Below are 71,710 nucleotides of genomic sequence, written 5' to 3' on the forward strand. Positions count from 1 at the left end.
GCCATCTGTCACTGCTCCTTTGCTCACCCCTGAGGAAATGTCGCTGCACTAGGCTATAGGGAGACTGTCTTCCTGTGGGCAGAAATGCCTGCCCAGGGCTGCCAGGCAGAGGAACCAGCCTCCAGCTGGATGAAGACCGGTATCTGGGAACAGTGTGATTCTTCCCCTGGGAATAGAGCTCGCGTCTACCCTCCCCCTCCCCACAAGCCACTTCTGCTTGGTCTGTGGCAACCCAGTGGGCGGAAAAGAGAAGCCTGCCTGCTGAGCCTTGTAGCAAAAGGCTCCAAGACATTAAAAATTAGGCTTATTCCAATCTGTCCCAGTATTCTAAAAAATAAGCCCTCCATGCAGTTCTGAGACATAAAATAGGACTTTCTATGGACCTTTCTAAAGAGGCTACTAAGACCTTCCTAAACCCGCTGCAAACTATGTAAAACATTCAATCATTTCTTGGGTTTTTCCTTAAAAATGTCCTGTTGCTTTTCAATGTTAGATATTTTCCCAAGAACCCTCGGGAGATTTGCAGCGGGATAATCCAGCTTACATGGTAAAAATGAAACCACTACCACACAGCTAGTGATGCAATAAATAAAGTACAATAAAAGTAGCACTGAAGAAAACCGGAAGGTTTGGTATCTTAAAAAGAAAAACCACAGCAAGATTTCTTTGACCCACTGAATCGTTTCCCCGGGTTTCTCCACGCACTGACCCGGGGTTTCTGTTCCCAGCCAGAGCCCAATTCAGGTGAAAGAAAATCCCAACCACCACGAAGTTCTATTCTATTTCCCACCTCCCCCCCCCCCATGGAAGACATTACATTTTTTTACCCTATATTGCCATTTTCCCCTGTACTCTCTTACTATTTTCTCCATTTAAACATTGGAATAATAACCATATTTTTAAAAAATTTTAAATCTTTATTTTTGAGAAAGAGAGAGATAGATACAGAGAAAGAGAGAGATAGATACAGAGTGTGAGTTGGGGAGGGGCAGACAGAAAGGGAGACACAGAGCCCAGAGCTCAGGACAGCCCAGAGCAGGCTCCAGGCTCTGAGCTGTCAACATAGAGCCTGATGCGGGGCTTGAACTCATGGACCGGGAGATCATGACCTGAGCAGAGATCAGGAGTCAGTTGTTCAACCGACTGAGCCACCCGGGCGCCCCAATAACCATATTTACTAAGCATCCTGGTTTCTTAAATAAGAAAACTACCGCTCAGAAGGATGAAGTTGCTTTCCCAAATCACATAGCAAGTAAAAGGGAAAAAAAAAAAATCTGGGCGTTACATAACACTAAAACTTGCTCTCTTACCCCAGACTAGCATCAGGAAAAAGATTGTGCAGTTGATTATATTTGATTACAGTATATTTATGGAAACTATATAAAGCAACATTTCTTTATATTACTCTTCTCTAAAAGGAGCCACAGGGGCACCTACGTGGCTCAGTCCGTTGAGCATCTGACTTTGGCTCAGGTCATGATCTCAGGGTTTGTGGGTTCGAGCCCCATGTCGGGCTCAGAGCCTGGAACCTGCTTCAGATTCTGTGTCTCCCTCTCTCTCAAAAATAAATAACATGAAAAATAATTAAAAGTAAATAAACAAATAAAAGGAGCTACTTGTTACAATAATAACAGACAGGATTTGTGGGTCTAAAGAGCTGGTCTCTGAACATAGTTCTGTTATTTGCCAGTAACGTGACTCTGGCTAAATACCTCCCTTGACCCCATTTTCATCATTTATAAATTGAAGGTGTTGGATTAAATCACCTCTAACATCTTCGCTTACTTTGAGAATCTAGCCACATCAACTAATAACACAGTTGAAGCACAGGTTTAAGTGACAAACCGTTATTCCTTCACAGCAACTTTTGACCCATACCAGTTTGCTATAATCTACATCATTATCTTTATGTGAGGAGTACATTCTCAGAAAAGTCCTCTCTGATCTAAGCAAAGCCTGGTCCATAAGCATCTCTCCACCCCCTATCTTCCTCCACCTTGTTCCTTTCCTCCAGGAAATGCTTGTCACAAACTGCACCCTTGTATGTGTCTCTTGCTCCCCTAGCTATAGGCTCCCTGAATGCCACTAAGTTTATCTACTGCTATTTCCCAGAACTTAGAAATGAATTTAATACACACTCAAGGATGTGTTGAATGAACGAATGAGTAAGCAGATTGCCTTTGAAATAGTGTGGTGGTGATTCTTTGTTTCTCACTTGTAAAGTTAACTTTAGAAGCAGTTATCAGAGATAAAGGCAACAAAAGCTTAATTTCTGTGAATGACCGAAAATCATAAAATCACATGTGGACGGTCTCTGATCTGGGACGGGGCGGGGGTGTGGGGGTCAGTGTAAATTTCACTATCTCTATTTTCTGAAATGTCTTTACTGAACACAAATTGTTTTGCATTCAGATTTAAGTTTTTAAAAAGTACAAACTTTTGATGTGCTCTCTAATTTGGTGTTCTTCTGGGAGCGATTAAAGCTAAAAGCTGTCTACTGGGATGGGGATCTTCAAGGGAACCGTGTGGTGCACCTGAATCTTCCCCATCTTTGATTCACTGGGGGTAAGAAGATGCATCTCATTATTCCAGCCCCCCTTGGAGGTCCGTGCCACAGACTAGGCTCATGAATCCTGGATCTGCTGGGTGAAGTTGGGGAGCTGACCTGACAGCAATTCACTTGGCTAGGACCCCTTGTGGTGGGAGGTTTTGAGTAAGCAAGGAGGTGAGGGCAAGCCAGTGTGGACTCAGAGCATGGTACTGGCCAGTGGCTCCACGGATGATACATAGCAGCAGCTAGACAGTGTGAGTTGTGTTCCTGGAGCCTATCGATCCCCAAAAGTATCTCTTGAATCAATGACTTAGCACCTGCTAACTCCAAGAATATCATAATCTAATGCCTACATAATTCCGAAAGCAACACATCTGGGTTAGAATTTGGATCCTGGGGTGCCAGGGTGGCTCAGTCAGTTAAGCACATGACTTTTGATTTCTGCTGAGGTCACGATCTTACAGATTGTGAGTTCAAGCCCCACACCAGACTCTGCACTAACAGCTCTGAGCCTGTAGAGATCCTCTTTCTCCTTCTCCCTCTCTCTCTGTCCCTACCCTGCTCATGCACATGCGTTCTCTCTTTCTCTCAAAAATAAATAAACTTTAAAAAATTAAAAATAAAAGAATTTGGGGGGTGCCTGGGTGGCTCAGTCGGTTGAGCGTCCGACTTCAGTTCAGGTCATGATCTCGCGGTTCATGGGTTTGAGCCTCGCATCAGCTTTGTGCTGACAGCTCAGAGCGTAGAGCCTGCTTCAGATTCTGTGTCTCCTTCTCTCTCTGGTCCTCCCCTGCTCAAGTTCTGCCTCTCTTCTCAAAAATAAATAAGCATTAAAAAATTTAAGAAAAAAATTTGGGCTCTGTATATTTTCTGATCTCTAAGTTTTAAATCCTTACATGTAAAACAGGGCTAATTATAGAAGCTTTCAGGGTTATTGTATTCGTGATTGAGAACTAATAAGTAGATGAAATTATTATAGTCTTGTAAAATGATAGAAATTCATAATAATAATTGCTTTTGTCCCAATGTCAAAGCTGTGGGTTGCTTGGCTTTTGAAATTGTGAAAAGTAAAATGAAAACAGAGTAAGTTGCTTTTGTTTTCCTTTCACACACACACATACACATACACACACACACACACACACACAACCCGCTTTAAGTGATTAGCACAGTCACATGGACAGAAAGTGACAAAGCAGAGGTTTGAATCCCAAAAAGCACTCTTTCCACTTGCCCAGTCTTTCCCAGTATTTCTCCTGGAGCTTTCCAAAACTAAGGTCTTCGAGCCCTCATCTACTAAAGGTGAATTCCCCAGGTGATTCCTACGGGTGAACTTGGACTGCTGATCCCAAACCCGTCCAGGGGCAGCATGAGGGTAGAGACTATGAATGAAAGTGCCTTCTCCCACTGCCTGGTAACCAGGCTCACTGCACCCCAGGGCCTGATGGCCACGCCCCTTCTCCCCTTCCCAGCTCTGCTGCTAGAATGGCATGAGCTATACAGGAAGTCCTCTACCAGCAGAAGGCAGAGGCTCACTGCCAGCTTTCATTGTTGGAGATTTGCTACTTGGGTAGAAAGGAGATATGCCGACGTATCACTGAATATTCGAAAAAGCAAAAGTAGAGCACAAACACACAATTAATCACCAGAAAAGGGCCTGAAAGCATCAAATTTATCTAGAGGCAGTGGTGTGCTGCAAAAGATGCGACACCCAGGGTTCTCAAAAACCGGCCCTGGTTTGTAGCGTTTGCTGGTTTCCGTGGTGTGAGTACTCCCACTTCGGCCTATTTTAAGCTACCAATGTGAGGCCCCCAAATGCCGAGTCACAAAGACCTGTGCTATATCCCGTCATATGGTAGTATTTCCAACCACACACGGAATAGACATGAGTAACCTCAGGAGCCTGGGAAATAATAAAGTGCAACAAAATAACCAGGGGTAAGTTTTCAGTAGTTGAGTATCTCTTACCTTCGTCTTTAATATCTATCTTACTCACTTGTGATTTCATGTAATTTTATTTTCAGTAATGACTGTCCAGCGGCCAGCTCTCACACATCCTGCAAAGTTCAATACTGGCACTGTGAGCTGGTAGAAACGGGCTCTACTCAGCATGTTGGGGACAGTGCTGGCCCAGGCACTGCATATCTGTGTTAGAGATGGGTGGGCGAGTGGAAACAGCTGTTTGCTTGCCTTAAGAACATCTTGGGCCCCAGTAGCACTCCACAAGCCTATCACAAGCCCAGAACTGGGCTGAGAGGGGCAGGAAGTCTCTCTGGTTCCTGCAGACCCTAAGAGGAATTAAAGCCTGTGTACCTTAGGTATAAGCAAAACTGGTGTCCTATCTTTGAGGCTTCCTGAGCTCAGCAAACCCCCACATCTCTACCCCTGGAAGAGAGCTAACATTCCTTCAGAACCTCTCCTCTCACAATTAGAGATAAAAGATTAAAAAATATAAACACCTAGGGGGGCCTGGGTGGTTCAGTCGGTTACATGTCCGACTTTGACTCAGGTCATGTTCTCACGGTTCGTGGGCTCGAGCCCCACGTCGGGCTCTGTGCTGATGGCTCAGAGCCTGGAGCCTGCTTTAGATTCTGTATCTCTGTCTCTCTCTGCCCCTCCCCCAAAAAACATAAACAAAATTTTTAAAACACACACACACACCGCTGGTTGAGGTATGCCTGAAATCCATTCATGTCTTGAGGAAGGGGGCCAGAGGCTGGAGGAGAGGAGAGGAGAGGAGAGGAGTGACCAGGATAGGAAAACTATCTGGGGCATTTCACAATCGGCCTATGGTCAGTCCTGTTTTCCTCCAGCTGGTGCCTCAGTGCTTCTGCTGTGGGAGGCAACCACGTGCTGCTTAATGCAGGAAGTTATTATTTAGGTTTGGGTTCAGACAGGCATGGGTCAGAATCCAGCTTCCTTGGACACAATACTAACCCTCTTTAAATGCATGTCAATCTCCCCACGCTCCCCGCCCCCCATGCCAAAGGAGGCACTAGTGCCCACATTAGCACTGCTGTGAAGTAATCTAGCTAAAGGGAGGGCCTGGGTCATGGAAAATGCTGGAGACACAGTAGCTATTTTTGTAATTTTAATATGGTCTAAGGGTCTAGTAATGCTTCAGGATTCTGAAATCCATCCATCAAAGCATCTTGATACTAAGAAAAAAAGTTGTGATGAACAGTAATCTGTGGCTTTAATTAAGAAATAAAGTGGCTCAGTTGGTGGAGCATTTGACTCTGGATCTCAGCTCAGGTCTTGATCTCATGGTCCTGAGTTCAAGCCCTGCATGGAGCCTACTTAAAATAAAGATAAAAAATTTGAAAAGTGAGAGAGAAGTATACCCTTATCTCCCACAGGCTAAAACAATGAAATCTGTTGGCAATTGTTTACAGCACAGTAACGCAACAAGGGCAAAACGCAAAATGCATTTAACTCACGTGGTTATAAAAAATCACGTGAGGGCGCCTAGATGGCTCAGTCGGTTAAGCGTCAAAGATTCCTGATTCTGGCTTAGGTCATGATCTCACCATTCGTGAGTTCAAGCCCCTCAGCGCAGAGCCTGCTTGGGACTCTCTCTCTGTCTGTATGTGTGTCTCTCAAAAAATAAATAAACTTAAAAAATTGCATGAAGATAAGCATGCCACAACTCTTACAGGCTGTTGAAATAACGTGACCTGTTTCCTAACATGCTGTGTATGAAGAATACTATTTCAAAGGAGGAGTATTAAATTGTTTGTAGGGGAGTATGCTATTCTAGCATGCTTTTTTTCTACTATGCATTTCCATTTGTGATTATTATTTATTTTTTAATTCCAGTATATTTAATTTTTTTAAAATTCCTGTATGATTAACGTACATGTTACGTTAGCATCAGATGTGCAATACAGTGATTCGACAATTCTGTCCATTACTCAGTGCTCATCACTGTACTTACGTTTTTGAAGCAATGCCTTCCCTCAGCAAACAATATGTTGCCAACACTTCCCTCACATCCCCGGGTCTGCCTTTTCTCTGCACATTTGCAAGCAATTGCACAGTCCTGGGCATGGGGGGTGGGGGGGGCTGAGGTTAATGAGGAGTGACAAGCGGCACCTATGGGTAATCTCCACAAATCTACAAATTGCCTGGGACCGCTCCAGGCAATTTGGGGGAGCTGCATGGCTGAGCCCTTCTCCTCTTCTTAAAAATTGAAAAAAATGGGGGCGCCTGGATAGCTCAGTCGGTTTAGCATCTGACTTCCACTCAGGTCATGATCTCCTGTGAGGGGTTTCCAGCCCAGCTTCAGGTTCTGCGCTGACAGCGTGAGCCTGCTTAGTGTTCTCTGTGTCCCTAACTCTCAGCCCCTCCCCTGCTTGCTCTCTCTTTTTCTCTCTTTCCCCACCCCAAAATACATACATATTTTTTTTTTATGTGAAAAATGAAAGCACTTGCACCAGCCTGAGGATAGAGCTTTGCATAGTTCCTGGGGGGCATCGTGAACCATGTGGCAATTTCGGAAGCCCAAGATTAAGAAATGCTGTACCAGGACTTTCTATTTGGGAGGTGGAAGAGAGAAGCATAGGGTAGTTTCTGTTTTCAGAGTATGGTTCCAGGACCTCAAATTTGAGGAAGTCATAGCACAAAGCATTTAATAAAAACATAATACATATCACACAGAATTACACAATGCAGGCACGTTGCAAGACCTACGTGTTAGCTCTCTGCACAGGAGAGCAGAAGACCTCTGATTCACACACAGGCCCAATTTTACACACAGCCCTCACAGATAAACAGTGGCCACAGCTGAGAGTGTTCCGGAACTTCCCTTCCCTCCCCATGGCTTACTGGGGGATTTTTCTCTTCTTCCCCCCACGTGAGGACTCCATCTCTGCCTCAGGCCCCGTTTCCCTTGTTCGGTTGCTGTTCCCACTTTGCACAGTGCTGACAAAAGTTGATGACTACAGTATTCCAAAAGGTGAGGAGAAGGCAAAAAGAAGGAGGGCAGAGAAGCTGGCCCTTTCATCCTTGGCTGTACTCCCCCCTCCAAGAGTCCCAGGGAGAAGGGGAGAGGGCTACAGGGGCTGAGAGCAGAGCTCTGCACACGGATGTGCGGTGAACGCAGTATAGATGTCACACCTTCTTTCTTTTTTTTTAAATTTTTTTAAATTCTTTATTTCTGAGAGAGAGAGAGAGAGAGAGAGAGAGAGACAGCGTGAGCAGAGGTGGGTCAGAGAGAGAGGGAGACACAGAATCTGAAGCAGGGTCCAGGCTCTGAGCTAGCTGTCAGCACAGAGCCCGACACGGGGCTCGAACCCATGAACTGTGAGATCATGACCTGAGAAGTCTGCAGCCCAACCGACTGAACCACCCAGGCGCCCCGCTCACACCTTATTTCTTAAGGCAAGCAGGTGAGGCCGGGAGCTCCAGGGCCTGTTGTCTTTGCGATCTCATCTGGGATGGGTGCCGCGCCGGGGAAAGCAGAATTTAATCACCATGCGGTCTCTACAGGTCTAAGGGGCATCCCTAATCCACCTTCAGAGGGTGAGTGAGGCCAAGTGGGTCCACCAGCCAGCAGCTGCAGTGCTCCGGGCTGTGATGGAAGAAAGGGTTTGTTTCAGGAACCCAAGGAACATGGCCAAAAGCCACGGAGCAGGTAGCAGTGGGGGTAGGGCATGAGGGAGGGCTGAGCAGGGGAGTCAGCCCTCACTCCCCTTCTCTAGTGGACACTTCATCCTTTAGGCTTGTGTGTCCCTTGAGCGTTGTCCAAGCAAACTGCTTCCCCAGGGCATGCATGTTCTGCAGATTAAAGCGTCATTTTGAAATGCTTAATATGAAAAAACCCGATTATAATTGAAACCCACGTACTTATCATAAGAAACTTACATATGGCCATGAAAGAAAAAGAGCTATTGGGTTTTTAAAACACCATTTCAACTTAAAAAAAAAAAATTAAAGGTCAGGGCGCCTGGGTGGCTCAGTTGGTTAAGCGTCCAACTCTTGATTTCAGCTCGGGTCATGATGTCAACAGTTCATGGGTTTGAGCCCCACATCGGGCTACACATTGACAGGGAGCCTACTTGGGATTCTCTCTCGTTCCTTCTTTCTCTTCCCCTCCCTTACTTGCACTCTCTCTCTCTCAAAATAAATAAACAAAGAAATTTATTAAAGACTATAATGATTCTAGGGGCACCTGGGTGGCTCAGTTGGTTAAGCGTCCAACTTTGGCTCAGGTCATGATCTCCCAGTTCATGGGTTTGAGTCTCGCATTGGACTCTGTGCTGACAGCTCAGAACCTGGAGCCTTTTTCAGATTCTGTGTCTTCCTCTCTCTCTCTGCCCCTACCCCACTTGTGCTCTGTCTCTCTCTGTCTCAGAAATAAATAAAACCAAAAAAAATTTTTTTAAATAAAGATTATGATTCTAAATTTGTTACCCACGTGTCTTCTGTACAGGGTCTCATCTGAAGTTTAGTGTCAGAAGTTTGATCATTATTCAATGATAACAGATCATTATTCAAAGATCTTAAATGGTAAATATGGATAGTTGTTACAACAACTATAGAAAAAAGTTATGCTCATAAAATCAGCCTCAAGTTCCTCCCAACTTTAAAAATATCTTTTTAGGGTCACCTGGGTGACTCAGTCGTAACTTAAGCGTCCGACTTCGGTTCAGGTCATGATCTCGAGGTTTGTGAGTTTGAGCTGATAGCTCAGAGCCTGGAGCCTACTTCAACTTCTGTGTCTCCCTCTTTCTCTGACCCTTCCCCATTCTCTCTCTCTCTCTCTAAAAAATAAATCAACATTTAAAAAATGTAAAAAAAAATCTTAAAGCTTTATTCAAATTCACTAATTATCGTCTTCAAATACTTTGTATTTTACTGTTATTATAAGAAAATGAAACACATTTTCCACCAAGCGATCTATAGGTATCCCCCAACTTATTCCAGTTTATTTCAGTATTCTCTAATCATTATACTTTATGAATATGAAAAACATTAGAAAGCAGTGTCCTATATTCTGTTTATTAGTATAGAGCCCCATTGGAGTTACATAAGGTCGATGCTCTGACTGCTGATCTACCCATAGGTAATCATTTTCTTTCCATGAGTGAATGAGTTCTGATTTGCAAACTACAGATTACAAACCCATTATTCCTGACCTGTAAGTAGAGAAAGCCTCAAGCTTTAGTAACAGGTTGCAACTCAATCTTACAGTGCATTTTGTTGGCTGCGGAAAAGATCTGTTTTGTAATGAACTTCATGATGGCTTCTGGGTAACTCTCGTATGGGTTGTGCACACGCTGGGTCAAGTGGTTTCTCCTTGGCAGGTTTAAACCTCCCTTGGCTAGCAAGCTCCTAAAAAAGCAGGATTGCTTTTGCAAGCTTGTGTAACAAAGTCCTGACCAAGTAAAATGCAAGGATTCTGCAAACTTTTTCTTTCATTGCTCTCTTTCTTCAGTCTCTTCCAGGCCACCAGATCCAATCTTTGTTAGACTTTAAAAAAAAAAAAAAGACATTTTTATGGAAAACTTCCTCTCAATTTACCCCACCAGACGAAATTTACTATAAGGCATTAACAGCCAATCAGAACCCTGCTGGAGCAGCCATTTCACGGCTCACTAGCTGTCTTTGGGAGACCTCTTTGTAGGAAGTAAGGCTAATACTTAGTTCCCAGAAGATGAGGTGTGGTTTTAATGAGCTCATTCAAGGGGGGGTGGAAGCGGGAGTGGTTCCATGTTTCTATTTTTAAAATGCTTATAAAGATCATCCCTTATTGCTCAAAGACAACAGAGGAGGGAGAGACATCTCTCACGTTACTATTGGAGATAATAATCGCGCGAACCGTTCCCAGAGAAAAAGCTAGAGCAGTTTATACTTCGGTTTCTGCACACGTTGTCTCTCCCGAGTCACAGCAGGGAAGCTGGTCCCTCCCTCCAAAAGCAGAAAAGCCCAATCGCCCAGAAGGGCTTCTCGTTCCCGCGCTACGGACCCCCTTCGCTGCTAGGGACCTCCTGGAAAGTTCCAGAGGTTCACACACATCCTGCATCATTCATGTCACAGACCTGCAGTCGCTAAAATAATGGGGGTAGGGGGGTTAGTGACGAGTCAGTCAATCCATCTGGCCCGTTTGATTTGCTAGCTGGGCTCATTTTTACTGATGGGCTCAGCTACTTGTCAATCACTTTATCAGCCTCGTCCCTGCCTGACCGGAAGCACAAAGAGACTGTTAGGAGTTAAGGACCTTCAACGAGGGGCGTGCAGGACCTTCAACGAGGGGCGTGCTTCCCACTTAAGCTGGCCTAGGTCTATCAGCAATTTTCACACGACTTCTTTGGACCGGAACAGTAACTCATTTTCCACAGAAGAAACGTGGGAAGCTCTAGAGCGGGTCGGATGCAGTTTTGAAACCGTGGGGGTCGAATGAGTGTTGGGTACTGGAGAGGACCGGGCGTGGACTCAGAGTCGAGGGGCGTTTGAATCTGGGCTATGCCCGGGACCCTCAACGTCCAGGTCGGTAAGACCGAGAGAAAGTCCACCTAACATTCTCTCTCTTTCCCTGGGCTGTCTTGCGAAATATCTGGCGTATAGCAGGTGCTTGATACCAGAGAAGTATTGAGGGGCGAGGGGGTGGTGAGTTGCAACTCAGGTATTGGGGAAGTCCGGCAGAGCGGATTTCGTGGACAGAGAAAAAGAGGCGCGATTTTCCCTAAAACTCGCTTCCTGCTTCACCTGGAGGACACGCTTTCCACTCAAGAAGGAAGAATACTATAAACAACCTTTGATCTTTCCAAGCTGTACAGAAAACCCCAGACTTGCAGCCGGGGTTAGGAGGGGAGATCAGTACAGGTACATTTCCTAATGGGAAGGTGCCACCAAATAACCAGTTCCAAGAGTGCAGAGAACAAGACCGGGTTTCGCTGGGGGAGTACACAGGCGGCTCTCCAGGGGCTCCAGCGCCAGGTTCTCACCCGCCTTGCGGCAACCTCTCCCAAACCTTTAAACCGGAGGCCTTGGGTGCCGACTACGGATCACGGCACTCAGTATATGTGAACATGAACCGAAACCTAGCCAGGCATGCAGCGCTACCCGCAATCGGGTGAACGGACCCGGTTTTTTTTTTTTAATGTTTTATTTATTTATTTCTAGGAGAGAGAGAGACAGCGTGAGCAGGGGAAGGTCAGAGAGAGAGGGAGTGACAGACTCTGAAACAGGCTCCAGGCTCTGAGCTGGCAGTCAGCACAGAGCCCGACGCGGGGCTCGAACCCACGAACCGCGAGATCAGGACCTGAGCCGAAGTCGGACGCTTAACCGACTAAGCCACCCGGGCGCCCCGAACGGACCCGGTTCTGAGAGAGAAAAAAAAAAAGTCCAGAAGGTCACCTCGCCTCTGTCCTCCCGAAACGTGGGAGTGGGCGCAGGGAAGGGCCGCTACCCCTGGGGCTCCGGGGTAGCGCAGATGGCGCGAGCACGCTAGGAAATACGATCTTCTGTCCAGGACTAGGAAAGGATGCAGTGACACGGTCGCGGGGCACCTTACGCAACCTGTGGTCGGGTCCCCAGCCCCGAGGGAAAATCCGTAGGTGTCCCAGGCCACAGCCGGGAGCCGAGGTTACAGTCCTGGGGGAGGGGGGGCGGCCNGGGCAAACTGCGGGGCTCTGGGAGGTGGGGGCGCGCCCGCCGCCCGCGCTGCTGCGCTTCCGCGGTTCGCGCGCGTCGCGGCTGCAGCCAGCACAGCTGGAAAGCACCTTGCGCAAGGGTCTCACGGGGTGCAGACTCCGGCTCCTCCCCCTTCCTCCTCCTTCCCGGATCCCTAGCGCGCGAGCGGGGTTGGTCCCGGCAGTGCGCGGGGACGCCGACACCCGCTGTCACCGCGCCTCCCGCCGCGTACACCGCCCGGCCTGCTGCACTCTCCTCGCCGACCCCGGCGAGTGTTCCTCGGAGGCTGGAGACCCGGCAGCCGCCCGCCCAAATCGTGGGGGCTTTTGTCATTTACAAGTCCTGGTAGGCTTCCCGGGCTTTGAAGAATAGGAGGAGGGGAGACGGGGTGGTGGTTGGCGGAGCTGACAACTTTTTGAATAGCTGAAACTTAATTTCATGCTTTTGTAACCCGGACACTATTCTGCGACTAAAGGGTCGTTATAGCAGAACATGAATGCTGGGCTTCTGGTCTAAGAGCATGTTAGGGGAAAAAAAAGGTTACATCACGGATGTTTCCCGCTGGTAATGCGATATCAGGGCTCTGAAATTCTCCTGTGTCTGGGCGGAGAACGACGCTTAGAAAGAAGAACGACGTGCAGAGGGATTGTCCCAAAAGTTGACAAGGAAGGCCAGGCGGTGTCTTTAAGAGAAACGCCTATTTCACTTTTGGGAAGACATTTTGGCACAGAATAAAGAAGGGCTCCTAATAAAAACAGGGAAAGAAACACTACTACGGTTGCATTAGGCATCTGTAGCCGGAGTCTCACGTATTTTCCAAGTGGACTATAATCTGAACCCCGCAGACACCCCCAACTCTCTGACTGACTGAAGTTTATATGCCTTACTTTCGGCAGATGGCCCTTAAGGATTTTTTTAATAAGGCAAATTGGATAGTTGAGGTATCCAGAGGTTTTGAACCAGAGAGGCTGTCCTCCTGTGCAGCTAGAATGTGTATTTCTGGGGCTTTTGGAGAAGAAAGATATAGTAAGAGGTGGGTCCTGGGCAATGTACAGAAAAATGGCAGAAAAATCTTTTAAATGGGAAGTAACACAAGGTGTAATTATCCTTAGGCAGAGGCGTATGCCTATAATCTTAGTCATTTTTCATTCACACTTGCTTTGGATTTCTCAACTTTTGTTTATGTTAATAAATAGAAGCAGCCAAGAGGGTAACGTTAATGCTTAGGATAGGATTTCCTCTTGGTTTTATTGCTGATTTCTGAAATAAAGCAGATACTTTTGGCTCCATCTGCCCATTTCTCCATGTCTAAGATTGTTATATTTGTCCATTCAGTTGACAAGTGGGGGTGTAATGAGGATTTTTATTGTAACCTGGGTGGGGAAGAGCCTTTATGGGTAAAGTAGAAGACCTTCACAAGCCACGGTTTTTCTAGACGGGTACTGATCTATAGGACTCAGAAATCATTAGCGTATTGTCTGCTTAATTAAGGCCTAAAACTGCGGAGCCTTTAGCAGGCGGCCTGGCCCTCAGGGTTGCTGGGGTGCCCTGTTTGCATGAGAGGAGGCTGTGTTACCAAGGCATTATGCCTGGCCTCAGTCTCTTCTGCCTCCCCTACCCTCCTCTTCTCCTCTCTCTTCTCTGATCCTCCTCTCTTCCTTCCCTCTGAGTGCGCTCCAACCTCTTAGGCTTCACATACAAATGCTTGAGACTCTCTGCACAGTTTAAAAATCAGAACCTGTCTTTCCTCCCTGAATCAGCTGACTGACTTGTAAACCATGTGGACTTTTTTTTTCTTTCTTCCCTGAGTCACGTTGCAACTGGGAACTTTATTTTCTCTCCAGTCAGCCATTTGCTAAGTCCAGGAGCCTTGGAACTTTCAAGCCAGCCGGGTCCTTGGTCAGGCTGGTTTTGCTTTAACTTCCTTTTCTCAGTAAATTCTACAGGCAGAAACTGCAACTGAATGGCCCAATGAAATTAAAGTAGAATGTTCCTCCATTAACCTAAGAAATTCCTTTCATAACTCAAGACTCTAAGAGCCTGAATCACAGTCTCCCTCAAAGACATAGGGAGATCTCTGAGAGGAGATCTCTTGATGTAACTGTGGTGATAACAGCTATCAAAGCATTTCAGAGGTTTCTGCCTTTTTTTGTCTCTTGTTCTAGATACAGCCTTTAAAACCTCACTGTGAAGAAGCCCTGGGGATAGGTAGCCACATCCCATTTGCAGATAAGAAAGGCCTAGGCAGTACCTGCAAAGCCCGGAATCTGACTCAGTACTTCTCTCTTGTATGCACGACCAGCAACTACAGATGACAGAGCTTATTAACCATGCACCAGACACCTTACACACCTGAACTTTAAACCTCACAACTGCCCTATGAGGTAGGTGCTGTTACTCTTCCGTTTTGCAGACAGGGGAAGTAGAGGTGCTTGCCCAAGGTCGTGAGGCAGTGAAGGAGGCCCTGGGAGTCCATCCCAAGCAGTCTGAGTCTGCATGGAGTATCAGACTGCAGGGTGCGTGATTGCTTTCCGCTGACACATCCTGTGCATTGGAAAATGGCTGTGGAGTAAGTGAATAGCGACACTAGATTGCCTGGTTCTTTTCTCAGATGAAATTCACTCAGGTTGGCCTGTGTTGCAGGTGGGCTCTGAGGTAGAACATTTTCTGGAGCTTTGTGCTTGAGCTCTAGTTAGATGGGAGCACCTGGGTGGCTCAGTCAGTTCAGTCTTGATTTTGGCTCAGGTCATGATCTCATAGTTCATGGGTTCAAGCCCTGCATCTGGCTCTGTGCCGACACTGAGGAGCCTTCTTGGTATTCTCTCTTACTCCTATTCTTTCTGCTTCTTCCCTACTTGTGCTCTCTTCCTCTCTCTCTCTCTCTCTTTTTCTCTCTCAAAATAAATAAATTTTAAAAATATTTAAAAAAAAAAAGAACCAGAAACATCTTTCAGAGAGGCTGTGCTTTCAGGAGCACAGTAGTTCAAGTAGACATCATGCCTCTGAATTCTCTTAGATGTCTCAAGTAAATCCTTTTATCTTTAATCCTCTGGCATGGAGTTGTTCTAAAATCACAAGGAACAGTCTCATTTTTTACCTTTGGTTTACCTTCTCTTTCTCATTATGGATCCTGATTTGCCTGTAAGAATTATATTATATGCAAATCTTATATGCAAATTATGGCACCCAATTTGCATATAAGAACTGAAATACAGTATTGGCTAGAATAGTTAGCTGGCCTTACCCACATCTTGCTTGGGATAGATTCGGCTTTCCGGGCCTCTATGTAACACTACAACTTCTAGAGGGTGAGCTCTAGATTAGGTTAGATTATTAGATTAATTTTCCTGGGACGTTTAGATACATGCTTTGTACTATTAAGGAATTCTGATCTCAAGAGGAGACAGCTGATTCACAGGCCAAAAGAAATGTTTCCCTTTCTCACACTCCGGCTGGTAGGAGGATTTGAAGCTTGTGGTCTCCAGGCTAAAGAAGCTGTTTAACTCATTTGCATCAGAATTATTCCTGAAACTTAACCTATCGTCCTCAATTTGCTTACATTAGAATCCACTTTACATGTGTTTGGCTCCGAGGCCTGAATTTTATTTGCCATGTTAGCTCTTGAATTTGATAAAACTGTTCTTTTTCTTTAAAGTCACCCAAGGCTGGGAAGCCACGGAGATCTGTGCAGGGAGGGTTGGCCTCTTGTCAAGGGCCAGGAGCCTTTTGTATTTGGTGAAAGTTTGTTTTCAGCGGCCGTAGCTGATGCCACCAGTCCAGTGAGTGAGTGAGTAAGGAGTAAGCTCTCTGGATCTCAGGTTTCCCCTCTGTAAAGTGAACGGCGGGACTAAAGGTTATCTAAGGTCCCTTTCTTCACTGTCCACTTGAATTTACCCTGTTGACACAGAGCCCTCATTTCATAAACAGCCACATGGAAGCCTGTTTCCAATCTTTTTATGTCAGTTTTCCATTGATCTTAAATGCAAATACAAATACAGTCACTAAGCATTTGTGTTTTCTTTTGCAGACTCTCTAAAAAGCCTAACAGTGATGGAGTACATGAGCACCGGGAGTGACAATAAAGAAGAGATCGATTTGTTAATTAAACACTTGAACGTGTCCGATGTCATAGACATTATGGAAAATCTTTACACGAGTGAAGAGCCAGCAGTTTATGAGCCCAGCCTAATGACCATGTGTCAAGACAGTAATCAAAACGAGGAGCGCTCAGATTCTCTACTGCTCAGTGACCAGGATGGGCCTTGGTTGTCCTCGGTCAGATATGGGACTGTGGAAGACTTGCTTGCGTTTGCAAACCACATATCCAACACGGCAAAGCGTTTTTACAGACACCGACCACAGGAATCTGGGATTTTATTAAATATGGTATGTTTTTCTCCTGATCAGCTGAGTGCTGTGAGCTCAGCTTTACGACTGCAGCTTTACTTAATGCAGGGGGGCCTTTAAACTTGGTTTAGACTGGCTGCCAGGTGCGACTTTTAAAAATGTGATATCTGTAAGAATCACTTCCGTGTTAAAGATGCAAAACAGGTCTTCATTAAAAGTTCCATTTAAAGACTCTTTTCCGTAGTCAGTTGTACAAATAGGTAATTAAGAATGTATTTGAACTTCACAGTTCATTAGCAAGCTCACTCACCAGTTAGACAGAAGAAAAAGACTTCAAGAGAATCCCTCAGCTGAGAGGGGGAATGAATACTTTAATTAATATTCTTGAAAGCTGGATTTTTTGCTCCTCTCACATCTTGGAATGTCCCAGTATTAATACTGGTTAACTCCAGTTCTTGCAGAAATGTAGTTTGCAGGCAATAAATAGCTATTCACAGATTAACTCACTTTAATTGGCAAAGTACAAATGACAAATGAAATACCTCCTTAGTAATACCAGGTATGCAAATAATCCAAAATATTGTGACAGTACATTGTCACAGTAGTTGATTAGATGATATGTTTGGGTGTGTCTGGGATTCTGGGCGTTTTAGTGGGTCAGAGGTGAGTATAGGTGCCGGATAAAAGTCACTAAATTTTTTGAAAAGAACAATTTACAAAGGAGTAGGTGATAACTGACAAAATGTGTATATTGATGAAAGTGACTCCTTTTCCTTTGGTGCATCTATGTGGCAAAGTGTCTACTGTAGGGGGAAGGTCAATGTTGAATGATTAGAGTCTAGACAAAGCACTTAATTATTTTGTTGTTGGGTTTTTCTTCCTTTGGTTTTTGGTTTTTGTTTTTGTTTTGGCGTACTACATTCAATTGAAAAAACCGCAGTAATTTAGGTCAGCTATGTAGTAAACTGTTTTGTTAGAAACTGTTCTGTTCAGCCCTAGCTCAGTTTGGAGCAAGATTACATTTTGCATCCTTGTGTGACTTGCTTTGGTCTGGATGTACCATTGTGTGTAATAGTTGACTAAGTACTTTACCTTGAGAATATTATTTCTACTTGTACATGGAATTAATATTGAACTAAGGGCACTACGTTTCTTAACTAAAATATAGCTGGAAAACTCTGGTTAAAAAGTATCTATCTACAATGAGAAATACTTGTTTACATATATTTTTAAATATGTGTATATGTTAAAATGGGTATTTTAAAGGAACACATGCAGAATAAAGAAAATAGTGTTGCTTATAAATATGTAGAGACTTAGGTTCATTTCCCGTGGTCCATCAGATTGATGAGAGACAGACCATAGGACTTTATTGGGAGTATACAGAAAGGAATTCAGGAATACAAAGAAATAGCTTCTGGAAGGTTTTGGAGTGGGAAAAAAAAAAAAGCCAATGCAGAAAAGGAGAGAAACAAAGACATTAAAAGGAAGTGGCAATTTTGTCAGCAAAGGCTAAGAGTTATATGTTGTCAGTCTGTGCCATGGAGACTGTGCTCTATAAATGAACAAATACTATTCAGGAGAAAATTTAAGAATAGGACATATGATAAAAGCAGGGATCTTTAAGCTTTAAAAAGTCTTTTAAATTTGAAAATGACCAAGAATATAAAGCAAGAAGATTTAAAACTGGGGTAGAATAACAGAAGAACTTTAAAATCCACAGGAATGTAGACCATGCCTCACCGGGCAAGTCAGCCCAGTGGTCGATGGCTCTCGGGGCTGTGGTTGACTTTCCTGTCACTAAGCTTCAGAATCAGATGCATCCCATGATTGCTAGTAACCTATGCCAGGTCTGTGCTTTATAAATAATGGCATAGGAGTCATGACTTGGTCTTTAGCAGTTGGAGACGAGATGATAAAGGAAGCACAGTTGGCTTTTGACTCCCATTCATCCTCATATGGTGTTCTCCTTGGAGCCTCCCGTGTTCAAGACCTTTGTCTTCGTGTGACCCTCCTCCCAATACCGTATCAAGACTTTTGCATTTTGGGCGTCATTGGCTGCTGTCTGTCTCTCTGCTTGAAAAAACAAAAGCTAATTATCTAACAGACAGGTTCCATAGTAACATTAATCTATAAAGTGCATCTACATATGGATCCAGTGCTTTCAACTATTCATCCATTCATTCGCTAGACATAGGTCACATGTCTACAGTGTTTCAGATACTTTTCCAGGTGTTATAGATCCAGTATGGAAGAGTCTGTGCTGTCAGGTAGCTTGCTGCCTGGTGAATGTGGGAGACAAGTAAACAGGCGATTATAATGCAGTGTGCTACTTCCCACTTCAACTACACATTGATTGCTCTGGGGCTGCTCAGTCAGACAGGACACCATACATAGCCATGAGGGTGGGGATGGGGAAGAAACTATGTCAGACAGGCTTCTAAAAGGAATTGATGCTTAAGCTTTTGAGTTGGAGTCAGCCGGATAAAGGGGACAGAGAGGGCAGAGGGTTCCAGATGAAGAGAATAGCCTATACAAAAGCCCAGAGGCATAGAGACATGGTGTGTTTCTGGCAGCCAACAACCAGAAAGCCGGTGGAGTTAATTAGACGGGGTAGAGGATCAGGAATTGCAAAAATGTTACAGCATAGGCATGTAAAATGTTGGTCTGCAGTTGTATGTGAGTGTGTGCTATTTTTCTAAAACTAATACTTAGCAAAGATTCCACTAACATGCAGCAGGACTTGGGGAAGAAACTTCAGTAGTCTAACCCGGGCATTGCTTTGTATGAGAGTGCTGTGAGTTATTTACACTCCAGACCAATTCATAACCTGAGTGGGAAATGAATAACCGAACATGGGTTGCAAACGCTGAGCTCATGGGTGATTATAGGGGCACTGAAGGGCCCAAAGGGCTCGCTCATAGATGTGGGTGTGAGATATGGGAATGCTGTTCCTCAGGGGTTAGTCATAGAGTCCTGGCTTCTCAGGCCTGATAAAAACCTTAAAGATACTTGAGCCAAGCCCTTTGTCTGATGCTTGAATCACCCTGATTATCATATCCAATAATTGTTGGAACATTTTGGTCTGTGCCTGAAAATCTCCTGTGACGATGAGTTGATCACATACTAGGGCGTTACATTTCATATTTAGCCAATTCTGACTGTAGGAAAGCCCCTTCCTTCTGTAGAACTAAAATCCATCTCTGAGTCCCCTTAGCCTTAGTCCTACTTTTTGGCCATAAAACGTAGATATGTTCAGTCATGTGAGGATACAGGCCCATGAATGAAAGTGCCTGGGTATGTATTTCAGGTCTGAGATGGATTTAGTTGTGTGATTTGGGGCTAGTCATTACACCCTTCCGTGGCTCTGTTTACTCATCTGTAAAATGGGCAGCATGATAGCACTTACTCTGTGGGGGTGTTGTGTGAGACAAATCACGGATGCACTGTTTACGTATTGTGAGTGTTGAAAGGATGCCAGCCATTATGGTAGTCGTCCACAACAGTTACTCCCCTTCCTTACAATAGTCTTTCCAGTTTTTTAAAACTTTCATGTTCCCCACATCTTCTCTTCTCTGTTCCAAACACTTCTCCTTGTGTCTGCTACTTGTCACTTACTGGATCATTAACTGTTGTTGTCATCTGGGCAGCACCTCCTGAACTCAAACCTGGGTTAGTGCCTGTCTTCTAGCCCAGAACTTGAATGTGGCAGTCTGTTTGTTGTGAGACCTGCAGAGTAGTAAAGAGCCAGCTTTGCCTATGTTCTAGATAATATGCCTCTTCTAAGGTTGTATTTGTTTAAAATTTTTTTAAAACATTTATTCATTTTTCAAAGAGAGAGAGACTGCAAGTGGGGGAGGGACAGAGAGCGAGGGAGACACAGAATCTGAAGCGGGCTCCAGGCTCTGAGCTGTCAGCACGGAGCCCAACGCGGGGCTTGAGCCCACTAGCGGTGACATCATGCCCTGAGCTGAAGTAGGATGCTTAACCGACTGAACCACCCAGGCGCCCCAGGTTGTATTTGTTTTGTAGCAGCCATAAATACAGGCTCCTTATGGAGTTTATTCTTCTTTAAATATCTTAAGAATTTTTCTCAAGTCCTGCTGCTGGGCACAGTGTTGATGAGCATCACTGGTCTGGAGAAGGAAATCCAAAGCATGCTTTGTGTCAGCACGTAATGGTGGCTTTGGTAAGCTGAACTGGCAAGTGGTGAACAACAGCATGGAGGTCCGTAAGATGATCTGGTAGGGACCCTAAAAGAAGAAGAAGGGAAAAAAAAACATTACAAACCCAAATAGGGAAAGTCTAGGGCAAGGGGAAGAACCAGGGACTTTGCAGACCTACAGGCTGGTTGATGCCTGCGTATCACACTGTATATTTCAGGGTTTATCATCAAGGGAGAACTCGCCCTCGGAGGAGAGTCCCCAGAACATGAGAGATTGTTAAATAGGGCAGGAGGAACTCAACGGTATTCCATCTAAAGGGGCGAAGGCTAAGGTGCTCAGTGACTTGTGAGCGCAGGCTTTTAATAACCATCTTTTGATCATGGGTTAGCTTTAATTCCAGTCTTCTGGCAGATACAAGGCACACAAGAGCTGAGGCCCTGGGGTCAGATAGACCTGAGTTTGAATCCTGACTCTCTCATTGCCCACTGAGCTACTTAACCTCTTAAAACCCGTTTCCTCATCTGTAAAATGGAGATAAAGATAGTACTTACCTCACAGGATCGTTGTGAGCCTTTGATGAGGCCTGAGCAGTGTCTGGCTTATAATTAACATCTAGCAGGGGCACCTGGGTTGCTCAGTTGGTTAAGAATCCAACTTCGGTTCGGGTCATGATCTTGCGGTCAGTGAGCCCCTCATCAGGCTCTGCGCTAACAGTTCGGAGCCTGGAGCCTGTTTCAGATTCTGTGTCTCCCTCTCTGCCCCTCTCCTGCTCGCACTCTGTCTCTCTCTCTCTCAAAAATAAACATTAAAAAAAAATTTTTTAATTAGCACCCAACATATAGCTGCTATTCTTCTTCTTCATCCCTTGGATCAGATTGGGTTATAAAAAAGTTAGTTGGACAAAAGTAGAACTTATACAAAGGTGAATTAAACCCTTTAGTGGATAACTGGAGTCTAGGTGAAACGGGATACGTAAGTATTTAATAACAAGAAAGAGGGAATAAGCACATACAGTTGAGTGCCATGGGTATGGTTCTGTCTAAATGCGGAAGGGACTAGATTTATCGCGTGCTGTAAAAAGAGGCCTCCAGTAATTTGAGGTGAGATGCTTCTTGAAAGGAGGTCATATTTCAAACAAGGCAAGACCATGGGCTGTAGTAGGTATTCGATTTCCTGCTGGGACTTCGTGCAGGAACTGGCTCAGGGGAGTGCTCAGGAAATATTTCATTTTAAATTTAGTGACTTCACATTTCTTAGTATTGGAGCTGTCCTCTGCTTTGCTCCCTGACTAATAGCACACGCATCTGTTGGGGGTGGGGGGCGGGTACAGCTAAGATAGGCGGTAATGGAGACGGAATGAATAACCCTGGGATTATTAGAACTATTCCCGTGGCCGTGGCCTTGAGATGGGCCCAGACATCTGCAGATGAATCAGGTGTTCATTCTTTTCCCATGTGGTCCACGTTCCCCTTTGGCCTCTTCTGCACTTGAAATAACTTGATGTCGCTTTGACAGTTTCATAGTTCCTGAATTTGTAAACTGAAGTCATAATATTGCTAATTGCTTTGGAGCAAAATTCGTAGTTTTGAGACCATTTATCCCTTGAAGGAATATTTTAAACCTATCGTAGGCGTGTGCTCCAGATCATAACTCCCATGGACTATTTTAGTAATTTGTTTTCATTATAATTATAATTATTTCTCCTTTTCATTTGCTGCTCTTTTACAATTGAGATATCCTTGATATGCAGTGAAATACAGACAATTCCTTAATTGTCCAGTTTGTTGAGTTTTGACACAGCACATGCTCTTGTAGTACACAGTGCCTGGTACATACTATGTACTCAGTAAATAGTCAATGGGCTAGTAGATGAGGGATAATTCTGCCCTTACTTTATGCAGCACTGTCAACTCATAGTGCTGGCATACCACATTATTTTCCAGAATCCTCCACGATCACCAGTTTATTTCCACGCTCTCTCTGTATGCATCATGTGTGAGTAATCGCTATGTGGACTAACAGGTTAGCACATTTTAATTGGAAGCAAGTCAACTTGCAGGCACAATTTATATTTATGCAATCTTTATTTTCAGCCTTTTGGTTACTGTAGTCATGCTCCCTTCGATAAGTAATTTTTAAGGTTTTGTTTGACAATTAATTACTCACCAGTAGGTGGTAATACGATCAAGTCCGACCAGGGCCGTGTTTCTGTTACATGCTTTCTCTGTCTGTGTTGAAGTTCTAAATATAGTCTGTGTACACTGTTAGGATTAATTTCGAACACTGCGTGTAGGAATGCCGTCTAAAGTAACCAGTTTCTGAAGGGTGTGTCTTAGAAAAGGAGTTTGCTGAAATTCTCCCCCTCCCACCTTTTTTTGTTATTGTAGGTAATCACTCCCCAAAATGGACGCTATCAAATAGACTCGGATGTTCTCCTCATCCCTTGGAAGCTGACTTATAGGAACATTGGCTCTGATTTCATACCTCGGGGGGCGTTTGGAAAAGTATACTTAGCACAAGATATAAAGACTAAGAAAAGAATGGCATGTAAATTGGTATGTACTTTATAACCAGACATCCTGCACCATATGTTTGGCATTGTGATTCTTGTTTGCATTAGTCAAAAGTTCTTACTATTTGACTGGATTTCAGGTAAGGGTGCCCTGTCCAAAAGCACCTTTTTCTTTTTCTTTTCCTTTCCCTTTTTCTTCTCCTTCTCCTTTTTCCTTCTTCCTTCTTCCTTCTCTTTCTCTTTTTCTTTTTTCTTTGTCTTTCTCTTTCTCTTCCTTTTTTCCTTTTCTTTTTTCTTTCTTTTTCTCCCCTCCCCCTTTTTTTCTTCTTCTTTTTTTTTTTTTTGGATTTGCTTGCTACCCTGTGGCTTTTCAGGCCTCAAAATCTGCTTCAGTGCACATAGTTGGTTTTAGTCTAGTTTGCCTTGATAAAAAAGAAAATGCTGCTGGCTTGTGTACCCGGCTTGGATTTCATCATCCCTCTTGTGGTAGGGTGGAGGGGAGCGATCCCCCAGGAGCAAATCCGTGTGCTGCTTCTTGAATCTCACCCACTGGGGAAGGTGCCAGGCAGGGAGGCAGAAGCTGGGCAAACTGTGAGGCTTCTCAAGACCGAAGATTAAAGGGCTGAATTTAGGAGCACTTGGGTGGCTCAGTCGCTTAAGCGTCTGACTTGGTGTCAGGTCATGATCTCATAGTTCATCAGTTCGAGCCCTGCATTGGGCTCTGTGCTGACAGCTCAGAGCCTGGAGCCTGCTTCAGATTCTAGCTCCCTCTCATTCTGCCCCTCCCACCAATGTTCTGTCTCTGTCTCTCTCTTAAAAATAAATATTGAAAAATTAAAATAAAAAATAATAAAGGGCAGAATTTAAATAGGCCAATTATTGTAAAGACCCCATCTCTTCTTATTAAACAGTTTTTGCTGAGGTACCCCTGCCTTGGACATGTATCTGCCTAAGCTAGGCATGTACACACCCCATGACCCAGCAATTCTGCTCCTATAGGTACACACCCCATAGGCATGTACACATGGTCACCAAAAGCTGTGTACTAGAGTTAGAGTGTTCATCAGAGCACTATTTGTAATAGTCCCAAACTGGAAAGTTTCTAGATGGCTGCAGTGTGGTCTGTTTATACAATGGGATGCTGTACAGTGAAGAGAACACATGATTTGCAACTGTAATAATGTAGATGAGTCTCACAAACACGTGTTAAGCCAAAACAGCCAGACACCAAGTAAGATCTGCTCTATGAGATTCCACTTCTATAAAGTCCCAAAATAGGCTAAATAGGTCCGTGCTGTTGGAAGTCAGGATAGTGGGTACCCTTGGGAGGCAGTGACTGGTAGAAGGGAAGGGATTCCTGGTGTGCTGCTAGAGTTTTGTTTCTTGGTCTAGGTGGTGGTTACATGGCTGTGTTCAGTTGAAAAGTCACTGAATTTGATACATAACCCAGTTTTACTCGTTTTTGTATGTCTGTTTTACTTCAAAACGTTTTTAGAAGTGCAGTAAATTGAAGTCACTTTTGATTTGCTGAATTTGGCCTTAGTCTGTCTTATTGGAATTAAAAGATCACCAAAATATTGGCCTCGTTTATTCCTTCATAGAGATTTGCTAGAGGATCTGTTATCAAAGGAAAAAAAGGAGGTATTATCGCAAGCCATTTGAAGCTTGTGTTTAGAGGAGACGTGTCTCAGTTCTCTTAAAAGAATCTGGGGACATTTTAGAAAGAGCTTAGAGCCAAAGTGTCCTGTTCTACAGTTTCATCAGAAAAGGCATGAAAAAATATCTTTGTTTTCCTCAGAGTACTTACATTTAATTTTTAAGCTGTATTTTTTTTCTTAAAAATATGTAGAATGATTAACAACCCCTAGCAGATTCAAAAGAATGTAGAGTGAAGAATGAGATCCTTTTCCTTGAGGCAATTGCTGTTAATGAGTTCCTCTGTGTCTTTCCAGAAAATGTCTGCAGACGTGTGTATATAGCTTAAAAGTTTTTTACAACTAGGAGCAGAATATATGTTTGCATCTTGCTTTCTTCGTCTAACACAGTATTTTGGAGACATTCCATATCCATCTGCACTGAAAGATCTACCGCTTTCTTTATTAGTGACTTTTGATTTTCCATAGAATAGCTGGCCAGTGCTTATTTTAAAGGCATTATTAGAGCCTGAGTTGTGGATCCGAAGACATTTTATTATTTCATGAGAATTGAAATATTGATATGATAGCCTAAAATCTAGGTGCCATGGAAAGTATATGTAAAATGAATGGGAAATTATCTCTCTTTTGATTCAACCATCAATAATTCTTTCGTTGGATTACTACATTTTAAATGAAAATAATACTTTCTATTTTGTTATTTTCTTATTGTGAATTACTTACCTAGAGCTGACACAATGTAAAAGCGGGTTTGATGTCAACATTATTTGAACTGGGCAGTATAATTTCATGCAGATCCTTGAGATATCCTTGGTTGCATTTGTTTGCCTTCTGGTTTCTGGGTTGACCTCTATTATTTATAGTTTTTCACTATCCTGGGTTGTTTAGTATCTTCCTGGTCTTTCTCTGTTCTAGATCCCAGTAGATCAATTTAAGCCATCCGATGTGGAAATCCAGGCTTGCTTCCGACATGAGAACATCGCCGAGTTATATGGTGCAGTGCTGTGGGGCGAAACCGTGCACCTCTTCATGGAGGCAGGCGAGGGAGGGTCGGTCCTAGAGAAACTGGAGAGCTGTGGACCAATGAGAGAATTTGAAATTATTTGGGTGACAAAGCATGTTCTCAAGGGACTCGATTTTCTTCACTCAAAGAAAGTGATTCATCATGATATTAAACGTGAGTTATCTTTGGATATGGACCTTTTTGGCTCAGAGAGATGGGTTAGATAGGAGGCAAATGGACTCCTGTCTTTAACGTGAAAATCCTTGGTGGAGGGGAGGACCTATGCCCTGGAGCACTTTTCACCATCCTCCCTTCCTGAAACATGTTTTAGAATCAAACGGGGTCACTAAAGCTTTCAAAATCATAAGGAGGATTATCCAGTTGTGGAAGATTATAGTCACACGTCCTGGCTGTACCCTTGTTAATAAGGCTTTCAAAAACAGTAATTTACTTTAAAACACACACAGAGTCGAATCATTCTTGGGAAACAAATAGCCTTTTAATTTTGAGCACTATTTTGCTAATAGTTCATTAAACAGGCCTTCACTGATTGATTTCTAGGGGTAAGAGATGGTGGGAAATACCACAAAGACCCACTATAAACCCTTAATATTTGATGCTAAATCGCACGAATGAAACTTTTACTTTAAAAAAAATGTGTATTTTACGTTTTCATTTGAGGAAAGTGGCATAATAATATGCTTATATCTTAGAGTTTGAAAGCCAAGCTCATAAGCATTGTTATATTTTTCCAGCCTTATTGAGATCTAATTGACATATAACATTGTGTAAGTTTAAGGTATGTGATGTAATGATTTGATGTATGTATATATTGCAAAATGATTACCACAGTGAGGTTAGTTAACACATCCAGGATCTCACAGAGTTGTAATTTTGTGTGTGTGTGGTGAAAACTTTTAAAATTGACTCAGGGCGCCTGGGTGGCTCTGTCAGTTAAGCGTCCAACTGGCTCAGGTCATGATCTTGCAGTTTGTGGGTTCAAGCCTGCATCAGACTGTGCTGACAGCTCAGAGCCTGAAGCCTGTTTCACATTCGTGACTCCCTCTCTCTCTGCCCCTCCCCGACTTGCACTCTGTCTCTCTCTCTCTAAAAAAATAAAATAGAATACATTTTTAATTGACTTTCTCAGCAACTTTTAAATATGTAATACAGTATTATTAACTATAGTCCCCACGGTGTATATTATGTCCCCTAAAACTTGTTCATCTGATCACTGCAAGTGTCCGCTTCGACCACCTTCACCCATTTCCCCAAGCCTCTGGCCATCAACACCTGTTCTCTGTTTCTATGAGTTTAGTTGTCTTACGTTGCACATACTAGTGAGATTCGTACAGTTTTCATCTTTCTCTGTCTGATTTATTTCATCCATGTTGTAAAGGACAGGATTTCATTCTTTTTCATGGCCGAGTAGCATTCTATTATATATGCATATACACACATATCATATTTTCTTTATCTACTCATCTGTCATATACCCTTAAATTGTTTCCCTGACTTGGCCATGTTGAGCATTATTAGTGTGTGCAACCATTACACCCACATTGACAGCTTTCTTGCCGTATCTGAAGTGATTTTCACTTAAATTCTCACCCAGATTTATCCTCCTCTTGTGACTATAATACAACCATCTTGGTAGGGTGCACGTTTTGGTCTATCCTAATTTGGGACTCACTGTTTTGGATGGTGTTTTTATTGTATTTATGGGCATATAGACAACTTGATACTAAAAAAAAAATCTTTTTTTGTAGCTAGCAACATTGTTTTCATGTCCACAAAAGCCGTTTTGGTGGATTTTGGCCTAAGTGTTCAAATGACTGAAGATATCTATTTTCCTAAGGACCTCCGTGGAACAGAGGTAATTTTATTCCTCTGGGAATGGTCGATGTCTTTTTAAGAGCAAAAATTAAAAATGTTCTAGACTGTTCTTGCAGAAAGGACTGAAAAGGGGAGGAAAACCATTGCATCAATAGGATTATCATTGGAGCATATTTAGTGAACACTTGCTCTGTGCCAAGCACCAATTTTAGCATTTTAAATGAATTATATTATTTAATCCTTATATCAACCCTATTATTGGTAAATATTGTTCTCGACGACAAACACTATTAGGATTCCCATTTTACAGTAAGGGAATGTGCTTCAAGGGGTTAAAATTAAGTGCCCAAAGTTACTCAGCGAGAGATCTGGTACTTAAACCAGTCTTTTTTCAGAGCTTAAATATAGTCACTTTTTACTATAACTAATATATATTCTTAGTATAACTCGTATTATTGTTTTGGTTCATGTATACCCATAATTGTCATGGTTATTAATAACATATATTGAGGACCAACCACATCTTAGGTTTACCTTTAATTCTAGAGAACCTGTAATAAATCTCAAATTTATTATAGCACAAATAAATTGTAGTTGAAGATATAAACTAGCTATAATATTTAAGTCATTGGTGAAGCAAAACCAAAACCAAACCAAAACCTTTTCTGAATGTAAATGAGATGCATGCATGCGCTTTCAGAGAATATATTTAATTTAATATACACATGATTAGGCTGAATATTGATTCATGTAGCAAGTGTCTATTGAGCATCGCAATGTGTCAGGCTGTGTGGGTATCAGGGATGGAGCACTGGACAAGACCAACAGGTTACCATGCCTTTGGGGGTATTTCAGCAGCCCCCACTCTTTGGTGAAAGAACCTATTTTAAATTTACCCGGATTCTTCGAAAAGCAACAGTTTAGCTCATAGGAGGTTATGATGGGCATGGGGTTGGATGCAAATGGGAAGGTGAATGGGTATGGAAGCTGCCTCCCTGGTTCATGTCCACCACTGTAGGGTGCTTAACTATCAGAGCCTCCCAGCCGAGGCCCTCTCCCCGCTGAAAGTGTCCCCAGCAAATGCAGTGTAAAACAAAGCAAACAGTCTTCATCTTAAACTAAGATTGTGTGAGCTTTTAAATACAAAAGAATTGAGATCATACCATGCACACTTTTCCTTGACTCTCTCAAAGCAAAGACTCTCCTGGGCAGCAGAAAAATTGCTGATATTACTTACGTTATTCTGGAAAATACTTGAGAAAGGATCCTAGATCAGTTGTCCTTGAGGAGATTAATATTTAGAAAAGAAAACTGTAAACTTCTTTAAAAGAACATTTTAGTCTCCAGATCTTAAGAACACTTCACCAGAGCACAAAATCTAATTAAGACTTCATGCTTACGACATACTTTTTTGGGGAAGTGTTTCAGCATATTTTGGCATTAGTCAGAAGTTCAGATACGTGACATTCTACCCTTTTTCCTGGAGCCAGTTTGAGAAACAAACTATTTATGGTATTATAGATAGAAAATACCTTTCTCTTCCCGGCAGTGTGATCAAATTGAACATTTTGCAATGGCTACAGAAAGATATGTCTTCTTTGGGATTCTCCAGCAGACAGAGATTGTGTGCTTGGATGTGAGATAATGGCATAGTGTTTACTCCTAAAAAGTATTCGGATTGAGTTATTTTCAGCAAATGTAAATTGCCTTTTACAAAGTGCTCAACTGAATTTGATGTCGAGAGTTACCCACTTTCTTCAAATCATCCTGCATTTACTATCTCTGCATGGTACTCACAAATCAAATTTGATAATGAGCAAGGTGGTAAAGTCACCATTAAAAGCTTTTAGCAAGACTCTTCATCTTTAAAGAACCAATAAGATGTCGTTTGTCAAAGTCAACTGAGCAGAGGCACTTTTCATTAGAACTTGATCACTTGCGGGACGCCTGGGGGCCTCAGTTGATTAAACGTCCTGACTTTAGTTCAGGTCATGATCTCATGGTTTGTGGGTTTGAGCCTCATGTTGGGCTCTGTGCTAACAGCTCAGAGCCTGGGGTCTGCACTTTGGATTCTGTGTCTCCCTGTCTCCCTGCCCCTCCCCCATTCATGCTCAGTCTCTCTCTCTCTCTCTCTCTCTCTCTCTCTCAAGTTCGAAAATTTTTTTTTAAAAAAAAGGGACTTGATCACTTGGCTACTGCATAGCCAGAGATGATTTCTGATCCCTGCTATGTAACTCAGGAGGGCAAACACTGGTCACCTGTGTTTGATCTCTCTCCCAGCATTCATATTCAGGACAGAGCTAATCTGGCATATAGTCAATCTATTGTTTTGTAATTACATGGTAGAGAGACGGAATAAATAATGAATGTAAATAGCTAATTAGAAGTACTTTTATAGTTGAGATTCTTTTTTAAAAGTTCTTATTTCTTCCCGAGTCTGTGTTTAGTCTTACTTTATAGCAATTAATGTGTTAATCATCACACACACACACACACACACACAGAGCCTCTTTCTGTTTCTAATACATTGAGAGGTGAAGCCTTGACCTCCAGCCTACAGGTTCCCTTGCTCTAGTGCCCAGGCCTGAGGGAGTGCAGGTCTCCGAGAGCCTTCCGTGGATCCCCCCCAGGCCTGTTTCATGCTTGTAGTCAGCCAGCCTGAAGTGTTCTCAAACGCCGTGCCCTGGCACTCTGGCTCTTGTCGAACTTGAGAAAGCAGGAGCTCTGAGCCAAGGAACTCTGGGGGACCTACCCGGGACAGGCAGCAGCCGGGTCACCAGGTGGACAGGATGCTGCATCCCCAAATGTGCAGTCACCACCGACAGCCTCCAGAGTTAACGTTGCCCACGCCGACAGAACATACTTGGCCTGGTCTTTGCTTAGGAGAGCAGGCTAGGGGTGTCTGGGTGGGTCAGTCGGTTGAGCATTCGACTTCAGCTCAGGTCATGATCTCACAGTTCGTGGGTTTGAGCCCCACGTCGGGTTGTGTGCTGACAGCTTGGAGCCTGCTTTGGAGTCTGTGTCTCCCTCTCTCTCTGACCCTCCCCAGCTCATGCTGTCTCTATCTCTCTCAAAAATAAATAAAAAAACATTAAAAAGTATATATGTTTATGTATATACATATAAAAGGAGAGCAAGCCAGCAGGCAGGAGATGAGAGTCCCCTATCAACAGCTGATCCTTCCTGCTGCATGCTGCATGTATTGTTTCCCTTTGTGATACTTAGTAGGAAAGTCTGTTGCTGTGCAAAGGCTCTGCCTTCACTTTAGGAAATGTTTGAGGACAAGGAGCTCCATGCAGCCTGTTTGGTGAGACAGACAGACAGAATGAGCAAGGGAAGAAAAGCCTGCCAGGAAGTGTGTTGTAGGGATACTGTTCAATATGGTTAGGATGGGGAAACTGGGAAATTTCCCCAGTTTTTGTAAGTCAGTTGTTTTACTTATTGACTCTGAAATATATTCCAGGAACACTTAGCCCTTTTTCCATATTCAAATGATGGACAGCATAAAAATTTGCTTTTTTTAATGTTTATTTTTGAGCAGGCTCTGAGCTGTCAGCACAGAGCCTGATGTGGGGCTCGAACTCACAAACTGTGAGATCATGACCTGAGCTGAAGTCAGATGCTTAACTGACTGAGCCACCCCAGCATAAAAATTTATGCCCCAGCATAAAAATTTCTTAACGCTAAGTATGGACAGTTAGGATATTAACTACTATATGTCTCTACCAGCCATAAATAGGGATCATTGGCTACCAGTATTTGCTCTTTCTTTTTTAAGGTTAGAAGTAAACAGTTCTTAGAAAAACTATTTCTGAAAATAGCCCTGTTTTTCCAGCATGAAACCGAATAGAACTTATACAATGATAAAATGTCATGACTTTAGTATTTAGTTACCAGCTACATGGTAGGTAGAAATAAGAAGTAGTTGATGTAGGGGCACCTGGGTGGCTTAGTTGGTTAAGCGCCTGACTTTGGCTCAGATCATGATCTCCACATTTGTGGGTTCGAGCCCTACATCGGGCTCTGTGCTGACAGCTCAGAACCTGGAGCCTGCTTCCGATTCTGTGTGTCAATCTTTCTCTCTCTCTCTCTAAAAAATAAATAAATATTAAAAAAAAAAGAAGTAGTAGTACATATTAATGACAGGACCACTTTTACAACATCACATATTGTTTTAAGTTCTTCTCTCCCGTGTGATTGGTGTTAATACCCCAGGGATTCCTGCCACCTTTCATTACTGCAGATCATTAGAAGTTTGGCAGTTTAATGACAAACATGGAGTGAAGAAGTGNCGCCTGACTTTGGCTCAGATCATGATCTCCCCATTTGTGGGTTCGAGCCCTACATCGGGCTGTGTGCTGACAGCTCAGAACCTGGAGCCTGCTTCCGATTCTGTGTGTCAATCTTTCTCTCTCTCTCTCTAAAAAATAAATAAATATTAAAAAAAAAAGAAGTAGTAGTACATATTAATGACAGGACCACTTTTACAACATCACATATTGTTTTAAGTTCTTCTCTCCCGTGTGATTGGTGTTAATACCCCAGGGATTCCTGCCACCTTTCATTACTGCAGATCATTAGAAGTTTGGCAGTTTAATGACAAACATGGAGTGAAGAAGTGGATTTGTAGTGTCCATTTAGATATGCAAAGAGTTGGTGTTTTAAAAGAAAAATTAAATCTTGGTTGATGCCTTCCAGAACCTTGGTGAGTGGTGTCCCAGGTGGGTCCTTGGCTGCCTCGTGTTCAGTATGCAGAAAAACAGTGCTCTTCAGTAGGCTGCAGGGACATCTCAGGACATATTGCTGGCTCCCAGAGTGTGTCTGTGTCACTCTCCCTAGCTACAGGGAACACAGCAGTGACATGCTCTTCTGAAGGGCTGAAGCGTGCAATAGATATGGTAAAGTTGGAGAACCAGCTTCCAGAACTGACTTAGGGAAATGGACACCCAGACCAATGGGAGCAGTCAGACTGATGTTTTCTGCTTCTTTTTTAGATTTATATGAGCCCAGAGGTGATCCTATGCAGAGGCCATTCAACCAAAGCAGACATCTACAGCCTGGGGGCCACGCTCATCCACATGCAGACGGGCACCCCGCCCTGGGTGAAGCGCTATCCTCGCTCCGCCTATCCCTCCTACCTGTACATAGTAAGTAGAGGGTCAGCCAAGACTGAGGGTGAAGGAGAGTTCTACCTGCTCACGGGAGGTAGAAACACACCTGAGGGGGAAGCTGTGAACTGGTGACCCATGAGACAGAACTGAACATTTTCCCATGTGGAGGAAAGTCCCATTCCTGTAAAGAAGGCATTGCTCTTATAGCTTATAGTGAGAGTTTACTAAAATGTGCACTGAGCATCAATTATATGCTGTTCTTGTGTATGTGTATCCTACAGTGCCACTTAGTAGCATCTAACTGGCATAAATATCTGAGCCAAAGAAGTTGTGTATGTTCTTTGAACACTTTCAAAAAAGAGATGTAATTAATCACCAAGCCATTCTGGCACATAGTGAACCATACAAATTCGATTTTACCATCGAGAGAGAGAGAGCAGATACTTCCCTGTTAGGGCACGGTGATCCTTGAACATCATTAACTCACAGGATGTGTTTAATTCGGGGTTCTTAAGAAATTAAAGGCAAACTTGGTTAAGGATAAGACTGTGTTTGCCAGGGAGTGTGTGGTAGGAGGCAGAATGACTCTCCAGGTCTTGTTAACTAGAATGCCTAGAACACTTTTTTGTTGAGGGTATATTTTCATACGCTGGTGCTAAGAGAGCTGGTTTGTTGCCAGATCCACAAGCAGGCGCCCCCGCTGGAAGATATTGCAGATGATTGCAGTCCGGGCATGAGGGAGCTGATAGAGGCCGCCTTGGAGAGGAACCCCAATCACCGCCCACGGGCAGCAGACCTATTAAAACACGATGCCCTGAACCCCCCCAGAGAGGATCAGCCACGCTGTCAGAGTCTGGACTCCGCCCTCTTTGAGCGGAAGAGGCTGCTGAGTAGGAAGGAGTTGGAACTTCCAGAAAACATTGCTGGTACGGACACCGTCTTGTGCGTGATCCCACCCTCTGCCCCCCTGCTTCCCTTCTTTCTCTGTCTGCATCAGACTTGTGATGTAGTTCACGAAAGCACTTGAAAAAAAAACTGGAGTGACCTCTCAAGCACCATAAGTCGTTTGAGAAATTTAAGCAAGAAATTTAGCAAAAGCATTACCAAAAAAATTGGCTAATTGACCGGCAAATCATGGCATGTTTCAGTACAAACGTAGGTAGTAACAGTTCTTGAGAACTGCCCCTGGCTTGGTTTTTTGCAACAGGGAGTATCATTTGCCTTTAAAAACCGATCAAGCTTGGCAGTTTTGCTGTTGGTTCTGAATAGGGTTCTATTTAATTCAGGTACGGTAAAGCCACACCAGTCCTTGGTTGGAAGCATCAAGATAAAATATTGAGTTTGAAGTCAACTTGCATGTTTGTCTTCCTCCGCTTAAAATCTCCTTGCCAGCTCTGAGTCTTTCCCACTTAGGAAAGTCAGCACACATTCCAAGAACATTGAATATGCACAGAGAGCGTTTCTATTTTTATTATTAAAATCTGTGGCATTCTTAATCCATTTAGGTCCAAACCCAGATGTCAAGCCTGGAATGTTTATTTGCATTTCATTGTCTTCTTGTCTGACTTTACTGTATTTAAAGAGAACCATCTGGGGCATTAGAAAATATGCCAGAATTTTTAGCTAATTTCTTGTCATCAGTGACTCTTTTTTGAACCCTTTTGTCTATGTTATATTATAGAAATTAGCCCATAATGTTCAACTCTATGTATGTAGCTTTTTATCTTATTTATTTTATTAAAAAATTTTTTAATGTTTATTTTTGAGAGAGAGGGAGAGAGACAAAGTGCGAGCTGGAAAAGGGCAGAGAGACAGGGAGACAGAATCCAAAGCAGGCTCCAGGCTCTGAGCTGTCAGCACAGAGCCCTATGCGGGGCTCGAACTCAAAAACCATAAGATCATGACCTGAGCCAAAGTCGGATGTTCAACCAACTGAGCCACCCAGGCACCTCTGTAGCTTTTTAATAAAACCATAGCTTGAATGCTTATTCCATTAGGGCCAAAGATTTCCCCCCCTACACACCCCACCGCCCAAGGGAACAGGTATTTATTATTGAACATGTCACCTGATCATTTATTTATTTATTTTTTCAATGTTTTCCTTTTCAGATTCTTCATGCACAGCAAGCACTGAGGAATCGGAGATGCTGAAGAGACAGCGTTCCCTCTACATAGACCTTGGGGCCCTGGCTGGCTATTTCAACCTTGTACGGGGTCCGCCCACACTAGAATATGGCTGATGGATGCTCTCACTTGCTCTAAATAATTAAGACTCAGCAGTGGTCTGGAAAGCTGGTTCTGCTATGTCTACACTGGGGCTCTGGATAGTCAACTGTGCCATTTGTTAGCTGGTGATGGGGGCTCCCATGACTCGTGAATGGGTCTCCACATGGCTCCCATGGGTTTGATGTGTGAAGCTGCCCTGCTGGCCACCAAGTCTAAAGGTTCTCATTTCTCAGGTGGTGTGACTCGGAGGGGACAGAGGGTTCATGGAAGGATCCTTTCTAGTGACTGATCACATTCACTGTGCACTTTGTTCACAATTTACAAAATACTGACCACAAGGATAATGTGTTAGCCTGAAATTACTATTCTTGGTTCTGATTTAACTTTGGGAACTTCATTTAACTCAGAATAGTTGTTTTGTATATATGGGTGTATATTATAACTCCTCGAGCCTTGTAGGTAGATTCTAGTATAAATTAAAGTCATTATATTTTGGGTGAATAGAACAACTTGAATATTCTAGCAATAAGCTGAACTAGTGTCTTAAAAATGGCTCATTACTTAGGAGCCATCTGACAGCAGCCACTAGTGACAGGTTCTGTTATGTTCCTATGGAAACATTTTGTACTGTATATGCTATGCTTAAAACATTTAAAACATGAGGTTTTAAATGTGGATAAAACTATGTTAAACCACATAATTTCTGTACATCCCAAAGGATGAGAACATGACCTTTCAGGAAAATGGAAACTTTTCTAAATTCTTAATGATGCTACTTTTGTAACTCTTCTGACCACTTTGTTGTAAGCATTTGTATATTAAAATAGCATACTGTGTATGTTTTATATCAAATGCTTTCATGACTCTTTCTTACATATACACATATTTTTAACATTGTAACTATGCGAGTATTCCTATCTAAAGTATGTTTTTACATCATGCAAATGAAACCGGCACTTTTATCCCGTTTGATTGGCCAAATCAACTGAATAAACTCAGTATTTGCCTTAATTCTTGTAAAGAGTGTGATTCTCAGGTGGGACTGGGGGTGGGTTATGGGGGTTGGGATATAGGTTGGAGAAGAATCTATCACGAAGAAGCAAAAAATACCTGAGAGCTTTGCCAATTGTTCATATGCTCCTCGTCTCGAGCTGCTGCATTGAGCCATTGTTGCCATGTGAATTACACCGCATCCCTTCAGCTCAGTGGTGCAGAAAAATAATGGTTAGCCGCTGGCACAGGCCAAGTGCGGTTCTATTTTGCATCTTGTTTTTACACTTTTATACTACCTTTGAATATATCGTTGCACGCTCTGTGTCCGTTGTTTGTCAGGTTAATAACTAATGTGCCTTGTAGGAGGTAGATTTCAATCAAGTACACAAATTCTAATGAAAAGTGTTGGGTCAGTCACTGAGTGACCAGTGTGGCATAGTTTTATGTGTGTTACGTGTGTTAGGTTTTACTAAAGCCATCTCTGTAACCCTCAGAAGCACATGTTTAAAAAATGCACCATTACCTCTGTTTTGGGGGACCTGAAGCCCAGTGAGGTTAGATAACTTTATGCTTAAGATCCAAGAGCCAGGTCTTAGAACCCAGACCTTTCTGTCCCTAGTGCCTATTTTCTTCCTCATGTTGTGTTGCTTATAAGCTATAGACCATTGTAGGGGATAGATCCTCTTGCTGCGGAGAAAGCACGGTGTTCCCACTGGAATTCAGTTCTCCAAATAAAGTCAAAGGTGTATTCACCACCAAGCTAATGAAGCTTCAGCCTCAGGGCCTCTCACTTGCATGCTGCTCTGTGGCCCTGTGCCTGCTTTTATATTACCTAGATTACGTCCAACAAAACCTAGACCCATCCCTGGGGCAAGGTGTGTAATTTTGGATGATTTTCATGAAGAACTAAAACAGTCAATATGAATTGAGTTCCAGTTAACAAATTCCACTTGGAGGGGGGAAAAACGTGCTTTTTGAATAAATTGGAGTCCTTGTGGAAAGATCTGGGGATGCTTGTGAAAAGATGGCCATGGGCAATGGTGGCCGAGAAAGTGGTCACCAGGGCTAGCAGGACAAGTTCAGGGCTGAGACCCATTCACTGAGGACTTGAAGACCTGTGCACTGAGCTATTGATCTAGGAAGTGAAGAGTTGCAGCCTAGGATTGGGCCACCAGAGTCAGCTTAAGAAAGGAGGCTCTGGGGCACCTGGGTGGCTCAATCGGTTGGGCATCCAACTGCGGCTCAGGTCATGATCTCACGGTTCGTGGGTTCGAGCCCCGCGTCGGGCTCTGTGCTGACAGCTAGCTCAGAGCCTGGAGCCTGCTTCAGATTCTGTCTCCCTCTCTCTGACCCTCCCCCGCTCATCTGTCTCTCTCTTTCTCTCTCTCTGTCTCTCTCAGAAATAAATAAAAACATTAAAAAAGAAAGAAGGAAGGGAGGGAGGGAGGAAGAGAGAGAGAGAGAGAGAGAAAGGGAAGGAAAGAAGGAAGGAAGGCAGGCAGGCAGGCAGGCAGGCAGGCCCTGACTTGGTTCTCAGATTATCCATCATTTGCTTCCTGAGAAGGCGAGCAGTGGGGCTATCGGGCTTGAGGGTAGAGGGGACAGAATAATCACATCCTGAAATCTCCTTCTGCAACCCCCCCCCCCCCCTTGATTTTTCCTGTTTCAAGCAGCAAAGCTTTCTGATTGTGTGGGGTCATTGGAATGCTACATGGAAGACAGATGGGGCCTCTCCAGCTCGGGTCCTAGAGATCATCTTGCCTCAGGCCCCTGTAGGATAGGTTGGCAAATAGATACACTTGCTCATCATGACTTGGCAAATGTTAGAACCATGTCTTCTGATTATCATCCATCCCCCACCTTGTGCTTGCCTTGCGGTCTATAAAATATCCTGAAGCAGATGATGAAGATTGCCTACCAGGAGTTCGCTGGACCTAATGGGGATTTGCCCAGCCTTGGACAGATCATTCCCATCTGGGGTCAGCCAGTGACTACATCTATACCTCTAGAGCTAAGTCGTCTGGTACCAAATGTCTGCCATGACACTAAGCCCCATGGGAGGACTTGACATCAGCGACCCTGATTTCTGTCAGCTCCTGTGTTCATCCCTAGTGCATGCCCACTATCTGACAGACTGAAGCCAGTCCATCCTTTATTGATAGTAAATCTCTGTGGTGTAACTCAATATGAAAGCAATTCGCTATGTACAGATGTGTTATGATTTCAACTCCATGTTTTGAAAGCTTGTTATGGACAAAGTTGTTTGTGGTTTGAACTTGTTTGGAGTCACTTGTTTTCATGAAATTATTTGAGATTGGATATTAGGACTTTGTTCTTAAACGCTCATTCAAAATCACATTCAAACTCTGGAGTGGGAGGGACAATTATGCTATTGACACCAGAGTAACAGCTGTGGCATCCATCCCTCAAGGAACTTTTTTTTTTTAATGTTTTATTTATTTCTAGGAGAGAGAGAGAGAGACAGCGTGAGCAGGGGAGGGTCAGAGAGAGAGGGAGTCACAGACTCTGAAACAGGCTCCAGGCTCTGAGCTGGCAGTCAGCACAGAGACCGACGCGGGGCTCGAACCCACGAACCGCGAGATCATGACCTAAGCAAAAGTCGGACGCTTAACCAACTAAGCCACCCAGGCACCCCATCCCTCAAGGAACTTTTAAACTACAAAAGCCAGGGCACCTGGGTGGCCAGTTGGTTGAGCATCCAACTTCAGCTCGGGTCATGATGTCATGGTTTGTAAATTCAAGCCCCATGTCAGGCTCTGTGCTGACAAACAGCTCAGAGCCTGGAGCCTGCTTGAAATTCTCTAGCTCGCTCTCTCTCTCTCTCTGCCCCTCCCCCGCTAATTCTATGTCTCTCAAAAATAAATAAATGTTACAAAAATTTTTTTTAAACTGCAAAAGCTAAGAGGTTGACCCGCTATTTGAGAGTGTTTGGTCTTGATGAGAATACTTTTTGCTGATCTGATCAGCTCTCCAAAGATCTTGTGACACTTGCTCCTGGCGTGGTCAGAGTATTCCTGGTCAGTAGTGCTGTTGAACCACACAACAATCTCAGGAAGGCAGGACATCTGTTCCCACCCTGGCGAGTCTGTTCCTCGTAGGCCGTAGCATGAGCTGTGTAACAGTCGCTGGAGTAATAACCATTTGGACAGCCCCCCAGCACCTTGCCTTCCAGCGACGGTGCCATCTCCCACCAGCTACACACCCCAGCAGTGAGGGACCTAAGCTGGCAGCTGATATCCAGCTTTTTTTTTTTTTTTTTTTACAAATAGTTTTTTGTCAAATTAGTTTNTAGTATTCCATTGATACCCAGTTTTTAACTGGAAGGACGAGTCCACGGAGAACCAGCTTGTAGAAAGGTACACCTCAATGAAATTTGGACTTTATTTCTTCCACCTCCCCTCTGCCCGGAACAATAGTGTAATTAATCTATCATTGGTGTGGAGTGCGTTCTTTATTGGCTTATTAAGAGGCATTGTCTTGTATGCTACTGGCTTGTGAAATAGTATTATAATTCCTGTAATGAGTCTGTGTCAAATAAACTATTGGCAAAGAATCTCAGTCTCTGGGCTTAATTTGCCCTGAACAAAACTCCAGTGTTTTCTAGAGGGCCCAGGGGAATTTTTTTGTGTAGGTCTGCAGCGTGATTGGGAGTAAAGATTTCTTGATACCACAGGTCCAGGGCCAAGCCCTTCAGGGAATGCACCGGGGGCAGAGCAGACCTATCTAGGGGAGGAGAGGCTGACTAGTGGAGAGCTGAAGCCCTATTGGGGACCCATGCTGGGGAAAGAACTGTACTGGTCCCTGCAGGGAGTATAAGTAAGTGAGGGCCCAGCCCCTCACGAATCCAGTCCTGCTGAAAGGAAGCCCGCCCGTTCCATGTTGCAACTGTTAGAAGAGTCTTTGTTTTGACACACTTGCCCTGTTGTGTCAACAAAGACATTTTTGGCAAAGCATTTGCTTGAAGTTTTACCTTCTGCCTGTGAGCTAGATTTTTAAGTGTTGATGTAATTTCAAACGTACAAGAAAGCGGTAATTATAGTAACATGGTTTCAAAAGCCCACTTTTGGGCCAGGGAGAGGACAGCTGCAAAGGTTCCTGTGCACAAAGCACTTTTGTACTCCTCTGTGTGCGCCCTCCCCAGGATTTTTGCTGAGCTCCCTTGAAAGGGCATGCAGGGCAGAGGGAAGAGGGAGAGAGCTTGGTGTGGTCGGCAATCAATGCTCCGGACTCCACTGCTCAAGGGCCCTCAGCCTGGGAGCAGGCAGCTGGAGCTTGGCTCATCCCTCCCCATGGATACGATGTCCTCCCATGTGACCCACATTTAACCTAGATGTGGGTAATCTGTTCTGTCTCCCTTCAAATCAAAGTTAGACAGGACGGCTCAGAGCAATCCCAAGTGAGAACCCAGCACGTGCTTACATGTATTTTCAGTGCTGGTTTAAGTCCTGGGTATTTAACCAATTCAGAGCTATCTGTTGCATCACAAATGACAGAGAGTTAAGACCTGCTTATCTGGCTGCCCAGAGCGCAATAGCTGGTTTCATGAGGTCCTGCTCATTCTGGTGAGTGGACAGGGGAAGCTGACTGAACATACGAATCAGCGAGGCATCAGCCAGACAGCCCAACATCCTCCTGTTACAGTTCTGGGTCTACAGGGAGGTGCCCTGAGTCTGCCTGGTAATTGTGTCATGGCACAAGTAACACTAAGGATTAGAGGAGTTACAGAACTGCCATACAAACATTGGCTATAACTCATGCCGAATTTTCTCTCGATGAAGCTTAATACACTTCAGGCCTACCTTTCCCACATGCGCACATAGAACTTCAAAGGGCAGGGACTGTCTTGCTTATTTCATTGGTACATGAAGCAAGTAGAGGCCTATTTGTAAATTTCAACAGCCTGCTTGGAGCTAAGAGCAAAATTGACTTCCCGTTCAGTATCGCTTTTCCTGGAAGCACCTGTGCGGAATGGGTGACTGTGAGCCCCCAGGCGATGGGGGTGATGGACAGGTTATGGGCCAACAGATAGGTCAACAAGATCTTCTGCCAAAGTCTGGCCTGGTGTGAAAAGGTATTGGCATTGCCCTCATAGGCACAACTGCCCCCCTTTCTGCCCAGGTATTTCTTCTGATCAGAAATTTGGGCCTTGCCCAAGTTTGGGTCCCGTTAAGACAGAAGGCTGGGTGGGGACTCAGGACCTAGGGGACTCTTTGTACCTCTTCCAGCTTCCCTGTGTGGACTTACATGTGAGTCCGTGCCAAGGCCAGTGAGCCAAAAAGGCCGAATTGTTTCGATTTTAATTAAGTTACTAGGAAAGAAAGAGAATGGACATGGTAATTAATTCAGATTTTCTCACTGAAACCCAGAGTTCCTTTTTCTTGTCTGGCCAGCAGGCAAGAGCAAACAGAAAGATTTGGCAGGGGCCTTCCTCATTCACCATGTCAGCCTCGGCTCTCGCCCCTGACACCACCATCCCTCCCAATCCCCAGGTTCTGCTCTCCAGAAGCAATTGCTGCAAGCAAAGATAGTCTATGCAGATACAAACATGTGATTATATAACACCTTCTTTGTAAAACAACAATGAAATCTGTACCTAGTAGCATGGTTTATACATAGTTTATATCTTGGTTTTTTGGGGTTTTTTTTTGATAGAGTATTTCCCAGAGATTATGGAAGGAAGTACTTTAATAAGGATAACCTTACTTAATGTAAGTCTTGCATTTGTCCTAGACAAAGCCTTTCCCAACCACTTCTGCCGCCACGAATCTGGCTCTTCTGCTTTTCTTTCTGCCTCTGGGAATGAGGGGTAGAGCTACCTGTCACTGTTGCTTCCAGCCATTGAAATCTTTAGAATTTAGTTTACACGAAAGGAAATGGAATGGCAAAAAGTTAATGGATCTAAGGTCTAAATTTAATTGTCCACAGAGCAGGGATGGGAACCAAAGTCTTTTACTTCCCCATCAGGACCTTGTCACCCGACCACACAGCTGTTTGCCATGGACTGTTGCCTTCTGGCCGTCAAGGGCCCGGGGAATCCCGGGCAGGAATAAGACAGCAGTTTATACTCCTGTTAGCTTTGGGGCGTGGGGAATAGATAGGAACTATCTGTCTAGATTGATCAAGTTTCTTTTCTCATGATACCAGGAGAATGAATCTTGTCTCCAGTTGATGTCGAGATGTGATCTACGTGGATGAGAATAGGTTCTGGGGTAAAGGAGGCAGGGGAGAAAAGATTCTACACATGGAGACAGATTCAAGGTGATGGTAAAGGAGAAGAAATGATGGTGTTTGGTACAAGAATTAAAGCCATGAGCTGCTAATTAACGAACGTTGATGACGAAGAACGTTGCTAACTGCCAGCCATGCACTTAGGATCTGGAGATATAGTTGTGGGTATAGTCATATTCCAATGAGCTACCTCTGTGGGAATCCAACGCCTTCCATGTAAACCGTAATTTTGGCATTTAACCAAACTCTAGTCACCAATTCCAATGTAGAGGGTGGTTTCCCCACAACACCAATAATTCTCAGATACCCTCTAGGTGCCCTATATGTCAACTCAGTTCTGACACATCCTTCCTGGAGACAGTGTCAGATTCCATAGGGTACGGGTTCAGTCCCATAAAACTGCCCTTTGCCCACATACAAACACACTTCAGATGCCAGTTACAAGTCCAGGTTGTCACCCAGGCTGTTGACTTACTGGCTACAAATCAGAGGTACCATGACCCCACTCCTTGGCTCCTTGGGTTCGATTAATAGAGTGGCTCAAAAAACTCAGAGAAACATTTTATTTATTAGATTGCTGGTGTATTATAAAGGATATTGGAGGATATGAATCAATAGCCAGAGGAAGAGATACATAAGGTGAAGTTCAGAACAAAGGAGATTTTTTTAAAAATTTTTAAAATGTTTTTTATTTATTTCTGAAAGAGACAGCATGAACAGGGGAGGGTCAAAGAGAGAGGGAGACACAGAATCTGAAACAGGCTCCAGCCTCTGAGCTACCTGTCAGCACAGAGCCTGACGTGGGGCTTGAACCCACGAACTGTGAGATCATGACCTGAGCCGAAGTCGGACACTTAACCGACTGAGCCACCAGGTGCCTCTAAGGGAGATTTTTTTAATCCTCCTGGAGTCTAGGACCTGGCATGGTGGCACCTAAAAGTGTTCTGGTACACCTGGTGCCTGGGTGGCTCAGTTTGTTAAGTGTCTGACTCTTGATTTCAGCCCAGGTCATGATCTCAAGTTTCATGAGTTTGAGCCCTGAGTTGAGCTCTACACTGATAGCACAAAGCCTGCTTGAGATTCTCACTCTCTGCACTTCTTCCTCACCAAAATAAATAAGTAAAACACAATAAAATGAAACTTTAAAAATTTTCTGGTACACCAGCTGGAAGCTCTCAGTACCCCATCCCTTTAGGTTTTTATAGAGGTTTTATTACATAAGTTCAGTTGATGAAATCTTTGGCCATTGGTGATTGATTTAGCCTTCAGCCCCTCTTCCCTCCTGAGGTTAGGGAGGTGAGACTGAAACTTACAACCCTGTAATCACATGGTTGATCCTCCTGGCATGTGGTCTCCATCCCTAGGTGCTTCCTGAAAGTGACCTCATTAACATAAACTCAGGTGTGGTTGAAGACGGTTTGTTATGAATATCAAGACACCTTTACCACTTTTATAAATCTCAAGGGTTTTAGGATGGGAAATGAGGACAAAGACCAAATGTATATATTCTTATTATAAATCCCAATATCGCAGCATTATTATTTCTGTTTAGAATCAGTAGAATCACAGAATCAATTGTGAATTTAGCAACGTGAAGCCAAATATCCGATAAGCAAAGCTCTTCCAAACTCACTTTAATCTTCAAGTTGAAAGGAAGGTTGGNTTTTTGTGAAGTACTTGGGTGGCTGAGACTCAGAAAGCAGAGACCAGAGTGGATCATATTTGTTTCCTGTAAGCCAGAGCCCAGGCCCTGGGCACGGAAAGGCTGTGCTCAGGATTTACAAAGTCTGTTCACTCCAGATTTGCCCAAAAGTCACTGAACTATTGTTATGTGAGTTTTCATATTGTCAAGTAAGGGAACAACCTCAGAAGTGTAGGCTGACATTTACCGAGTGCTGGTATTGTGAATGACATTTGGGCAGTCACGTCTAGGTATGATAGTAAATTAGGGAATTGAGACTCTGAGAGGTTGAGTGACTAATGTAAGGACACACTGCTGGAACATGGCAGACCTGAGATCTGAACCCTGGTCCATCTGATTCCAAAGTTCATGCCCTTCTCACTAACCTCAGCTTAGCTCCCCCATGTCAATGGAGGGAAGAGAAGAAAGAAATCGCCTATGAAACCACATTACAGTGAGAATCCAAATCTTGTGATTCCTACAGTATGCCTACCTCTAGAAATAAAGTCACTTGAATTATTATAATATTTGTTACTGGGGCACATTCCCTTCTCCAGTACAAGTCGAACTGTAGAGAATGTGGTCTTAGCTCATAAAAAAATTTACTCTGTGTATTTGAGAACATAATTGTGTGGCACAGAGCATTGTATGAGTACACTGCAAATATAAAGTTGAAGGAATAAGAGCTGTAATGAGAGAAGGAAGGAGTCTGCATCCACAAGGGTCCTTCTTAGACCAGGCTCCCTAGGAGGTAGAGCATAAAGCAGAGTCTACGTGCCGATGTTTCATAGGACATACAATCCTACGGCCATGAGAACGAGGGGAGAGGGAAGTAAAACAGGAATGGCCGGGAAGCAAATAAACAGCAGTATTACTGAACTGGCCACAGCTTTAGGAAAAGGCACCGCTGGTTGCTGATTCTCATGGAGAATCTTCCGAGGTGCCATCCTGAGTACCGTGTCCCAGAACAGCCCACTGAAGGGTTGGAGGGAAAAAGACTTGCCCTCTCTCCCTCCTATCTCCTGTCTCATTGCTCAAGGTTGCTGCATGGGAGTTAGCTTCCTTGCACGTCTGGGTTGTGGCTCCGGAGACCTTTGGGCAGCCGCTGGGAAGCCGGTTTCCCTGGGCTGCAGTTTATCATTCTATCTAAACCCATAAGCGAGGGGAGGGACCAGAGCCTCCTGGGTCCTGTTGGGGAGGGGCATCAGAGCTGCTGTGGCTCCCACCAGAGTGGGAGCAATAGAGGCCATATACGAGCCCGGTGGAGACTTGGAGATGGTCAGTGCTGGCAGGGGAAGCCATGGACAGTGGTCGGGGAAGACTCCAGGAGTAAGCAACTGGGACGGGAGACAAGCAGGGTCAAGTGGATCTGAGGAGGTGTGTGAAGTGTATCTGATACAGAGTTCAAGGAGAAAAGAGATGAGATATTCTAGAGTATCCTATTCAAGAGATAAGGTAACCTGAGAAAAATGTATTCAGTGTGACACTCTTCCAGAGATAGCAATGTAGGGGAACCACGGGGGATATTCAAGAGCTCTGGGCTAGTAGCAGCAGAACTGTTATCATCTCCAGGCTGGACGGAATGACTAAGCTCAGAAACACAGTCATGTCGCAGAGGTCACCTTGAAAAGAACAGTGACCTTTGGTCAAAAGACATGGCCAACCCCAAGGCAACATCACAAAGGAGTGAGAGGTATCAACCCCAAACAGAAGCCAGAGAATGAGAGTCTATGCAGGTAGCCCATGCAGGTCACCCTCTGCCCCGCCCTGGGCTAAAAGCTGGGTGGAGAAGTGAGGACTTTGGATCTGGAGGGACATTTGGTCTAGGTCTTTCTCATTCCTGCCTTTTTTTTTTTTTTTTAATTAGATGAGAGATGATGTAGCTTGCTTGAGGTTCTAGCCCTGGGAGAGACATTTACAGGGTGAGTAGGATATGGCTGGGGGCAGGAAAGCTAGCTACAGGCAAGGCAAGCAGGGTAAACAAATGCCCGAGGCAGGAATGAGCAAGGCAAGTTTGTGGAGCACCAAGGGGGTCATCCTGACCCAACAGAAGTCAAAGGATTGTGAGACCTACTGGTAAATGGGTGGGGTCATCCTTTGAAGGGCACTGAAGGCAGGCAGGGCCATGTCCCCTTGGTGTGGCAGGAAAGAGGTCGCTATTGAAGGTTGTGAGATGAAAGCAGCAGTCAGTAAGATCAGCCGACGCAGAAAAATAAATCCACCTTACAAGAAAGGGGAACTGGATCCAGGGTGTCTAGCTGGGAAGCTGTTAAATAAATACAGAATGGAGTGATGTGAGGCTGGATTCAAAAACAGTGGAGGATATACTCATAAGACGTGCTTCAAAGGGAAAATTGGCCGGAGCTGCAGATTGCTGGAGCAATGAGCAGGTAAACATAAACGGTTACATCTGGGAGACTGGAAAGGCGTTATGCTTCACCAAGAGAGGAAAGTGACATGGATTGTCCTCTAGGGCAAGCGTGGGGACTGAGGTGATGAGCGGCTTCAGCTGGGACATGTTGATATTGGGAAAGCCCACTACTTAATCACCTCTTCTTCTCGACTTGTGTGACCAAGGTTATCATCCACNGGCTTTTGATTATTACTATGCCCTGGTCAGTGAAAAAATGCTCCCTACTGAAAGAATTCCTTCGTTGGTCTAAATTCTAAACAACTGCTGTGGTTACTATTGACTCTTAGCAACACCTACAAGGCTTAAAGTTAGCACATTTTAATTACCTATTCTTTTTTATTTTTTTAAAAATAATTAGTTATTTTTAGGGGCACCTGGGTGGCTCAGTCCATGAAATGGCTGACATTGGCTCAGGTCATTACCTTGCAGTTTCGAGCCCTGCATTGGGCTCTGTGCTGACAGCTCAGAGCCTGGAGCCTGCTTCAAATTCTGGGTCTCCCTCTCTCGCTGCCCCTCCCCTCTCAAAATAATTATACAATTAAAAACAATAAGTACCTAATTAATAAGTATAAGTAATAAGTTTTTAAATATATGTTTAGAATATATATTTATATAAATATTATAAATGTTTTTATATAAATGTTTTAATATAAATATAAAAACATATTTTTAAATGTATATTAAAAATGTACGCTAATTGTGATAAAATATACTGTATAAAATACAAAATCTGTCGTTTTAACCACTTGCAAGAGTACAGACATTAAACATTCACATTGTTGAGCACCCCTTACCATCATCCATCTGTAGAATATTTTTCATCTTGTGAAACTGAAACTCTGTCCCCATTAAACATGAATGCTAAACAAACTTCCCATCCCCTATCCCTTGTCCCCTGGTGCCCACCATTCTATTTTGTCCCCATGAATTTTACTACTCTAAATATCTCCTAAAAGTGGGACCATTACTTAACATTTTGTGGTAGCTAATTTGGGGAACTGGTTATAAAGTTATCCCCACAGAGAACTCAGCCACATGGATTTGTTTCAAGAGTAGGCTTTGAAGGGGTGCCTGGGTGGCTCAGTCGGTTAAGCCTCCGACTTTGGCTCAGGTCATGATCTCACGGTTCGTGGGTTCGAGCCCTGCGTCGGGCTCTGTGCTGACAGGTAGCTCAGAGCCTGGAGCCTGTTTCGGATTCTGTGTCTTCCTTTCTCTCTCTGACCTTCTCTTGCTCATGCTGTCTCTCTCTCTCTCTCTCAGAAATAAATAAAACATTTAAAAAATTAAAAAAAAAAGAGTAAACTTTGAAGATCACATAATAAAGTTCACCCAGATGTAGCTGGGATCTTTTCTAGCCCTGTGACCTCACACAGCCCTGTGTTTAAACAGGAGATTCAAAATGAACAATGATTGATCGCCCAACAGTGTTAGAGAAAAAGAAACAGAATTTGAGACACTTCAATTCTGTTGTTCTTTGTGATCTTTTGGAATTCTTATTTGTGTTTTAAAATTTTTAAATAGTAAAGTCGAGTGCACACTGTGAGTTGAAATAGTTTTGTTTAGTAAGTGTAAACTTTGGCTCATAGATGAAATATTTTAAATTTGAATAACATCTTTGAAATTAAAATCATTTTCTAGTTCCTAGTTGTTGGTTTTATTTATTTATTTTTACGGAAGCATAATGGACACACAGTGTTACATTAATAATTGTTGGTTTTAAAACTAAAAAATAGATTGGAGCACCTGGGTGGCTCAGTGGGTTAAGCAGCCAACTATTGGTTTCTGCTCAGGTCACAATCTCACAGTTGGCAAGATGGAGCCTTGAGTTGGACTCTGTGTTTGGGATTCTCTTTCCTCTCTCTCTCTACCCCTCCCCTGCTCGTGTGTGCACGCACATGTGCATGTGCACCCATGCTCACTCTTTCTCTCTCACTCTAAATAAATAAATAAACTTAAAAATAATAAAACTAAAAATCAGATCAAAAAACATTTTTTGACAGGGGAATACCAGTCAAAGAATAACCTGGTTAAGAAGAAAAATGAGCTCCTCCAATAAAAATGGCCCATTTGCTGCTGTTCAACAGAATGGAGAAAAGTACCAACAGGCAGTTGACATTTGACAGCTTCATGGTTCTTAAGTATCTTCCAAGTACTCAAAGTACAGAGAACATAGATGATTTACTAGTATTTTCTAATGTGCTTGTTTTGTTTTTGTTGAAGACTGCTTGCAGATGAGATTAGAAAAATGGAACATTTGACTTTATAACCAACTGGCTTTAAAACTTGAAGAAATTTTACCTGGAAGCCCGTGGATATGAGATAGCTCAATCATGTTTCTCTCTTGCCAAACAGAAAACCCTGGCAATGGAATGCAAGCTCCTAAAAATTATTAATCAGGTATATCAAATGACAATAGATAAGAAAGAGAAACTTGTGAGAATTTTTTATATCATCATTTGAACCAAATTGTGTTTTTTAGCCCAACCAAACTTTTTTTTTTTTTTGTGGTTAAGAAGCAGATATGTCATCCTGAATCAAAAAGAAATTTGTTGGCGCCGGTGGGTATTTCCAGACTCAAACTGTAATCTGGCTTTGAAGGAACATGTTGTAAAAGTAATCATACTATTCTTTTAGAAGAGAGTTTTATTTCATGTATATTTCTGAAATATTAAAAATTAATTCATTACCTTCTGGGAAATTACATCAAATTGAGAAGAGTGGTAGAAGTTAAAAAAAGCAGAATACACTGGCATTCTGCTATATCTCACTTATTTAATATCTAAAGTGATCCAATGTGTCCTTATTGAAGAGGGTCAATGACTTTAAAATAAATTAATCTGTTTTGAGCATCTTTTGTATTTTGTATTGTGGGAAGATTGCTACTCCACACATCAAAGAAATCTTGGAACAATTGGATATGGGTGGACATATCTAATATGGCTCCAGTGTCCAGCAAAGACGTCAGAGATTAATCAGGGTTCTTATTTGGGTCTTCTGCAAACCATTCTCTGCACCTTTTCAGTTTACACTTTGGGACTTTTTTTTTTTTTCATCAATGATATTTTTGGAATTATGGGAAATTTTATTCATTCTTAGTAATCTTACCCCATCAATTAAAAAATACTGCAGACGGTAGGTAACAAGCCCAAAGCCCTTCCAAGATAAATGAAGTGCTCGGTATGAAGTTGTGCATACCCCAAAGACTAATTTTGAGAAATTAATCCCAACTCTGATGCTGGTAGAACCAGTTTAGATTTTATGAAGAAGGCCTTTAAGTCTGCAGCAACAAAATGTGAACAAGTCTTGTTGATATAGCAAATAGAATTAAGGGCACCTGGATGGTTCAGTTGGTTAAGTACCAGACTATTGATGTCAGCTCAGGTCATGATCTCAGGGCTCCATGAGTTTGAGCCCTGCATCAGGCTCTGCACTGACAGTACAAAGCTTGCTTGGCATTCTCTCTCTCTCCCTCTCTCTCTGCCCTTCCCCATCTCACACTCCACATGCACATGTACCCCCTCTGTCTCTCAAAATAAATAAAAAAAAAAACTTAACAAAAAAGAAAATACAATTAAATTTTGAAGAAGAATGTGGAGAAATGACAAAAGATGCTGGCCTTCCATTGCCAGAAGAAACCCAAAGGACAATGTTTAAATGCTCCGGTTGTTTCCCTGAAGAACTGGACACTTATTCTGAAGGAATAGATCAAATCATGTCAATGTTCATGCTCTGATTTTTTTAGAAGAAGAAAAACTTTGAAAGTTTTTAGCAAATATAGAAAAAAATCTACAGTGAATTTTCTGGAGAAAATATTTGCAAGACAATGGAAATTTTTTTTAATGTGAAGATTTTTGAAAGCCACCTGGAGGAACCCCCATGGAATAAAAAACATGGACAATATCCTAATTTCTGAAATTTATTGTGAATACCATTTATATGAATTTCTGTTAAACTATATGTTTTTGTAGTTTTTATAACTATGTGTATATCTGTTATCTCATGTGGAAGAAACTTTTCATAGTTAAATTAATAGATATTTTTCTTCAATGAACCACGAGTAAAGAAAGATGTATAAATCTGACCTTAACATAGAATATATTGCACATAAATATGCAAAGAAGATCAATCAAAGATCACTCTATCATTGGCTGATTTGCATGAGTTAAAGCTGGAAAACAGAAACTGTAATTTATTATTCTTTACTGCAACAGAAAAAAACATACTGTTTTCCTCTTTCAAAGATACATTTATGCAATTAAAAGCATTAATGTTTTACATTTTTCTTTCTAAAATTTTGTTATGTTTATTTATTTTTGAGAGAAAGAGAGAGAGTGCAACTGGGGGAAGAGGCAGAGAGAGGGGGAGACACAGAATCTGAAGCAGGCTCCAGGCTCTGAGCTGTCAGCACAGAGCCCGATGAAGGGCTCAAACCCACGAATGGCAAGATCATGACCTGAGCTGAAGCCAGACATTTAACCAACTGAGCCAGCCAGGCGCGCTGTCTCTTGACGGTATTTTGAGACTAGGGCTGGGACTTGAATCCTGTTTTGCTTTAGCTAGATTGTGGTAGATGAGAGGGTAGATCACAAAGCTCATGCACAGTAGGTGCTTTAGTAAACATTTCTTGAATAAATGGGTGAATGAATAAGTGAATGAAGGGCTCTCCTATCTGGCAACCCCGCTCTGCACAAAGGAGCATGTGGAATTAGAAGGATTTTAAAAATACACTAAAAAACAAAAAATCTACCAAGGATGAGACAGTTTTTTAACATAAGGTTTCCAGAAGGTTTGTAAACTTTGGTGTGGCTTTTAATATCTTGGTTGTACATAGCGCATTTAGCAAAAAATTATGAACCGTAAAAACAGACTGTTTCCTTAATGAATAAAATTTAATTTGAGAGGAAGCTAAGTGGCCAGGAGAGAGAGCCAAAAAACAAGACGAGTTTGCAATGAGTAGGAAATAACATGGGAAAGAGGGACACCACCTTACCTAAATAGTTACAGCCAACACATGTTTTGACTCTTTGACACCCAAACTGGGGAAATGAGGTTCAGTAATTTATGACACTGGTGTGAAGCTTCATAAAACTTTTAGTTCAAAGCTTCAATTGTGGATCCATCACTTCTGACCTAAAATAGCCCAACTGCTCAAGAAGGGTGGCATTTACTTCCTTCCCTTTCTACACTCACTGATGGTAATTAAGAACAAAGCTGGGATAACTAAAAAAAGGCCCAAAATAACAAAAAACAAAAAACAAAAAAAAAGAGGAAGTGTGTGAAAATGGTTGGTGTGAATTTTTAGTGTATTTTTGGTCAGTGTGTACACTGGCAACTTGTCACTATGCTCTCTGCCCACTAGGACTCCCAACTCCTTTCAGAAGCACATACAATCTGGTCCATGGAGTCTCTTTTTGCAATGTCTCTCCTGTCTCTCTGTCTCTCCTGCTATAGAGAGGGCCTCATTGGAAGTTTGGTAGTGGTCGTGGGTAGGTAGGCATCGATGTTCATGACCCAAGTGGGACAGCCTATCTAGCTGCTATTCCTTTTATTTTTTTATTTAAAAATTTTAAACGTTTATTTATTTTTGAGAGACAGAGAGAAAGCATGAGTGGGGGAGGGGCAGAGAGGGGGACACAGACTCTGAAGCAGGTTCCAGGTTCCAAGCTCTCAGCACAGAGCCCAATGCGGGGTTCAAACTCATAGACCATGAGATCATGACCTGAGCTGAAGTTGGACGCTTAACCGACTGAGCCACCCAGGCACCCCTCTAGCTGCTATTCCTAATAGGCCCTGCTAAATTTGTAGACCAGGGCAGGGCTTGAATTGGATGCATAAAATATGAACTGAAATTGGAACGAAGAAAAGACAGGGCTAATTACATAGAAGAGGTTATTCAGTTGGGATCCAAAATGAGTTTTAGTTTGTGTAGGGGAGAGCCAAAGAGAAATATGTTTACTGCAACATAATTATAAAATATCAGTAACATCAGGGAAATGATTAAGTAAACTATGGGACATTTACATATAGGTCTCATATTATCAGTAGAAATATGTGTTATCAAGAGTTAGTAATTATACAAAGGAGTTGATCTATGCTCCATTACTCTAGCTAGATGTGTCTGATCAGAAAAGCTGATTATGCTCAAAAGGAAGTCTTCATTGATCTTAGGATAAAATTCTATCTCAATAACCTAGTTTACAAGGTCTGTTATCTCTAGAATCAACGTGCACAACTTCTGTCCGCTTCCCTTCTGTCTCTCATGTATGCTATTCTCTTTGCCTAGGAGGGTCCTTCCTGTTGCCCAGGCAACTCTTGCTAATTCTTCAGTTTCTGGCTTGGGTGTCACTTCACTCAGGAAGCCTTCCCTGACCACCTTCTCCAAGACCACACTGGGGGCCATAGCACTTGCTTTCTGTGCCATAACTGTCCCATTACTTCTGACACGAGACAGTAGGCTGGTGAGGGTGAGGAGCCTTGTATCCCTAGAGCCTGACACGATCCCTCACACACAAAAATGCTTAATGAATATTTGATGAATCAGTTTTCATACTGAGTGAAAATAGAAGGATCCACACTGTATGTGTGATATAATTACAAGTTTATATTTTTAAAACTATACCTTTTAAACAACAGGAAAGGATATACCATACAACAAAGTGTTAATATTTTCATTGCTAAGAGTCTATTGCAACCATGTATTATTTTTACAATGACAAAGAATCGTTTTGTTATTTTTAAAATGCAACAAAAAAGAGGAAACTCTTTGAATTCAACCATGCAGTTGAGAATTGTGTTTCAAGCATAGTGCCAATAACTGTGATCTGAATTTAAAGAAAAACAATGGTGGGGTAACCTTTGGGTGGAGGGAAGTTACATTTATATAAACTACCCCTGTGCAGGCCGCAGCAGAGGTGGGCCCAGAGTGAGATGGGAAATGAAACCCAGAGCCTCGTCGCACCTGCTCACAGTGCAGGCAGAGACCACTTAGTGAGAGGGCGAAGCCTGCAAGAGAGGTTTTCAGCAGAAATGGGGATATACCAGCAGATGCTGAAGAAATGTGAAAGGATGCTAGGGATAACGCCGAGGACTCCCAGGAGCAGCCTGCAGCCAATCACCCCCAACAGGACAAGAATGGCCTTCTAGGTTTAGATCCATAGGGAGAAAGAAGGAGGAGGGACAGAAAGGAATCAGAAGAAACCGAGAGATGGTGGTGGTGGTGGTGGTGATGTGTGTTGGGGAGTGTGTGTGTGTGTGTGTGTGTGTGTGTGTGTGTTACAGCACAGGCAACAAGGCCCTCAAAAAAGACCTCAAGGGAAATTCAAAGAAAGGTACATGCAAGTTGACAAAAGGGACCATCAAATTTTATCTACTCCCCCCCCAAAAAAATGAGCAAGGTGCCAGAAGGAAAGGTGTCAAAGGTGAAGAAAACTTGGGACTTCATCAAAGATGAATAAATCACTATGAGGTGACACTCAGCTTTCTAACCCAGCAGGCGAGGGGCACAGTCCCGCCCGCCCAAGAAGGCAGGCACTGGAGAAGCAGGCGAGGGCGTGGAAGTGTGAAGTTGTTTGTTGTGCTGGAAGAAACTGGGTGGAGGTGAGTGTCAGGGACAACTTCTGGCTTCTTTGATGCCAGGCTGGGGCAGTCATGTAATGACAGCTTGTAAGGACCTTCCTAAAATAACAACCTCGCAGCAGCTGACAATAACAAATAAAATAAAACACCACCACCAAAGGAAGCTAGCGTGAGTTCTACTGACAGCGCGCTTCATTGCTGGGCAGGAGAAAGCGCCCCCTAGGCGGTGGGGGGTGAGAAGTGGGGCTCCCCAGCTGAGGTGGCTGGTTCCCTGGGGGTCCAGAACACTCAGCCTCGAGGAGCCTCGGGCCCTCTCAGCCTGGCAAATCCATCCTTCTGGAAACCGCCCCTTTGCTTCTCATTCGAGCTTTGGCTGGTGGCGCTTAGTCATATAAAGTCAGAGCCAAGTTGTGTCCTGCCTGGATCTTTGGACTGGAGATCCACAGCCATGAAGTTAGTCACCTCTGGGTCAAAAGCATCAAGGTGTGCCAGACACTCACCAAGCAGATTAGCTAAACAAAATAAGTTCTAAGAACCTGAAAATGTAGTCGAAATCATCAGTGTACCTACACCACCAATAAACCAATATTTCTCACAGAGGCCTTAAATAACGAAGCAGTTAGGAGATCTCTCTCCTGCATCCAAGCAGAGATCTCATCAATACTCCTAAGAGGGGGTATGCCTACACCTGCTGTGTCTTTCCAGCCACGTGTGACCTCAAGGGCTCCTAGTTGTCATGCCCCAGTTCATACGAATTGATGGAAACATACCTGTGGCCATATGCACACATGTGCATGTGTGTGCATGCACGTGTGCGTGCACACGCACACACACACACACACACCACTAAGGAACAACACTTGGAAGCTCAAAAACCACATTTCCTGCCATATGGTAATGCTAGCCATGAAGGGGAGCCACTCAAGCTGGTGCCCCAAAATAAGACAAGACACACAGAGTCTGGGTGGTACTGCAGATCTCTGGTTCCAGTCTTCCCTCAGGCCCTGCTGCATCCCTGGCCTTCCTACTGTCAAAAATTCACTTAAGTTCTCGAATCAATGAATTCCCCTTTGAGACGAAACTAGCTTGAGTTGGGAGCCTATCCCCCACTACTGTAACAGTGCGCAGAGGCTGGTAAAAGTGTGTGGCACTTGCCAGAAAGGATCTGTCTGCCGAGGAAGAGGAGTGCAAACCTCACAGCAGAAGCAGGCTGGTTACCGTCTGGTATTCATGACCCACAAGTTCTTACTCGTGACTTTGGGAGTGTCCTCATAGATGTTGCTGCAGCTGCCTGGAAAGTGCTGGGGAGGGTGGTGAGGGAGGAGCGAGGAAACCTGGAGAGGGGCGAGAAGGTAAGGATGCACATGCTGCTGTCCTGTAGATGAGGACTTTGTCATTTAGATGGGGACAGTCTGGGACATGCAATACATGGAACTCAAGAGACCATACCGTCAAGAACAGTGATTCAAATCTGCAGGATTAGGACACAAATCTCATCAAAGAAAATTATATGAAACCTCAGCAGGATGGTAGGTCATGTGTCTGCAAACACTGGGGTGACCATAAAACCCCATTTGGGACAGTCCTGGTTTACACCTAGTGTTTTGGCATGATGACTGACAGCACCCTCTTTCTCACCCAGAAGTATCCTGGTTTGAATGGTAACTTCTGTGGTGACCCTAGCAAATAGCTAACTTACCACCGTGTCACAGCTGAAGGGTGGGTTGGGTTGAAGGTCCCAACATGGCTGTTACTGGCAACTTCTGCTGAAAGGGAGCAGCAAGAGGCACAGGGAAGGAGGAAAGTGGCAGCTTTGGGAAGAAAGGGGGAAAAAAATGAAGCGGCTGCCCACTGTGCGTAGGGAAAAAAGAGGAAGATATAAAGAAAAAGCAAAATGATACGGGAAAAAATCAGTAGCCAGAAGAAAAGTGTTAAGGACAGGACAGGGGAGCTGCTGAGGAGGTCTGATGAGCTCAGAACCACAAGAACATGTGATCCTGGCCACAGCGGGATGACCCCGGAGAATACTGAAGTGTCACAGATGGAGAGGGATGAGTCACGGAGGTAGAACCAGACCGGGCAGAATCTGAGGCTGAGTAATTTGCTGCAAACAGGTGGATCGGCTTGTTTCACTGCCAAGGACCAGCGCTGTGCAGAGCTCATGACAAAACAAGTTCAGGATTAACTAAGGTCAAGGGGAGAAGACAGATACCCCACGAGGATCTGAGATTCTCTGAAGGATTCATGCTTTTTACTCTGAGGAATCCACGGGTGCTGGGCCACTCAGCTCTGGGATAGATAATGAATCCTAAAGAGATGAATATCTAGGAGCAACGCCTTAACTCGGGCAGACAGCATGAAGGAGACCCAAGGGAGTTAAGTAGCTGGAGGCGTCCACACAGAGCTGAGTTCAATAGTTAGAACTGCAGGGGTGCCTGGGTGGCTCAGTCGGTTAAGTGTCCCACTTCGGCTCAGGTCATGATCTCACAGTTCGTGGGTTTGAGCCCCACATCGGGCTCTTTGCTGACAGCTGGCTCAGAGCCTGGAGGCTGCTTCAGATTCTGTGTCTCCCTCTCTCTCCGACCCTCCCCTGCTCATGCTGTCTCTCTCTCTCTCTCAAAGATAAATAAAATATTAAAAAAAAACAACTGCAGTGGCCTGATTCTCAAGGCAGTGCTCAGGTGTATTTTAAAGAACACACTGGTCCAGGGGTGCCTGGGTGGCTCAGTAGGTTGGGCATCTCATTTTGGCTCAGGTCATGATCTCGTAGTTCGTGGGTTCAAGCCTCGCACTGGCCTCTTCACTCTCAGTGAGGAGCTGATTTTGGATCCTCTGTCTCCCTCTCTCTGACCCCTCTCCCTGCTCTCTCTCTCAAAAATAAATAAACATTAAAAAAACACACACACTGGTCCATGCAAGGCTACTGAGAAGTCCTCACTTGGAAGTTAACCATGTACTCTAGGATGGTAGAGGGCTTCACAAGCCTTGCAGCGAAAAATGAATTTAACCCGGGACTTTCTGAACTTATTTGACTGTGGTACCCATTTTCTATGCAACACAGAGCTTCTTTTTGTGACATACATCTAAGAAAATGCTTTGGAAATGCGATCCATATAGTCCTTGGCTGCTTAGAACTTTCTCTGGGGTTGAGGGTGTCTCTTTGCCTTTGCCTCTGGGAGCCTGTGCAATAGGGGTGTGAACATACGGCCATGCTCTTTTGGTTAGTAAGAGTCTCAAGTAGGGAATCCCAGTGTGTGTGTGTGTGTGTGTGTGTGTGTGTGTGTGTGATTGGGTCCTCTGGTCCTTATGCCATGCATTCTCCATGCACCACTCCAGTGAGTGCCCTCTACTGAGAGGACCGACCTGTACAACCATGTTGGCGTGTGTGGCGTCCCTTGTCATCCTCCTTCCTGGCTCCTCGTTTTATATGGATGAAGAGGACCAAAGAGGAAAAGCATGAGGTCAGGCACTTGGTTTTTTGGTTCTTCTGCTTGTCCTAAGATCCCAGGTGCTGCCATGTGGCCCTTTTCTCCTAGCTTGCTCTCTCTCCCGGCCTCGGTGACCACTTCCTCTGTGTCCCTGGGGCCATCAGACAGTAATGGAGCACCCACTTCTCCTCACCCAACAGACTGCACTATACCTTCTAGTTTCTCTACCCTCTTCCCAGATCTTGAAAAGCAGTGACTTTATTAAGCTTTCCTTGATTTCAGTTTGTCACCGTTTCCAGTGGGGGCCTTGTTAATGCAGTCCTCTTTCATGGAGACTTTAGGCTCATTATTCATTTGGTTATTTGGCAAATACCAGTTGAGGGCCGCAGTGTGCCAGGCATCGTGCTAGGCACAGGGATACACTGGTGAATAAGACAGAGGAAAATCTTGGCAGCACTAAGCTTCGTGAGTGAGGGAAAACAGAGAAGTCAGTCAGTGACTAAACCACATCTTGCCCTGAGTACTAGGAAGGAAATAGGTAGGGTGCTGCTACTGAGAATAGCAGATACACCTATCTTGACAAGAAGGTCAGGGCAGTCCTCTCTGAAGAGACCAGAAGAACAAAGTGGTGGGAAACCAAAAAGAATTTTCCAAGCAGATGAAATAAAACCACCAGGTCGGTGTGCTTGGTGTATTGTTTTGTTTTGTTTTCACTATGAAAATGCTTTAACGGTGGCATCTGTACAGCATGTGATGCCCAGAGGGAAGGAGAGCAAGTGTCTACACAGTGTGACTTGCCTGTCAGCGAACAGAGTCTGTGACGGAGCCTTTGTGTGGCTTCCATGCTTTACCAGGTACCAGGCAGCCTCAGGCCACCTCCTCTGCCTCGTCCACACACTCGCCCTCCTCTGCAGGGTGTCCTGTACGGCTGGGACGTGGCCACCGGATGGTCCGTGTTACTCTCAGCCTCATGAATTTCATGTGGTCCATGTCCCTGCTCATGTGCCAGTGCTCAGATGCATGGGAGTCACATAAAGATGGGGGACATATTTAGCTCCCAGGGGCAGGATGTCACAGACAGCTGTTTTCACTTTTCTGGAGACTCCCTCAATGAGAAAGCTGCTGTTCTTGTTCTGGACATTAAGCATATGCTCATTCACCTCCTTCATGCACTTGTGACCCCTAACACGGAGGCCCCGGTCAGGCAGCAGCCAGGGGGCGGGGGTCGTAGGCAGCCATGATGCTCCTGGTGTCAAACATGTGTTGGGTGAGCTGGGGCGCGTCAGTGCCTGGTACTGCTGGCCACCCTGGGCTGGTAAGGAATGGCAACAGCTCCTGTGGTGGTCCTGTTTGGAAGAGGTAGGGTGTGTGGGGGCCAGGTCACAGAAGGCCAGAGCTCTGGGAAGAAGAGCCCTTGGTTTACCTTCTCTGCACCCACCTGCACTACCTCCATCTCGGAGACCTAAGTGGGTCTTTCCAGCCCAGACTCCCTTCCAAGCTCCGTTCACCCCCACATGAATCATTGTGTGTGAGTCAGGGGCAGATCAGAAGGAAACTTTTCTTCTTTTCTCCGGAGTCCCCAGGCAGGAGGAGGGAAGCAGAGGGGAGTCTGATGTAGTTTACAGAGGCTGCAATGCAGGGGTGGGTGACACAATTCAGACATAGAAGGTACAGAAGTTGTGGCAGGAGGAGCAGGCCAAGGAGAAAAGCCAGCGTGGTCCTTCCCAGCTAGTCGCTCTATGCTTAAGCAAGGTGGCGCTCCATCCTTTCCACGTAAAATTAAAATTCCTTAGCCCTGCATGTAATGCACAGTGACCTTGCCTTGGCACTTCTCCAGGCCTGTTTCCTAACACCCTCCCCCTCATGCCCTTCTGATTCCAGCAATATTCATGGCCACCAGCTCTGTGCTTGCTTTCTCTTGGGTCCTGCCCTGACAAAGACTATTTTCTCTGCACTGAATGGCCTTCCCACCCCAGCCCCTCCTCTGCCTGGTTACCCACCATGCATTTGGGTTCTTAGGAATCCACTCAAGCGTCAACTTCTGTAGGAAGGGTCCCTGCTATCTTCTGTCGCTTCTCTGTGGCTTGTGTCCCTCATGCTGTGTGACAAAGACTGGACCCATCTGTTACCCTGAACTATGAGTCCCTTAGAAGAAGGTCGTGCCTTTCATTTCTGTTACCCCTGAATGTATTATTGTGCCAAGTACGTAATGGGTGTTCTGTGAATTCATTAAGAAACAAACGTCTTCATACCAAGGGAGAAAAGCAACAATGAGAAGTAGAAACACAGGAAGTGGCATGAAAGTGGGGAAAAGAAGAAAGGACAGAAAAATCAAGCAAAGACCTAAGACAATAACTACAAAGAAATGGTGAAAGAGGAAGGGAATTGAAAGAGGGCGTAAGTGCACTGTGGAGGCGAGAAGGCAGGAGATGTGAAAACAGCCCGGCAAAGATTGAGCATTGTCATTTATTGCCCAGCGGGAATTTGAACGAATCAGTTGGAGAAGACTTTTGTAGGATTAGTGAAGATAGCATCTTCATTCCGCATGCATAAAAGGAAACAAGAAAGATCTGTTTCCTTTAAATGTACAAGCTACTATGGAAAGCCAAGGAACTAGGATCACATTGAGTTATGTCATCAGCCTTGTATGGTGAGGGCACTTATAAATGAAATGACAACTGAAATATTTGCAGTAATGAATAATATGGAGAGGAGCGAGCTCCATCCCGGGGCCTTCATTTACTGTAAATATATGAACATCCATGAAGCGACAGGTACCGGGCGAGATGCTCCACTGTTTTTCTCATTTGGTGCCTTGCTTTTGCCAGACTGTTTACAAATCTAGGCCATCTTTGGAAGATGCCTTAAAGATTCAAGAAAATACACCCATGATCTCAGGCTCCCCTTTGCAGCGGGAGTAAAGTGTGTGGCATAGGGATGGGGCTGGTTCCGGGCTAATCTGTGATGTGAGCAGAAGGATTGTCTCCTAGTGAGACACCACCTCCCCCTTCTATCTGATCTCTGTCCTGGCCAGCCTTTCCTGCTTTTTGGTACCACATGGTAGACTTATTCACGGTAAAGTACCAGAGAGTGAGTGTGATCTATTTTCTACGAGTATTTATAATTTGAATGAAAACTAGAGAGAGGGCGATGCTTGACTAAGGAGAGCAAATGACAAAAATTTCAGGCATTGTAGAGAAAACTGTTCTGCAGAAAGAACAGAGGAATGATTATCCTCCTCAAGCCCTTCAAAGCACACACTATGTTGACAACTGTATCCCCACGCCTCTGCAAGGTTGGTCTATGGTGTAGGAGGTGTTGTGTGGACCTCAGATCTCCACCAGGCACCTACAGGATTTCTAAGCAAGTATAGGCTTCTTTTGGGGTCCAGTACTCTGCTGGGTCAGTGCCACTGTCCAGAGTTCTGTGGATTTCCCCTGTCTTCGTCTTCCTCACTGGTTATGTCTTCAAGTTTCCCTAAAGTATGAAAAATTGAACTTGGGCGTACCTTGGGAATAGTTTGTTTTATTAGTCAAGTACATAAAAAGGTCCCTGAAGCTGTTGAACTCTGAGAGGCTCTGCTGTGCCAAGACTTGCAAGCACATTGATGCCATGTTGCTCCAGAAGACCGATCTGTTTGCATTTTTATGAAGTTGAAGGTTTATAAGAACACGAGCTTCTGGATTTGTACCAAATTTTATTCAAAGTTTTACTGCTTGCAAAGCTCAAGTGCCATTTCAAAAGGAGAGAAGAGGAGAGTGAGAGCCGCTCCCCCGGCCACTTAATGGAAACCAGTTGGTCAGACAAAGGCCCACAGCCAGGTGTCAATGGAGGGCACCGAGGACATTTCTGGAAGAGGTGTCTAGGGGAATCACTCTAGCGTGCAGTTCTGTTTGCAGGGCCTGAGAGAGAAATTTCCCCGGACTTCACTGACCATTGTTTACTTTTTTGAGTATACTATCGGCAACTTGCCCTCACCACTTCCTTCCCACGCCTTTTCTTTTTTTCCCCTGCCCATCTAGAAACATTATAGCATCAGCATCTAAGTCTTTAGAGAAATGAATTTTCCTAATCTAAAAAACAGTGTTGATTCTAAACTGCTGCATTTAGAATTAGCTAGTCAGAACTAACATCAGTATTCAGGGCTAAAGAACGCTTTAGCACCATTTAAAAAAAAGTCTTAAGGCTACAAAACTCTTGAAAAGTAAATAAGAGGAAAATATCACTGAATTTCAAAGCAAAAAAAGAGACTTTAGGAAGGATTTAGTAGAATTCTGTTAATTCAGAGCTGCTGAGACAATCTTTCAAGCTGGTCCAAAAGATCATCAGCTGCCAGTAGTCAAAAGCAGAACGAGGTTGCACCTGGGTGGCTCAGTCAGTTAAGTGTTGGACTTAGCTCAGGTCATGATCTCATGGTTCCTGAGTTCGAGCCCCACATCGGGCTCTGTGCTGACCGGTTAGAGCCTGGAGCCCGCTTCGGATTCTGTGTCTCTCTCACTCTCTGCCCCTCCCCCATTTACGCACATGCGTGCTCTCTCTTTCTCTCTCTCAAAAATAAATAAACATTAAAAAATTAAAAAAACAAAACAAAAGCCTAAGCATTTCTGTCTGGTGGTCCTGTCTTTTTTCTACAGAAACATGGTCCAAGAGACACTGAAGAGAAGCCTCTTATATCATAGTTTACAATGGGGGGGCGGGGGGAGATGAGGCTGGATGGATTCAAATTACAGACATTTTTGAAAGTGAGATGTAAGAAATATAAGGGGGTCAATGATAGGAAAAGCACAAAGCTCTCAGCCTGGTGAGTTTTTCTTCAAAAAATGTAACAGAATCTTCAACGGAAGCTCCTTTGGCTGGAGAAATTCTTATGCAACAAACACTATCATCCAAGGGTGTTGCGTGCAGTACCCACCATCAGAACTTGGACTTGTGAGCTCTGGAAGAGAAACCGGCATTTGCTTGTCAGCCTTTTGCTAAGATCAATAAGCTGTGGTAGCCCCATCTATGATACTCCGATGTCCAAATACTGACTTTTTGAAAGACAGTACTCTGGTTGAATCTGAATAGCATGATGCAATTGGAAGACAATGTGGTGTACAACAAAGGACTGTGAACTTTGGAATTGGACAAACATGGACCCACAACTTACTCCAGTGTGAACCTGAACGGCCTGACTGTCCAAGTCCTTACCTGAAAAGGTGGTGTTAGGAGTATTTACCTCGTGGGTGTGAAGATCAGGTGAGATGAGACATACGCAGTAACTGAGATATATAAGTACATGTCAGCGTAAGGTCATTCTCTACCCTTTTAACATCTAAAAGGAGTAGAAGAAATCAAGGGAGAGACTGAATGAAAGACAATTGAAAATACCTTCTTTCTGGAAGTCAAGCCAATACTGAGTGCTAAAAGGCAATGAAATAAAACAAGCAGGAACAGAGTACAGGGGAAATAACATGATTTTTAAGGTAAGTTCCCTTAATTTATTATTGCCTTTGATAGAGATCAGTCTTGGCTATGTTAATGAAGTGGTCAAATGGGAACCAAATGGGGAAAAGACGCCGAGGGAGAGAAAGGGGAGATGTACGCACAGAACATGAAGGTTTTCCTTTGGAATAACTAGTTGCAGCCTGGATTTATCAGGGAGACTTTGAAGCTAGAAATGGACTGCTAAGGGAGTCTGTGTGTTTCTAATACATTGCCCCAAGCACATTGTGATGTAGTGTTTCTTACTGTGGGGTTGTCTCAGTCTGCTTGGGCAACCATAGCAAAAACTATAGACAGGTGGTTTAAACAGCAGAAATGTATTTTCTCATTGTTTTGGGAGTTGGTGGTGAAATCATGGTGTTGGCAGGGGTTGGTATCTGGTGAGAGTTTTTCCTACCTGACTTGCAGAAGGGTGCCTTCTCACCTTCTAGCTGTATGGCCACATGGCCTTTCCTATGTGTGTGCTTGCTGGGGGAGAGATCTCTTCTTCTTGTAAGACCACCAGTCCTATTGATTAAGGGCCTCATTCTGTTGACCTCATTTAACCTTAATTACCATCTAAGTACCCTATGTCTGAATACAGTCACATTGGGAATTTGGGCTTTGACATCTGAATTTTGGTGGGGGGGGGGGACACAATTCAGTCCATTGCATGAGTTATGAAGTCAAGTTAATGGTTTGCAATGCATATTTACAAACATTTAAATAGAAACAAAAGACAACAAGGTGCACTGTACACAAGGCAGCTAGGTACAGTTTTGCAAGTTGTGCACTGCACACTTTAAGAATGTCATTTGCATTTTAGGTTATGTGGATGACACCCCCTGTGTTTTTTGTGTACCACCCAGAGGTCATAGGTGGTGGTCTGAGAAGTAATTAATGATAAGTGTCATATGAAACTGTCATTTACATGCATGGGTGTGAGTGTGTGTGTGTGAGTGTTGGTGTTGCTGTAAATGTGTTTCTTATCAGGAATCATAGTCAGAAAACTTTGAAACATGTTATGGTGATCATGTCATCTTTTGGTTGCCCAACACTGAAATACCCTTTTCGGTATTGAGGAACAATTAGAATCCAAAATAGAAGAAAGTATCCTGTAGCCTCTCTTCCTGGAGTCCAGAGTAGGATCTCATTAGCAAGGCCAGCACAAGTGGACGTTCTTACCCCAAAGGTTGGATCTTGAGGGCTTGAAGTGGAGACTCAGGGCAGTTGGAGATTGCTAGAGTGACAGAATGGGGATGTGTGGTGGGAAGATGGCCAGTCAAAGGTGGAAAGTGACAAGGATCTGGTAGCAAAGGCCAATGGCAAAATTCTAAGTAGCCTGACCCTGTGGTACACTCAGCTGCCTGGCTTCCTTTGGCTGCCAGCTGTTTTCTGATGCCAAGAGCCATTCACTACGTTTCCAGTAAGTTTTGCATAAACTGACTGGAGTCAGTTTTTATCATTTGCCACCAAGAACTGTGATCAAAACACACAGATCTTTCCAGGGAGCTGAGCTTTGGATGTGATTCACCCATTCCCTCAGCCTACATTTTCAAGCCATGGAAATAATGAAATGTAAATGAAGAAGCAAAGGAATCGATGAGAAGAGAAAAACACATATTCCTTTATTTTTTTTTTTCCAAAGCGTTCTTTAACAAGCACTGTTTTGGGAAGGAAAGAGAAAAGAAGTGAGCATTTCCTTTGAACTGCAGCATATGACCATAGAAATTGTGGCCTTATGTGGTCAAAACCACTGTTCTGTGATTTTTCTGATACCCTATTTTCACTTCTATGAGTTAGCATTCATTAGTATGAAGCAGCCTTCCCCTGGGGCATTTACTATTTATTTCCTATCCACAACAATCAAGACAACATGCAGCATATATCCATATAGCCCTTCCCAGAGACCAGCAACTTGTGCGCACTGAGCTGTGTGCTGACTTTTTTTCTAAAGGAAGATATTATCACGCCTTCCAATCAGGCTTTTTGATGTTGTTTTATGAAGACAGTGTGTAGAAAAAACAGCAGTTGATAAGGCTCTTTCAACAAAGAGCTTCTTATTTTCACACTTTTAAAGTAGGTATTCCAATTGGGCATAATATTATTCGGTTACCCTTTCAAGAGGACTTGTGTTTATGTTTTCACCTGAGTAGAAAAACATCTCATTTCTCAGACTTAGGAAGTGGTTTCAGCAGTTGGAAAGACCTCAGTCACAGAGTGTGAGAAGGCACATGGGGCATAAGCGGAGGCTCTGACAATACCTGCCCCAGGCCACCCACTGAGGGGAGGAACCCTCCAGAAATGACACACGTCAGTGGTGAGGGTAAAGTGTGAGATTTCGCATCACTCTGACCAAATGAATGACACAGAGCCAAAGAAATCACCCAATTTAGTTTTTATGCATCAAACGGTTTCTTATAAACTTGTTGGCTACAACAGGTTTTCACCTATGAAGTCGAATGTCGAAACTCTCAGAAGTTGAGTTAATTTCTAGTTTGTCACAATATCTTTTTTTCCCCCCTCTTGTTCTTTTTATTTTTCTGTACCATTTGAAACTTCTTGTTTCCCAGAAGTTTGTGACCAGCATCATGCTTTGGGGACACACACCTGGTGGGGGACTATGACCTCTTTCTTCGCGCTCTGGGCGCTCCACCTACAGCCCTTCCGCCATTTTATTTATTTATTTATTTGGATGTTTGCCTACTCCTGAGACTGTTCTCTCTGCGTGGCTGAACTGCAGTCTGGAGAGAGTTCCATCTGAATGTCTGAATCGTGTGTGATGGTGGACCCAGCGGATCTTCCCATGCTTCCAGTGAACCCTCCAATGGCTCCCTGCCTCCCCCACTGTCCTTCTCTGTCTCCTTTGGCGGCTCCTCAAGTGCTCAACCTTTCTATCACAGCACAACATAGGGCTCCACTCAGGGTTCACTCCCAGCTTTCTTCCTCAAGCGTTTCCCCTCTCCCATGGATTTTAATCACCATCACTTTGTACTTTAATGACCCCAGACCTGCATGTCTGGGCCAGATCTTTCTGTTAAGCCCCTGACCTGGGATTCTAATTGCTTACTTGACCTCTTGACTTACATTCAGATACTTTCAACCTATCATAAGGGAAACTGGAGTTCTCTTTGGTCCCACATCTGCTGCTACTCGGCATAGGCCTCCTGTACTTTACCAGTAATTCACAGCCAATGCCCCCAGGGCCTCAAGGAAGACAACTAGCCATCATTAGGGACAGCCCTCTCTTCTTCACCTTCCTGGTCTCCTGGCTCCCTCCAACACACTCTCAGCACCCTTGACAGTAATATTTTTAATGTTTATTTATTTGTTAGAGACAGAGAGGGAGACACACACACACAGAGAGAGAGAGAGAGAGCAGGCGAAGGTCAGAGAGAGAGAGGGAGACACAGAGTCTGAAGCAGGCTCCAGGCTCTGAGCTGTCAGTGCAGAGCCAGACATGGGGCTCAAACCCACTAACCATGAGGAGCACCTGGGTGGCTCAGTCAGTTAAGCATCCGACTTCGGCTCAGGTTATGATCTCACGGTTCCTGGGTTTGAGCCTCGCATCGGGCTCTGTGCTGACAGCTAGCTCAGAGCCTGGAGCCTGCTTCCGATTCTGCATCTCCTTCTCTCTCTGCCCCACCCCTGCTTTCTCTCTCTCTCTCTCTCTCTCTCTCTCTCTCAGAAATAAATAAAAAACATTAAAATATTTTAAAAAAAGAAAAACCCACTAACCATGAGATCATGACCTGAGCCAACTGACCCACCCAGGCACACCCCTCAATGGTGATCTTAAACATTAATGTGAGACACCCTCCCACAGAAAACTTTTCAAAAGTCTTCCCATGGCTCCTAAGGTAAGGTCTTATGGTAATGTGGCTGACAAGGCCCTGTGTGTCCTTCTGTGTGTCCAGGGTCATCATGTGCCGTTCTCCTCACTGCTCACCACACTCCAGCCAGGTCGACGTATTGTCTGCTCTATTTCCAACACCACATAGGATGTCGGTTCTGGCTCCTAGGCCTCTCTCACCCACCTCCTCATAGTCAACCCTAACCTCTCTTTCATGGTCTGGCTAGGGCCTTCCTCTTACTTCACACTGAACGTCCCTACAATTCATTCTTCTGTTTTGCAATGTGTTACTTTTTTAATATTTATTATTTATTTACTTTTTGGAGAGAGAGAGAGAATCCCAACAATCCCAGGCTCTGAGCTGTCAGCGGGGCTAACACAGGACTCAATCTCATGAACCGTGAGATCATAACCTGAACCAAAATCAGGGTCAGATGCTCAGCTGACTAAGCCACCCATGTGTCGCAGGAATGTATTTCTTAATGAAAGTTATAGTTGGGCATCATTTAGGAGTTAAATTGTTCTTTATGGTTTTTAATGCAAAAAAAAAAAAAAAACAAAAAAACAAAAACCAGTTTCCTAAACTGCCCTCTTTCATCATCTGCTTTCCCGGGGCAACTACCTTCCACAATTTTGATTCTTCTGGTAATACTCACCTCATTTCATTGTGTAACATACTTGCTGCTTCTTTATTTTCCTGCTGCAGGCATTATCTACTGAGCTCTTAATATTCAAAGTGAAGGTTTAGTTCAGTTTCACAACGAATCCCTACCACATTCTTGGACATTTCCTGTCTCTCTGTTTTTCCAACGAAAGTTGTAACTTCAGGTCAATTACCGTTCAGTGCTTGCATTCTTATTCTTGTCTGAGCTGCGCTATGCAGTAAACTAGGCTTTTACTCACTAGAGTTAACTACTGCTTTTTGTGGGGTGGGAAAGAGGCTAATCGTCGATATATTTATCACTGATTATTCCCAGATCTCCTCAATTTATGTTAATATTGTTCAATGGCATCAAATACATTGGGTATTCTAATACTTTTATCTCTTTTTTGTTTTGAGAGAGGGAGAGAGAGCACGAGCAGGGTTGGGGAGAGGGGCAGAGGGAGAGAGAGAATCCCAAGCAGGCTCCACACTGTCAGCACAGAGCCTGATGCTGGTCTTGATCTCAATCACCTGAGCCAAAATCAAGAGTCGGACACTTAATTGGCTGAGCCACCTAGGCACAGATATTTTAACTTTAAAGCACATTGTTCTTCTCAGAAAAACCTCTTTGACAACATTGTTCTTGTTTTATGGAAAGAATATCTTGTCTTATTTTATTCTAAAGAAGTTGATGATAGTTTCTTTTTAAAGTTTTCTTCTCTCTTTTTCTTACTTTTGTTTCCCCCCAACATTTTTATTATTGATTAATTTTGCTTTGACTTCTGTTTTTCCTATGCAAAGTCTTCTTCAAATGTTTGCTGTTCCTTGGCTGTCTGCTCATAGTTAACAGTCGAGAGCTCAGAGCTGATTGACAGGGCTGGGCATATGGGCCTGGTTTTTACCTGTGGGGTGCACTTTAGCATGATCTGGACATGCTGTTTCGTTGGGAAACCCTCACTATTGGTATCAGTATTTGTGTCTCTAGATCTTTCCTTTTGAAGTGGATTTTGGATTAAGTCTGGCTGTTAGCCTCTTGGAGCCGAGTGTAGTAGGTGGTCAGGGTCTTAACATTTAGGACGTTTTCACTCAATCCTTCTTTACTTGAAACCTAAGCATCACCTTAAACTATGCTGGTCTCCCCCAGCCCAGACACCCTCTGTTCTACTCTTTCCAGAGAATAAACCTCCAATCTTGCACCAGGGAAGGGAGGGACAGTCTCAGGAGTGAGGGAGTAGATATGGAAATTTTACTGCTACTGAAATAGACTTTTAACCAACTCTCTGGTGTTTAGTTTTTCTGGGAGTATCAGATGATGCCATTTCTTCAGCATTTTGGAGGTCTGCAATTTATATTAGGTTTTCTTAATTTTCCCCAATATTAGGTTAGTGTTCAATTTCTTGCTTCTGAAAAGTCTGTTTCCATGTAACTTTCCAGTCTCCCCCTTTTTTTGTGTGTGGGGGGCTCTATGGTTTATGCCTTTAAAAAACCTTTTGCTGTTACAATAGTAGTGCTTCAAGAGAGTATGGAGACAGCAGCATGTGCCCAGCTCACCATCTTGAACTGGAAGTCATCAAAGCCCTCCTGCATCACCGCTAATCTCTCCATTGTAATAACAACAAAACTCTATTTATAACTTCTCTTAAGTCCCCCTCCAAATCTTTCTACATTAAATATTTTTTTAAATGTGTGTAGGTTTTATTTTCTATCAGGTTCACTTCATAACAGTAAAGGAGATATTTGGTGTAAGGTGGAGAGCTACAGGATTACAGTATGTAGAAAGTGCTGTATTTATCATCTCTGCTTTGTGCTGAACGATTATTCCTCATGTCAAGCATTGCTGAATACACAGATCATTCAGCAAATAACTATTCATAACAATTTAATCCTCAGCCTCGCATCCTTCTTAATGGCTATGAAAAAGTAAAAAGTCCCATAGTCCTTCTTTATCATATGCTATCTGTTCTTGTTTTTGTTTTTAAGTATATACAAGACAAATGTCACTATCAGATTCTATGTGCATGGTGTTAGCTTACCCACATGGATAAAGTACACAAACTTTATGTAGAGTGTGTAGCTGTCTCCATTTTGGTTAAGAGCCAGGTTTTATAATGGGATAGACGTGGCTTCAGAAATTGACTTAACTCCCCGAGCAAACTTAGATCGTCAGACTCTGACATGGAAAATGAAGATATCAGGTCATCCACTCATTCCCTTGTTTGGAGATTTAAGGAGAAGTGGTTGGAAAATTTATTCTGGTTCCTTTGGAACAGAAGTGCATCTGGTATATATATTTTTGTTTAGTCATTAGAGTCTCTGTTCTTCAAAACAAACAAGATCTAGACTGTTACTTAAGAGTGCATTTAAAAAATAAATTTGTGGTCAGCAGCATCTGAACTTCAGGATACCTTTCACAAAGAAGACACTGAAGGCAAAGAAGGAAGTCCCTGCCCCTCCCAAAGCCGAGGCCGAAGCCTTCAAAAGGCTTTGAAGGCCAAGGAAGTAGTGCTAAAAGGCATCCACAGTCATAAAAAAAGAAGATCAACATATTCCCTACATTCTGATGACCCAAAACATGGCGTCTCTGAAGGCAGCCCAAATGTCCTCAAGAGCGCCTCCAGGAGAAACAAGCTTGACCACTATGTCACCATTGAGTTCTCTGTGACCACTGAATCAGCCATGAAGAAAATAGAAGACAACAACACGCTTGTGTTCATTGAGGGTGCCAAGGCCAAAAAAACACCTGGTCAAACAGGCTGTGCAGAAGCTCTATGACATTGACGTGGCCAAGGTCAACACCTGGGTCAAGCCCAGTGGAGAGAAGAAGGCATATGTTTGGCTAGCTCCTGACTATGACACTTTGGATGCTGCCAACAAAATTGGGTTCATCTGGACTGAATCCAGCTAACTAAATCTAACTATACATTTTTATCACTTTAAAAAAGAAAACTTCAGAATAGAGCCTAAACTCCAAATACTCATTAAATGTTTTTTAACCCTTCATGAATCCACCAGGCAGGAGGTCCCCGGCTGGTTCCACAGCTCAGGAGAACCAGAACACAGTGGTGAGCAAGAGTTTGCTTTAGGTGAGGGGAAAAAATGTCCAATTAGAGCCTATGGAATCACAGTAACCACAAAACTGAATTTAGGCTGTTAGTTTTTGGCAGATGGGAGTGAGGTTGGGATGGCTTGGTCATTTCATTTTAAGAAACCAGCAGGAAATGACCGCTAAGGACTAGAAGCAAAAATCAATGATGCAAACAAGGTCATCCCACTCATAAACAAGATTCATTTTTATTGAAGACTTTCCGGCAATGTCTTTGCTTTGATCTCCCCACCCACCCCATGGTCTCTTCCTGGAAGATACACATCTTAACTTAGACCCTTCTCATAGGAGACACTATGTCCTATCTGCCTCATTGGAATTGGTAATTTTACTGTTGCCTTACAACTATCTCCAAGTAAGCAGAGTTTTCTGGCTTGTATCTGGGGAAAAGTTAGGTCAAAATAAAAAAATATATATATTAAAAATCATAGCCATAGGTGCTTACCAAGTGGACTGAATATTTAGCTCTTATTTTAAAAAATAACCAAGATGTTTCAAATGACTCTTTTGGTTAATTCTGCAATATAGGAAATCATTCACTGGAACATACTAAGCCCTAAATTGTTGAAAATGTGCTTGTAGCAGACGTTTGATTGTTTAGAAATATATTTTAAGTATTTCATGCAAAAGTAATTCAAGAAAGCATGTCTTAAGTACATAAGTAAAGCAAACATTCTTTTCCTTTGGGTACACTGGAAAATTAATGCATGCATCGTTTTTCAGTCTGCAGAAAGTGCACTTTGTTGAAAGGGTGGCTTGAATGTTTTGACTGAGAGGCCTCAAAGTAGAAGGCTCTGATGTGTGTGTGGTTTTTTTTAATGTTTTATTTTTATTTCTGAGAGAGAGAGAGAGAGAGAGAGACAGTGTGAGCAGGGGAGGGTCAGCGAGAGAGGGAGACACAGAATCCAAAGCAGGCTCCAGGCTCTGAGCTAGCTGTCAGCACAGAGTCCGACACCGGGCTCCAACCCACAAACCGTGAGATCATGACCTGAGCCGAAGTCAGAGGCTTAACCGACCAAGCTACCCAGGAGCCCCTGTCTGATGGGTGGTTTCGTGAGCTCGCAGTAGTGAAGAAGGCAGGAAACACCAACAGGCTTCTCCTTGGATTCCCTGCCCACAAGCAGAATAGTGGATAGTGGGATGACGACAGTACATGTTTTCCCTGAAACTGCAAGAAATGTACTTTCAGTGCTCGTATTTTTTTTCTGGGGCCTCTTGATTTTCCTTTATCTATTGCATTTTCTCTTCCCTCTTAAGGCTGCTTCT

At 43.6% G+C, this 71,710-nt stretch overlaps 1 protein-coding gene and 1 pseudogene across 2 annotated transcripts; both read left to right on the plus strand.

Moving 5' to 3' along the window:
• Positions 1 to 12,383: 12,383 nt before the first annotated feature.
• Positions 12,384 to 36,054, plus strand: MAP3K8 (mitogen-activated protein kinase kinase kinase 8). 2 transcript variants are annotated; one of them, XM_077771776.1, is made up of 9 exons: positions 12,384 to 12,532; positions 14,353 to 14,571; positions 16,215 to 16,573; positions 23,088 to 23,255; positions 25,783 to 26,044; positions 27,640 to 27,746; positions 32,701 to 32,853; positions 33,497 to 33,743; positions 34,927 to 36,054. In XM_077771776.1, the coding sequence occupies exons 3-9, from the start codon at positions 16,238 to 16,240 to the stop codon at positions 35,055 to 35,057; spliced, it is 1,404 nt and encodes a 467-aa protein (XP_077627902.1). In that variant the 5' UTR covers positions 12,384 to 12,532; positions 14,353 to 14,571; positions 16,215 to 16,237; the 3' UTR covers positions 35,058 to 36,054. The 2 variants fall into 2 exon arrangements, with proteins under 2 accessions (XP_077627902.1, XP_077627903.1); XM_077771777.1 differs by lacking the exon at positions 14,353 to 14,571.
• A 30,639-nt stretch (positions 36,055 to 66,693) lies between these two features.
• LOC144238038 (large ribosomal subunit protein uL23 pseudogene) lies at positions 66,694 to 70,246 on the plus strand (annotated as a pseudogene).
• Positions 70,247 to 71,710: the final 1,464 nt, after the last annotated feature.

Source organism: Crocuta crocuta, unplaced genomic scaffold, assembly GCF_008692635.1.
Source record: "Crocuta crocuta isolate KB4526 unplaced genomic scaffold, BGI_CrCroc_1.0 scaffold457, whole genome shotgun sequence".
In the NCBI taxonomy this organism is placed as follows: Eukaryota; Metazoa; Chordata; class Mammalia; order Carnivora; family Hyaenidae; genus Crocuta; species Crocuta crocuta.

Coding starts and splice junctions, on each gene's coding strand:
- MAP3K8 (XM_077771776.1), top strand. CDS start 16,238: ATGGAGTACATGAGCACCGGGAGTGACAATAAAGAAGAGATCGATTTG. Junction 16,574..23,087: donor CTGGGATTTTATTAAATATG/GTATGTTTTTCT, acceptor TTGTTATTGTAG/GTAATCACTCCCCAAAATGG. Junction 33,744..34,926: donor ACTTCCAGAAAACATTGCTG/GTACGGACACCG, acceptor TTTCCTTTTCAG/ATTCTTCATGCACAGCAAGC.